The 65,360-nt window shown below is 41.5% G+C and overlaps 2 protein-coding genes across 4 annotated transcripts; one reads left to right on the top strand and one right to left on the bottom strand.

Annotated features, from left to right (window-relative positions):
* Nucleotides 1-6,070: 6,070 nt before the first annotated feature.
* Nucleotides 6,071-41,244, top strand: NFE2L2 (NFE2 like bZIP transcription factor 2). Of its 3 annotated transcripts, none has more exons than XM_082630382.1 (5): nt 6,071-6,091; nt 37,397-37,663; nt 38,222-38,311; nt 38,997-39,188; nt 39,606-41,244. In XM_082630382.1, exons 2-5 carry the CDS (start codon nt 37,400-37,402, stop codon nt 40,833-40,835), a joined length of 1,776 nt encoding a protein of 591 aa, XP_082486508.1. In that variant the 5' UTR covers nt 6,071-6,091; nt 37,397-37,399; the 3' UTR covers nt 40,836-41,244. The 3 variants fall into 3 exon arrangements, with proteins under 3 accessions (XP_082486508.1, XP_082486507.1, XP_082486506.1); XM_082630381.1 differs by lacking the exon at nt 6,071-6,091 and adding an exon at nt 6,692-6,911; XM_082630380.1 differs by lacking the exon at nt 6,071-6,091 and adding an exon at nt 18,726-19,603.
* Nucleotides 41,245-45,495: 4,251 nt separating this feature from the next.
* Nucleotides 45,496-55,274, bottom strand: HNRNPA3 (heterogeneous nuclear ribonucleoprotein A3). Its single transcript, XM_082631170.1, has 11 exons — nt 55,142-55,274; nt 53,049-53,171; nt 52,813-52,959; nt 52,512-52,722; nt 52,083-52,172; nt 51,904-51,999; nt 51,729-51,809; nt 51,098-51,238; nt 50,095-50,217; nt 49,931-50,000; nt 45,496-49,838 (listed from the first exon to the last, which is right to left on the bottom strand). Exons 1-10 carry the CDS (start codon nt 55,211-55,213, stop codon nt 49,948-49,950), a joined length of 1,137 nt encoding a protein of 378 aa, XP_082487296.1. The 5' UTR covers nt 55,214-55,274; the 3' UTR covers nt 45,496-49,838; nt 49,931-49,947.
* Between the last annotated feature and the right edge of the window lie 10,086 nt (nt 55,275-65,360).

The following is a 65,360-nucleotide window of genomic DNA, read 5'->3' as shown; positions in this document are numbered from 1 at the left end:
TCTGCTGTGAGTACTCTCAGTAAATACAGCACAGCCAAGGGACTCTGCAGAGGCCTGACCTAGAGTAGACAGAGCCTGGGCTTTAGATCCAGCCAGTTTCAGATAAAATAATTTTCTTGAGCTATGAGCAACTCATTTCATTGTTTTGCAGTCTTTTGATTTATAATATTGGGCCTAGTCACATCGCCATGATTTGTAGGGAATGTTTATAAAATATATGAAATAATTATTATCATTAATAAACTGGGTTATTAAATCTCTTCCAAAAATAAGGTGCTGACATGTAAATAAAATTTATACCTGATGCTTTAGGTCTGGCCCAGTGCTAGACATGCCTTCAAAAGTCCAAATGAATTTGTTGTGCTGGAAGAACATAATACCAGGAGTCAGGAAATGTTATTCTACGCTTGGCTCTGCCAAAAGCTAGTTCTGTGATCATGTTTAACCACTTCACCCCTCAATTTCCTCAAATGTAAAAGTAGAGAGTTGGACTAGATAAGGGAGGGAAAACACCTGATACTATAATCATTCCTATCTGTCTGTGCCCATGGCAGACACTGTTAATCAATCACTGAAACTTTTCTACCAAACTAGGAAGCTGCTTCTAAATTCTTCTCAGCAAATCATTGTAGGCAGTCACTACCAATCAACCGGAGTTAGCAAGCAAAGTAAAACTGACTTGCCATCTTTGGGCCAGAAGATCTCTAAAGGTTCTTTTAATTCCAGTATTACTCAAAGGTCAAAATGAGAGTCTGCGCCAGAAAGAAATATGTTGGCAAATCTTACTTCCCTTTTTCACATTCTAGCCTCTGAATGTTAAAGACTTTGCAAGGCCTGTCCATGAGGATGCTCTGCTATTCTGTCATTGCATTTTGCTTTTGTTTGTCCAAAATGAAAACAGTTTAGTGGATTTTCCCCCTAATTCTGAAAATGCGTACTGTAAAAATTTGAACAATGCAGAAAAGTACAAAGATGAAAGTGAAAAGTGTCTGATATTCAACATCCATTATTAATATTTGGTAACCGGTCTTAGAGACACAGCTCTAGGTGTAAGTGTTTTTCTGTACTCTGTTTAATGTCCCCATACAGCAACATTCTGTATGAGCAACTTTGCATATCACTCGGAAGCTATGGTTCTTAGTCTCTATGTACTCATAAAATTCCATCTTTATCTGGGGGTTCCTATTCTGCTGAGTGAAACTTTGCAAATATAGCAGCAGATTCAAAGAGCAAAGGGTCTTTAGACCCTTACCATCACCCACTCTTAAAGATGTGGTCAAGTTCTCCAGGTTCCACTATAGTAAATACAGAATGGAAAGATTGGTAAGGCTTGTGGTTAAAATTCAATCTGAAAATGAGATGGACCCAGTGTCTTGGGAGAAAAGCAGGTGTTCCTCCCTTACCCCTACACCCCACTGCCACTTTTTTTTTTTTTGCTTATTACTATAAAAGTAATATATGTTTATTTAGGAAAATACAGGCAGGCAAAAGTGAGAAAAATAAAAATCATCAGTAATCTAACTAATCGGAATAATGTGGTTAATGTTTTGGAGTGTATATGTTCAGGCTTTTTATTCCTATGCGTATAGTTTTACGTAGGTATCAACATACATAATTAAAAAGCACTCTTTTAAACTTCTGGGTTTTTCTCTTTACTCACTGCATTGCAGTTCCTGTAGAGCACTGTTTCTACTATGAGCAGGAAACTATACGAGTTAAAACTGGCTTTGGTGATATACAACTCTTTCATTTCATTTCAGAGCAAAATGCATTGAAATGTTAATTTCTGTGAATTTGAGGTGATTTGGGTAAGGTACCTTCTATGTTATTTTCATTAAGACCTAAGATTCTATTTAATTGCAATTAAGATGACTTCCCTGATTTAGAATTAAATTTGGTTGGAAGTAGGCAATTCAAATATGGCAAAACCTTAAGATGTTACCTAAAAATCAACATAATTTTATATTTCCTTGCCTGATTTTTTTTTTTTTTTTTTTGCGGTACGCGGGCCTCTCACTGCTGTGGCCTCTCCCGTTGCGGAGCACAGGCTCCGGACGCGCAGGCTCAGTGGCCATGGCTCACGGGCCCAGCCGCTCCGCGGCATGTGGGATCCTCCCGGACCGGGGCACAAACCCGTGTCCCCTGCATCGGCAGGCGGACTCTCAACCACTGCGCCACCAGGGAAGCCCTTGCCTGATTTTTTTGAACACATGAATTAAAATATATTCCAATTGGAAAAGGAATAAAAGTGAATAATAGTCTAACAAATTAAATTTAATCTTTCTTTTTGAAGACACATATGACAAAATTTGAGAAAATATCAAAAGAATATTTCAGGGGTTTCCCTGGTGGCACAGTGGTTGAGAGTCCGCCTGCCGATGCAGGGGACACGGGTTCGTGCGCCGGTCCGGGAAGATCCCATATGCCGCGGAGCGGCTGGGCCCGTGAGCCATGGCCGCGGAGCCTGCGCGTCCGGAGCCTGTGCTCCGCAACGGGAGAGGCCACAACAGTGAGAGGACCGCGTACCGCAAAAAAAAAAAAAAAAAAAAAAAAAAAAAGAATATCTCATATTTCTTTAGATTAGTGGACTAGATGAATACTTCTTTCTCCAGTTATATTTCAAAGTCAACAAACCTAAGCTAGAGGTATTTAATATATATTTTAAATGTTTGAGGGATTCCTTTCTAAACCAGCATCTCTGAGGTCTTTGGAACAGATGACAGTAAAATGAAATTCTTCTGATACTTCTATTTTTAAATACATCTCTTCAGTATAGCTGTTCTCAGTTGCTAACAATAATTTCCTGTCAAATGTAAAATGCTGCATGTAAAATATTTTTCAAATTTAAAATGGTTATGGATAAGCAATCAATGTGCATTTTCATTTGTAAAAAGGAAGAGGAAGTAATTACCAAGCAAAGCAATCTTAGAGCAAGATGAGCCTTAAAAGTTTACTTAGTGCATCCCGTTCCTTTTAGAGCTAAGAACACTGATGTCAGAGGGGGTGATTCTTTTCAAAGTAACATAGAGCAACTGGATGTTGACCCCCGAGTCCATGCAACCTCTTTCACTACTTATGCCACTACTCCCAGGAAGTGAAAATCATATTCATCCCCATTCAACATCTAGAATGCCAAGCATAGCATAAAGTATTTACCAACCTAGCTGTTGTGGCCAACAGATGCCAAAGAACTTAACATCTAATTGGAAAAGTAACAAATAGAATAGACAGGAAATGGTAAGTGATACAGGGCACCAAAAATAGTAGAAGATCATTTCCAGTGGGGAAGGATAGGGACATCTTTATAGAGAATGGTTTATTTGAATCAGGTCTTTAAGTGGGCATGAGATTGCAGGAGAAAGCGTGAAAGGAGGACTTTTGGATGGGAAACCTACATGAACAAACATATAGAGGTAGGAAATTATATAGTTGGAAAAAAATGAAAAGACTAATTTGACCAGGGCATATGATTTGCATAGAGGATGTGGTGATAAAATTAAGAAAGATAGTTGGAGCTCAGTGGTTCTTGTGCATTACAACTTTTTAAGGATTGTAGACAGGTAATTTTTATAATATGAAGGAAAATTTTGTCTGTGTATTTCTGTGGTTTTTTTTTTATATTGTGGCATCCAGGTAGCAAGATGTAACTTTATGAACCTACTAAAATTGGTCCACATGAACTTTTGAACTGAAGATTTTTAAAGTTTCTAATGATTCTTGATGTCAAATTTGTGGTATTCCTGACATTTATAAATAACTTTCTAAAACCTACAGAAGTAGTGAATTATGGTCCTAGTTTCACTCGAAGCTGTTAAACATTTGGAGTTCAACAGTAAAGTTTTTGTGGAAGAAAAGTGATAATTAAATGGCCAAGAAAATAAGTAATTAAAGTAGAATTTTAATTAAAAAAAAAGCTTAGGTGGAGACTTGGCATAGTGTCACTTCCAGCCTCCTTCTATAAGTTAAAGCAAGTCTCAAGGCCAGCCTTGCTGCAATGTGGGGGGACTACACAAGCACGTCAATATCAGGAGGGGGGTTCACTGGGCGCCATCTGTGGAAACTAGCTACCCGATACGCTTAAATTGTAAGCTGGACAAATTTAGAATTTCAATGATAATTCTAAGGGAGTTTGGATATTTTCTGGCTCAAACATAGAGTATAATTAAAAGGAAGTGAAAAGAAGAGGGAAGAAGCCTCAAGGTGATGAAGGATTTTGAAATAGTAGGTAGTTCTTGGACCTTGCAAATTTGGCAGATTAGATCACGGAGAAGAAGCTGAAATAAATGGGTCCCTGCATCACTATCCAAACTTTGTATACTTGGAAGGATTACCTGCTGATGCTTGTTTTTTATGAGAATTCTGGAGCAAAGTATTACAATTCTGCCCTATCTCAAGCATACATGGAAGGTTCTCTTTCTAAAGATGGCAAAGAACTCAGACAGCAATGGAAATGTACAAGGGTTAGTAGAAAGTAAAACTAGTTGAGAGAAAAAATAAAATAGCAAGGACAGCCTGGCAGTAAAAGAACTCCCACAGCACCAGGACAAGAGAGAAAAGCCAGCATTCTCCTGGAACTTCTCAATCCATAGTATCTGTGCCCTCATAGCACAATATATAAGTTTAGAGGGCAAGGCCTAGGTTCTCACATGAATATGATCTTACTTCAGAATTCTGCAAAGACCAGGAACCTCCTTGACGTGGGTGGTCTGAGACTGGGGTTCACTGTTCTTATGCTGAACCACCATACAACGCCAAACAGCTTTTCCTTAGCTGTTGCCTTTATTTTTCTTAAACATGTTCAGACTCTTATCATATTGTCCTCCTCCCTTTGAAAATACGTACTCTGCAGGTGCCTGAAATAATATACTCCCAGAAATTGCAGTTTTGCAGAAGTAGAGTTTATTTCATTCAGTCTAAACTCAATGGAAATTTGTTGCCTAACAAGGAAATACCAAACACTTTATAAACTCCTGGAGGGCAGCAACCATGTCGTATATGACTTTGTTATCTCCTGCCTCCTGGGCTCACTGTCTACATTCTTGGATGTACTAATTTTAATAAGTAACTTGAATTGTTAACAATATACTCTTGTGCCCTTCTTTGACGCAGAAATGTCATTTCATTTTGTCTTCGCATGTTTCATGTCAAGTTCATTGTAAATCATTTCTCCTGAGCTTGTTGTTAGCCTGCAGATCATTTTGTAGGCTTTTCACGTAACAGCTGAGTTTAATTCAAGTTGAAGAAACTTACTTCATTTACAAGCAATTAATTTGGGCTTCACTTACTTTAAGGAATATTCGAACATGTAAATTTACAGATAAATCCTGGGAGTGTCAAATTATGCAACCAAGAGAAATTAAGTTCTTTGCAGCTTTGGGGGCATTGGTCAGCTGTAGTCAGGCTTTTTTTTTTTTTTTTTTTTTGTGGGGGGGGGGCATCAGGTTTTTGAATGAAATAGTAAAACCGGTTCCAGGAACTGTCTACTTCACCTGGTTTTGCATAATTCCAAGAAGTTAGAAGCTGAAAACCAGGCTTGTTAAAGAGTTAGAAAGATTGCTATTGCATAAGAGAAAAAAGCAAAACCAAACCGTTTATCTATTCTCTTTTAAATCATAAGATTTCACAATATTCCTGTTTTCAAGTACTTAAAGTTTTCTCTGGGCAATGATTAATTTTTAAATAATTGTTTTTAATGTAGAACGTAATACATACTCATCGTAGATTTAAAACATAAAGTAACAAAGAGAAAGATAAAAATCATTCATGATCCTACAACCATTAATATTTTGAGGAACGACTTTTTTTTTTCTAGGTACATGTTTTCACAAAACGGGTCCACACTACAGTTTTATAACTTGGTCTTTTGGATTTTTATTTTAAAAATTATATTGTGAGTACGTGAAAAGAAAACTTCTGAGGATTATGACATGTAGTAGCATCGCACGGTGTTAGAGGACGCCATCTGTGGTGTGGCGTGTACGGTCTGGCGGGAAAAGAACGCTCCGGGTGGGCAACATCGACCACTCTCCGAGCAAAAGAGACTTCATTTGTCCTCGGCGACTAGAGTCTGACGAGAGTGCAAGGCGTGGGAGTAAGTGGAGGGCGTTCAGGGTGATTGCGAGCACGAACTCCCCGCGCGGTCCTCATTTCCCCCGGGCAAGTCCCACTGCCCCAAGCCCCGGAGGGGAGCCGGGGAGAGAGGGCGGCGCGCGGTGCGCTCGGCCTGGGTCCCAGCCTCCGGCCCCCGCCCCCGGGGCTGGCGCCACTCTCGGGCGGTGGGGTGAGATAAAACGGGGCAAGGTTCTGCAAGTCCAAATCAGGGAAGCGCAGCTCCGATACCAGCGCCTTTACGGGGTCTCCAGGCGTGTTTGTTCCAACTGTTTAAACTTTCAAAGCACCCGCACCCCAGCGACCTTCGGCAAACAATTCTTAATCCCGCGGGCGGAGAGCGTTGGCTGTATTTGCGAGGAGGGTAAATTGAGAGCGGGGGACCGGGGGCCTAAGGCGGCCCTCCTCCCGGCAACCCGCCCGCGGCCTCCCACTGCTACCCCCTCCCGCGGCCCTTTCCCGCCCCAGGACCGCCAGCTTCTTGCGTCAGCCGGAGCGGGGGTGGGGGATTTTCGGAAGCTCAGCCCGCGAGGCCGGCGGGGGAAGGAAGGGCTTGGGCTCTTGCCCCGCCCTCGGGGGTCGGGAGGCGGAGCCGGGGAAGAGCCCGGCCGGCGAGTCGGGCCGAGTCGCGGAGAGGCTAGTTCCTAGGATCCTAGAGAAGCCGCCGCCGCCGCCAGTACCGCCCTGTCCGCACCGCGCCTCGGCAGCCGGGACAGGGCCGCCGTCGGGGAGCCTCAGAGCACCGTCCCTAGCTCAGCATGATGGACTTGGAGCTGCCGCCGCCGGGACTGCCGTCCCAGCAGGTGGTGCCAGGACGGGGGCGGGGGCGCGAGGGAGCCGCGGCCGGGGAGGGACAGCCGCAGCTGGCCTCTCTTCCCGTCTGTGGCCTGAGCCGGGACTGCTGCGGCCGCGCGCACACCAGAGCCGCTGCGCTTGCGCTGGGGCCGGGGAAGGGGAGCTGGGACCAGAGGGCTTGCGAGGGGTGTGGGGACGCGGCCGGGTGGTGGGACTGACAGCGCGCCCGCAGCCCCCGAGGGAGACTGTGTTGGGGTTGGGGGGCTACGCCCTCGCGCGTGGGGCGAAGGGCGTCTCTAACCACGCCCCGGGCCGCTGGAGCCCCGGCCGGGCCCCCTCCCGAATTTGAGCGGCCCGGAGGCAGCGGGGCAGGAGGGGGCGGACGCTGGCGGTCTGAGCCGGCGCGGACCGGCCCTTCCGGGGCTTTGCGGCTCCCCAGCCTCGGAACCGGCAAAAATGTGCCTAGTCACGGGGCCGCTCTCGGGGGAACTGAGGTCTCCTTTGGGCTGGGAGCCGGAGTCCCTCCTCTGCCGCTGCCCCTCGGCCCATGACCTCCGCGAGCGCGGGCTGCGGCGCCCTCACTCCGCTGGGCCGTCTGAGGGTGCTCCTGTGCAAACTAATCGATCGGTCCATCCATGGGATCTCCCTTAGGCAGCTTGGCGAGAGTGCCCAGTCCCCAGGGTGGGGGCGGGAGGAGGTCATAAAGTGCCCAGCGCGCTAGGCTGCCCCGACGTACAGCGACCGAACCCCGCCCCGCGCGCCCCCTCGCGCCCCCTGGAGCCGAGGGAAAGGTTCAGGCTCGGAGACCGGGAGTTGTCCCCGTGCAACACGCCGGGAAGTGGCGGCGGGGCAGTGGACTCTGAGGTCAGAGGCGGCTGCGCCCCCTGCCTCTCGATCCCGGCGTGGTGCCTCCCGGGGGGCGAGCGTGGCCTCGGCCGCCGTGACAGTGGTCGGTTGGCTGTCACGGCGGCCCTCAGTTGGCCCTTTCCTGCTTTATAGCGTGCAAACCTTGCGGCGCTGGGGCCAAGGGAAAAGTTGGAGCTGTTGATCTGTTGCGCAATTGTTATTTTCCCCCGGGCGGCTTTGTTTTTGGATTTAGCGTTTCGGAATTGTAATTCCAAAATGTGTAAGGCAGGATATTCTGTTCTGTGCTGTCAAGGGTAAGAGTTTCGAGTGTAGATTAGAATTTCTGTTGTTTTTAGACTGTTACTAAATTTTGTTCTTTCGTATATTGATTCTCCCTTGGGTGCTTTCTTTAGTTTTCCTTTTCTGTTTGAGAATTTGCCTCGATTTCTTATTTTGTTGCTTCATTTGCGAGGGTAGAGGGTGGGACAGCTGTGTTTCATAAGGCTTTGCTAACAGCTTCTGTAAATTATCACAAATGTGAAAACAAGTTTCTGTATATACTTTGTAGGGACTTTTTAAAAGGAGTTGATATTTTTATTTCCAATTTTTTTGTGTGTGTGAATGGGTTCTTTGGAAAAATATTTGGTTCAAGGAAATGTGTAACTTAATAGGAATGGTAAATACATTTATGCTCTGAAACGTCACGTTTTAGACTAATCCTGAAGATCTAAAGTAAGGTTTTGAGTTATTGACAATGTATTAATTGTGATTTTTTTCTTTAAAGCTGTTTGTCTTGAACTTTCCCCTAGTAATGATTAGGATTGGATTCCTCCTCCCCACTAGTACGAAGAAGTGCATTGTGCTTTCCGATTTAGCTGCTGTTCAAGACTAATCCCTATAGCCATTACTTTATTACTCTGTATGACCCAGAGACATATAATGCTAATAGACTTTAGTTTTCCTAGATTCAGGAGTGTAGCCTAGAGTGTTATTAAATTTTTTTTCTCTCTTTACTATGTGATTTAAGATTCCATCTATACTGCTTTCTCTTTTAAATATGAATTTTCCAATTATGTTTGTTAAGGTAACTGCTTTTCCACCTTTTGTAATCAGACATCAGTTTGCATATTTGAAGACTATAAAAAAATGGAAAAAAATTTAGAATCAATTTCATGCCTTTAACTATGATTCATATTAAATCTTTGTAGTCCAGAAAGCTTTGAAGAGTTAAAAGTGGATACTAACCTTTTGTCAAAGAAACACCAGGTGTGAAGTGGTACTGGGATACAGTTTTTCACCCTCTGTGCGGAGGAGGTGTTGATGAATAGCAGTAAAGAGAGTTTTATATTCTTTATTTCCAGTAGCTGGAAGGAACCATCCATTACTCTTTTCAAGGGTGTCTTGGAGAAAGTATTTTTGTATATGAGGGATGAAGTTGATCTTGGACTAGACCAGTGAGATAACTTTTAAAGAAAAATAGGACAGGTTTCTCATCTCCTGAATGAATGTTGAGCAAAGAACAACTTGGCTCTTTAGATATTTGAAAAACATCTCTTGAGAGATTGTGAAAGATTGTAGGAGGGTAAATACATAACTCACATAAGTCATTCTGCATTAAAAATAACTTGGGCCATTTGGGACTCTTTCTTTCTTGTTAACTTGGGTTTTTATAAACAATGCTGGGGGGAAAAACACTCAAAACCCGACTTTCTTTAGGATAACCAGGAAGAATTGAAAGCCACATACATTAGTTTTCTTTATTTTTATTCAGGATGAATTATACTTACAGAGCTGCATGAAGAAAAGAACCCTCTGTGGACTATAAGCACATTTTTTTTTCTGGGAGCTTTCTCTCTCTTGGCTGAACACATTTAAAGGGGGTTTTGCATAAATAATGTTTTCCTCTTTGATTTTTCCTTGATCTGCGGTTAACTCGTCAGTGTAAACTCTTGGGCTCAGGAAGAGTTCGGCACTAACATGGTCATAGATGAGTTATTGAGTATTTCCTTGTGTGCCAGGCAGCATGATAATTGCTTCACGTGCATAATTTCACAGTAACCCCATGGGAAATACTATTATCTCCAGTTTCTAGGCGAGGAAAGAGGCATACAGCTGCCCAGAGTTCTGGTTAAAGTTACCCAACTACTGAGTGGCAAAGGTGGGATTCAAACCTAGGTAGTCTGACTCCAAACCTAGGTAGAATGACTCCACTTCCAAACTGGACCGGGACTAGTTAAACTTTAAACAGGAGGAAACTCTTACACTTTAAAAAGTGGATAAGTTGAGAAAAACTCAGAGAAGGACAGGCAGGGATTTAAAAGGTTAATCTCTGCACCTTTTCTAGTTACCAAGAAATATAATAACTATATTTTGTGTTTGTGAGAGGGGAGGTGGACCTTGAATACAGTGAAGGTAAATACAACCTATCAATTGGACTTAACACATGGAGGTCTTTTAAGCAACTTGCAGAGGCCTAGCAGGGTTTAATTTAGAGAGGCAGGATTATTTCTTAATATAATAATAGTTTTTAAAATTCTTGGTATTTCATCAGTGTCCAAGATTCTGCCTCACATTTTTCAGGGACTCTTTTCCTTTTTCTTAATTAAAACTCTTAGTTCCTGGAGTCTTTGTTTAACTTTATTTGCCTTGTTAGTTGGTACATTCTCCTGGTCCGTTGGCTCTTTTTTTTTTTTTTTAAACATCTTTATTGGAGTATAATTGCTTTACAATGTTGTGTTAGCACCTGCTGTATAACAAAGTGAACCAGCTATATGTATACATATATCCCCATGTCCCCTCCCTCTCGCATCTCCCTTCCACCCTCCCTGTCCCATCTCTCTAGGTGGTCACAAAGCACAGAGCTGATCTCCCTGTGCTATGCAGGTGCTTCCCACTAGCTATCTATTTTACATTTGGTAGTGTAGATGTGTCAATGCTACTCTCTCCCTTCGTCCCAGCTTACCATTCCCTCTCCCAGTGTCCTCAAGTCTATTCTCTACATCTCCATCTTTCTTCCTATCCGGCCCCTAGATTCATCAGAACCATTTTTTTTTTTAGAGTCCATATATATGTGTTAGCATGCGGTATTTGTTTTTCTCTCTCTGACTTACTTCACTCTAACACAGACTCTAGGTCCATACACCTCACTACAAATAATTCAATTTCGTTTCTCTTCATGGCTGAGCAATACTCCATTGTATATATGTGCCACATCTTCTTTATCCATTCATCTGTCAATGGACACTTAGGTTGCTTCCATGTCCTGGCTGTTGTAAACAGTGCTGTAATGAACATTTTGGTACATGACTCTTTTTGAATTATGATTTTTTCAGGGTATATGCCCAGTAGTGGGATTGCTGGGTCATATGGTAGTTCTATTTTTAGCTTTTTAAGGAACCTCCATCCTGTTCTCCATAGTGGCTGTATCAATTTACATTCCCACCAACAGTGCAAGAGGGTTCCCTTTCCTCCACACCTTCTGCAGCATTTATTGTTTGTAGATTTTTTGATGATGGCCATTCTGACTGGTGTGAGGTGATACCTCATTGTGGTTTTGATTCGCATTTCTCTAATGATTAGTGATGCTGAGCATCTTTTCATGCGTTTGTTGGCAATCTGTATATCATCTTTGGAGAAATGTCTATTTACGTCTTCTGCCCATTTTTGGATTAGGTTGTTATTTTTTTGATATTGAGCTGCGTGAGCTGCTTGTATATTTTGGAGGTTAATCCTTTGTCAGTTGCTTCGTTTGCAAATATTTTCTCCTATTCTGAGCGTTGTCTTTTTGTCTTTTTTATGGTTTCCTTTGCTGTGCAAAAGCTTTTAGGTTTTGTTAGGTCCCATTTCTTTATTTTTGTTTTTATTTCCATTTCTCTAGGAGATGGGTCACAAAGGATCTTGTTGTGATTTATGTCATAGAGTGTTCTTCCTATGTTTTCCTCTGAGAGTTTTATAGTGTCTGGCCTTACATTTAGGTCTTTAATCCATTGTGAGTTTATTTTTGCGTATGGTGTTAGGGAGTGTTCTAATTTTCATTCTTCTACATGTAGCTGTCCAGTTTTCCCAGCACCACTTATTGAAAAGGCTGTCTTTTCTTCATTGTATATTCTTGCCTCCTTTATCAAAGATAAGGTGACCATATGTGCCTGGGTTTATCTCTGGACTTTCTATCCTGTACCATTGATCTATATTTCTGTTTTTCTGCCAGTACCATACTTTCCTGATTACTGTAGCTTTGTAGTATAGGCTGAAGTCAGGGAGCCTGATTCTTCCAGCTCCATTTTTCTCAAGATTGCTTTGGCTATTCGGGATCTTTTGTGTTTCCATACAAATTGTGCAATTTTTTGTTCTAGTTCTGTGAAAAATGCCATCAGTAATTTGATAGGGATTGCATTGAATCTGTAGATTGCTTTGGGTAGTTGATTCTTCCAATCCAAGAACATGGGATATGTCTCCATCTGTTTGTATCATCTCTAATTTCTTTCATCAGTGTCTTATAGTTTTCTGCATATAGGTCTTTTGTCTCCTTAGGTAGGTTTATTCCTAGGTATTTTATTCTTTTGTTGCAATGGTAAATGGGAGTGTTTCCTTAATTTCTCTTTCAGATTTTTCATCATTACTGTATAGGAATGCAAGAGATTTCTGTGCATTAATTTTGTATCCTGCTCCTCTACCAAATTCATTGATTAGCCCTAGTAGTTTTCTGGTAGCCTCTTTAGGATTCTTTGTGTATAGTATCATGTCATCTGCAAACAGTGACATTGGCTCTTTTTATTTTGAAATAATGTTCAAAAATAAGTTTGGTAGTGAAGATGTTTATGTATGTGGTAAAGAGTGGGACAGATAGGGTTAAACCTGGTTGAAGGAAAGTGGGAAAAATAGGGAGAATTTGAGTTGAAAACAGCTAGTAGAAACCTGTTGACTCAAATTAAACACTCATCTCCTGTTTTGGCATTTCTGATTTGAAGCAAGCACAAGGGCTCAGGTCTGTTTAATTGAAGCTTTCTTGGGGTTTTGAGTACGGTACATTTCAAAATTAAATACTTTATTTCTTAGTCCTTATTATTAAACAAATTGTTTTCAGAATTATTGTCTTATTTGAGTTAAGGATGCTGCAGGATTTTTTAGGTTTCAGTGGATGATTTGCCTAAAAGTTGGTCTGACTAATCCCAGGATTTAATTTAACAGTGGTCAAGCCACTTCTGAAAGTTTGCTGGAATCTCTTGTTGCACACCAGGGTATAGCAGGACAGATTTACTAAATGCAGTATTCAACCTGCTTCCTTCACCAATGGCTGTATGTTTATTTTAAGTTTACTGTAAAATGGAGAAGAGGGCTTTCCTGGTGGCTCAGTGGTTGAGAGTCCGCCTGCCGATGCAGGGGACACGGGTTCGTGCCCCGGTCCGGGAAGATCCCACATGCCACGGAGCGGCTGGGCCCGTGAGCCATGGCCGCGGAGCCTGCGCGTCCGGAGCCTGTGCTCCGCAACGGGAGAGGCCACAACAGTGAGAGGCCCGCGTCCTGCAAAAAAAAAAAAGGAGAACAGAGTTTATATTTTGATGATAAGATTTCTAGGAGCTTTAAAAATGTAATTACCACCTGCTTTTAAATGTGCTCCAACAAACATTTATTAAAGAGGTTCTAAGATACAGTCCAAGCCTTCTTTCATTGATAATAGTATGTTTTCTGGAAATGAAAGCAAATATATATTCAAATGTATAACGTTCCCAAAAAGTGTTAGAAAAATACAAATGGTGTTCTTACATTAACTTTCCCCGCCAAGACAAAACAAGATTGCTAAACAATATCCTATCTTGCCTAAAGCAGGAATTTTCTCTGGGTCAGCCCCTCCCACAGTAAACACTTTTTAACTATTAGTACGAAGAATTTTAGGAACACCGAGAATAGGAAGCACTTTAACGTATCGTGTTTTTTCTGTTTGGTTTTTTTTGGGGGGTTTTTTTGCGATACGCGGGCCTCTCACTGTTGTGGCCTCTCCCGTTGCGGAGCGCAGGCTCCGCGGCCATGGCTCACGGGCCCAGCCGCTCCGCGGCATGTGGGATCTTCCCGGACCAGGGCACGAACCCGTGTCCCCTGCATCGGCAGGCGGACTCTCAACCACTGCGCCACCAGGGAAGCCCCTAACGTATCGTTTTTATGGCATATGTCCTGTAACACCTGTGTATCACAGAACCTTATATATGAAAATCTTCCTCTGTGTGTGAGCATGTAAGTTTATTTGGCCCAAACTCTGGTAGAAGTGAAGACAAACCCGGGACGTAAGAAGTATTTAGAGTACCAAATTCATCTTTCAAAGATCCTGTTGATAATTGAGAGTCACTGTAATCCATCAACAGCCTGTATTCTGGTTTTTTAGTTGTTGTTTATTTTTTTGGCCATGCCGCAAGCCTTGCTGGGATCTTCCTTGACCAGGGGTTGAACCCAGGCCACGGCAGTGAAAGCCCAGAATCCTAACCACTAGACCATCAGGGAACTCCCAACAGCCTGTATCCTGAAGGATTAAAAAAATTCCCTGGCAATGCTAAATTAGTCATTCCGTTTCTCACAAACTTGGAAATTGAAACTTTGGGGCCTTTGATATCGGCAGCGTACTGATGAGATCCAAACTCTCCATTGCTTTTCTTCAAATCAGAGAAGAATGGTTGGGTAAGAAAAGAAAACTATCAGACCATTTTGGCTTTGAAGCCTTCTTCTGAACTTAGAGTTTTTATTTTCTGCATTAGGCAATTCTCTAATTGCTTTTTAAAATCTCTGATACTTGTCTTATGTATGTATCTATATTTTTTTCCTCTACAGCTAGATTGTAAGTTCCTTGAGAGCTGGGCATAGAATTTATATTTCTCTCCTCTTTTAAGCAGCTTTATGAGATGTAATCGGCATACTATACAGTCCAGTCATTTAAAATGGACAGTTCAGTGACTGAGTGTATTCAGAGTAGTACAACCATCATCACTATCAATTTTAGAACATTTTCATCACCCCAAAAAGAAACCCCATATCCATTAGCAGTCACACCCCATTTCCCCCAAACTCCCTTAGTTCCTGGTAAGCACTCATTATTCTCTCTTTCTATGACTTTGTCTCCTGGATATTTCATATAAATGGAATCATAGCATGTGTGGGTCTCTGTGACTGGCTTCTTTCACTTAACGTGTTTACACAGTTTGACCATATTGTAGCGTATATGAGGACTTTGTACTTCTTACTGCCAAATATTATTCCATTATATGGATACACCACATTTTATTTACCCACTTATCAGTTCGTGGACATTTGGGTTGTTTCTACTTTGTGTATATATTTTTGTTCCCTGTGGTAATGGTTCTTAAAATTCACTGTATATTAGAGTCGCCATCAGTATTTAAAATACTGATGCCCAGGCCTTACCACCTCATTACATTAAAATCTCTGGGGGTGGGACCCAGGCATCAATATCTTTTCAAGCTTTGGAAGGAATTCCTTGTGCAATTAGGTTTGAGAACCACTACCCTAGAGAAGCTGGCACAGTGCTTGGTACCCATGAAAGGTATTTATATTTATAGAGTGATTTAGAAAATCTGGTTAGGATGTTGCTTAATTCATGAAAGGAAGTGTTCTTATATTTGATCACTGACCTTCACAGCCTTAAGATTAATACCTAAATCTGGGAGATGTGTTTAAGATGCCTGGTGAATGTTTGAAATTCAGTAAATATAATTTGAGCTCTTTAATCCCTCATGGAGATTTGGGTGATAATTTTGTTATCAAAAGGTTTTCCCCAAGTGGGTTAGTAGAAGTGTGTTTGGTCAGGAGTGTGGCGAGTGATAACCTGCAGCGTAGATTATTTGGCAATCACGTAGAAAAGGCAGTGAGGACCAATGCAGGGCACTGGGGAGGCTGGAGAGCTTGGAGGCCAGGACCCAACACTGCCTCCTAGAGGAAGCTCTGAGCTCTGCATTCCTGGGCCTCTATCTTCCTCCATTAAAAAACAAAAAACTTAACACCTACAAGGCCACTTTTAGCAACTCAGCTTTTTGATTCTCTGTATATGCTTGGCAAAGTCAACTCTATATTCTGACCACAGTGGTTGTCGTTTGTACTTAACCTGGATGGTTTCTGGTTTACACTTTGGAAACAGGAGCTAACCTCTGAATTGTTTGCGCGCGCGCGCGCGCGCGCGCGCGCGTGTGTGTGTGTGTGTGTGTGTGTGTGTGTGTGTCTCGAGCACCACACTCGAGGGTGTGGTTCAGTGCCTTCTGAAGCTGCCTCAGCCCTGCCTTGCAGACAGGGTGGGAACAGGGCCAGCAGGGCGTGGACGCCCCGAGCCAGCCGTGACCTCTCTTCAGTGTTGCCAGGCCCCTCTTTGTGTGGCCCAGGTCCAGTCTTCCCCCGGCCATCACCTGATGGGGGGGTACATCTAGTCTGCCCTCAGGAAGCTGCCTGCTTTTCTAATTCTAGTCATCAGTAGTTTGAAATTCTTTTAACCTGTCCCTCCTATTATTGTTTTAAGATTTAAAAAACAGTCCTGTTCTTTCGCTTGTTTTGTGCTGAATGATGTACCTGTGTGTTTAAAGTACCTGAAAACGGAAGGAGTTTGCAGTGCATACTTGTATTTCAGTGACTCATTCTTCGCATTAAGTGCCCTTTCCCTTTTCTGGATGTAGCCGCTGCTGGGGTGGGTTAGTGCCCACCCTCACTTCTGTTTGGGAGGCAGGGACAGTGTTAACTGTATGTGAGGGGCCTGCTGATAAATGGTGTAGAAATCTGCTTTACTCCAGACTCGACGTGCTTGTGTGTGCTCTGCGTCAGCACAGAATTGTATGGATTACATGGATGCAGAGCCCAGCCTATCCCCTGGCAATTCTAAGGGATTAGAATACAGGGAGCAATGACTGATCAGGTTCTGAGGGCTTCTGTGACCAGAATCAGAACAGGGGTGTGACCCAAGGTGGACGTGCACTGCTTCTCCAGGTGCCTGAGGGTTGGCTTATTAAGAACCCGTGCTTTTTGCTGGTGGGTTTTACAGTCCTGGAGCCAGGGAGTCTTGCTGCTGTGGCTAGAGCATGTTGAAGAACCATGAATTTTTTTGACCTAGCCAAAAAAAAATAAAATAAAATTCTTTTAATCATTACAATCCTGGTAATGAAAACCACCAAAAATAAAAACTATCATTTTTTTTCTTGTAATAGAAAAAATTGCCAGTTTTTGAAGAAGTTATTTTGTTCTTGGTACTTCTCAATGAAACATGTTTAAAATGTACATTGAGAAACCAACCCCAGAGGACAGGAGCGGGGCCAGTGTGCTTAGTGCTACCCGCAGCTTGTATGTTCTTTCTCTGCTGGTTCCCAAGCTGAGACGAGGCCAAGAATGAGAACCAGACTGTGGGTTCAGGTTCTTCCTTCTCCAGAGACAGAGGTTCACCCTCTGCTAGAAACTTCTTTACCAGGCTGCACGTTTGGGAGAATCCTTGGGGCAGTGGACTGAGAGTGGGGAGATTCCAGGTAACCTTCCACTTGGAAAAGGGTTCTAGAAGTAAAGGAGGAGCGGTTGGGAGGAAAAGGAAAACTAGTTTAAAGGATTCCTTTTAATGAACCCAGGAGGGACGTAGCTTTTTGGTCTCTTCTGTACCACTTCGATGTGCTCCTCGACATGCAGCTTGTACTTAGGTCCTTCATGTGAGAAAAGGGAAAGCATTTTGGGGAGTATTTACTTGTGCTGTGTTTACACTCATTATCTTTAGTTCTTTTAACAACCCTGTTAAGGTAGGTTTTGTCATTATTGAGAAAACTCTTTGGAGAGGTTAAGAAGCAGTCCAGAGTTCGGCTTAGGAACTGGAAAGCACATGAGGTATTTCAAGCAGAAGGATTTTATATAGGAAATTATTTATATAGGTGATGGGAGAGCCGAGGAACCAGACAGACAACGCAGAGATTAGCAGCCACCGGAAGCCACTTGCCAGCCCTAGAGCTGGAGGGGCAGAGAGAGCAGGTGGAATTCCAGGGCCTCACCGGCCCTCCCGCAGCTGGACCGAGTGAGGAGCTGGGGCCACTGAGAGAGGGGCTCGGCCTCCTACCACCCAGCATCTCTCCAGTGTCCCCCGCTCCTCTCGCCGACCCTGCTGGAATGTAGCTGGAAGCCATATGGCAAGGGAGCCTGGGGACGGATGGGGAAGGGATCTGGGGGCCATGGGCAAATGACCAAAGCAGTCACGTAGCTGGTAAGAGCTAGAGCTGGCACTGGAGCATTCTCTGCCATCAGAGTCCTTGCACTTTTCTCCAAACCATCTTCTTTTCAGGAATCTTAGACCAGACATGATGCTTTGCCTTTGGGGCACTTGTCACACCTGCTTGGGGGCAAGTTGCATGGGAGTCCCATTAGACCGCAGTGCCTACTTTATTCTGACTTGCAAGGCACATTTTATGCTATATATTTCTTCTGGTTAGCGGAGTGCACATATGTGACCACAGAGTGATTCAATAATAATGAAATGTTAGGAATTCCTCTCAAGAGTGCGGATGGAGATTCCATTAGGGGAGTTCCCAGATTCGATAAGCATTCCCACTATTGGTAGGTTCTGTGCCCCCTTCCCCCATGAGGTGCCCCTGGGATGCCAGGGCAGGATTGATTATATACGGAAGTTTTTGGTGTTGCTGAAGGACTTGGACCTCTGGGTCTTGAACTTGGGGGGAGGTTCAGAAAGGGGGAAAAGCATCTTAGGAGGAGCTGGGGGAACATCTCTTCTATTGATCCTGAAAAATAAAGCCTTTTCTCCCCAGAGAGATGTGGGTAAAAATGACCCCCCTTTCCTCTGTCCCTGTGGGACTCTTGGAAACCTGCGGCTCCAGAGCGCATGGCATTGCCCTGTGCTACAGGTTTCCAAAGTTCACTTGATAACAGCACCACCGTTGTGCCGTCAAGTTTCAGTGACCGGTGTGTGTGTGCTGGCAAAGATAATAACGGAGGCGGAGGGAACAATTACGCTTTCATTTTTGTTCACGTTACCAGCTCTCTTGCATTACCAACTTGCTTGCAACGTTGTCAAGAGAACCAACCTTTGGATGTTAACAAGACATCAGGATACAGGCAACTGGCAATTTCAGGGGGAAGAAAAAGGGAAAAAACTAACATTTACTGAACAGCTGCTAGTACTGTACTAGGTCCTGGACATGTTCCCTCTTACTTGATCTTGACAATAAAGCTATGGTGATCGCGGCTGTTACCCCCTTTTTACAGACGAGGAAACCTATTCAAAGAAGTAAAGTAACTTCTCCAAGGCCATGCCACTCTCAATGGCAGAACAGGGATTTAGAAAGTCTGTAATCACTGCTCTCCCTTCCTTTCTTTCTTTCCTTCCTTGTCTGATGACTATGGGTGTTTGGTTAGATGCTAAAAAATGAGGGGCTCCTTTACAGAGATTCATTAAGACAGTGTCTCTACCTCAAGGAGCTCCCTCAGTGTTCCTCAAAGAGGGTACCGCTGGCAAAGGGTCTGGACTTCTCTTGGAGTGGGGGATTGTCCCACATTACAGGGTATTTCGCTTCACTGTGACAACCAGAAAGGGCCACCCTCCCCTGTCCCGACACCGTTCCAACTGCTTCTAGGTGGTGGTCCCAGCCCCAGTGGAACCACTGTGATGCAGTGACTTCCAGAGACAGTTTGAAGCTGGGATATTACTGTTTGTTCTCAGGAAACCTCAGGATATTCCTTGTTCTTTGCAGGGTAGCCCACCACCTCCTCCGATGGCAGCCTGTTCATACTTCTTATTCTAAACCAGAAGGGGGTAGCGGGAGAGAGAACACAGATCGTGATGAAAACTCTAGAAACCAGAGGGACCAAGTACACTTCATTTACTCAGGTAGAGTGTCTCCTCCAGATCCTTTAACACAGAGCAGTTTTATTTGACCTGGTGATTGTTACTGCTGCTATTTACCATTTCTCCAGCCTATAGCTGCAGGGGACTAGTCCTAAAAAGATAAGCTAAACATTTTTTTAAATTTCAGGGTGCAGTTAAAAGTCATATGCCATACCTCTCTGGGTCTTGACTGCCTTTTCTACCGGGTACTTTTTGAAGAAGTTTGTGTACTGAGGACAGATAGTAAGGGAAGCTACAGAGTAGCTAAAGAGGTTGAGCTGTGCTGGTGATAGATTGATGCTTTAGAAACAAAGTCTAGAATAGGGAGGAAAGTGAGGTTGCCCACTTTCTTGTCCTTTTCCTGACAATCAGCCTGAGGGAAATAGCTAGTGTCCTCTATGAAAATACAGTTAATCCGCATTTATATTGACTAATTGTTATATTATCCAGATTACAAAATTCCTTCATGGGTATTTGAAAATGCTATCACATTTGTTGTCTCAAAAGATCAGTTTTATTGTTAACCTGAAGTAGTGTGCATTTATGATCCTTAAGGTATAATATTTTGTTTTTAGTAGAGTACCCAAAGAAAAATTTGAATGAAGTTAAATAATTTTCTATGACTAGTAGTTGGGCTATAACTGATACTAAGTATGATACCTTTATTAAATAATTAGAATTCTTTAACCCCCCAGACACCTTAGGTACACAGTGAAAATGCTGAGTTCTGAGCCTACATGTAACTTATTCATTCCACAAGTATTATTAGGTATTAACACGCCCTAGGGAACTTTCAGGGCCTGAAGTTGTTTTAATCTTCTAAGATACATAGTGTAGCCAATATATTATCCTCCTTGAAGGACATTTGCTTCTCAAATTCCCCCTCCTCCTAATTAATCAGTCCCTTTGTTCTTTGTACACCTGGATTATAGGGCATGGTTCATATCATAATGAGTATAAATTACATCTCCATCTCCCCTGCTTAAGGTATGACTCCCTCTAGGGTAGGGACTGTGTTTTTGTCATTTTTGTAATTCTGGTGGCTCGCACCGTGCCTGGTGCTTATTTAATGGTACTTGCTCAGCAGATGTGAGAGCGAATCCATTACTGCCCTCTAGGAACTTGGTATATATACAAGTTATATTCATTGCTGATATATGACAGCGCAGAGGAGAAAATGTCACTTCCAGCTGGGGTGCTCAGAGAGGACCTCCTGGAGGAGGTAGCCGTCTATCTAGACTTTTTAAGCTGGTAGGTTTCCTCCTGCCTCAGCTTCACTTGGAAGCTGGAGGAAGGGTGCAGGCGTGATCTGGCCTGTAGCGGCATATAGGGTCACTCGGGGTGAAAAGGTTAATGTGGGGCTGGCTGAACAGGGCCTTCGGTGCCCATGCGTGGCGTTTCACGTTTATCTAAGGCATTTGGAAATCGTGGGAGGTTTTGGAAAGGGCAAGACACATGAGCTGGATGTGGACAGGAAGTTATTATGGCCCATGCATCAGAAGATGGACAGGTGGGGGCAGAGATGCTGAGGGGCTCTGGCCATAGTGCAGGTGTGGCTTAGTCGCCGTGGCATCACCACTGCAGTACTGAGGATCTGTAACTGTCACTCTGATCTGTACCACCTTTGTTAGCCATTTAAGAAGAAATTTTTTAAGCTCCCTTTTTCAAAGAGGGACTAGATTTTTCTCCTTTTGGCCCCGTTGTGAAACCATCTGTGCTCAAGCTTGCAGGTCCTGCTGTTCCTGGGTTTTAACAGAAACTCATCGCCAGGGTATTCACTCCATTGGTGAAAGGAGAGGAGGAACGAGCCAGAAGTTGCCGGTTTGCTTTTAGGATGAACTGTTTTCTTCTCTGTGGTGGCACAGGGAGAGTTTCTCTCTTCCTGACCTCCCCTAAGATCCTTGTGCTCTCACCGTCTTCATTCAGCTGGGACCATCTCATCCTTGGCTTCCGGCCTCAGTGATTAGCAAAATTCACCCAAGAAAGAAAAAACAGACAATATCCTCTCTTCTCTGTCCCAGAAAAGAGGCTTTGCTTGTGTGCCCTGAGCTAACAGATGTGGGCACCTAGCAGTGTCGGGGAAGGCAGCCGGTCTCTCAGGCTCTTCCCCATGCTGGCCAGGTGCCGGGTGCTTTCACACACTGATTTTTGTCGTGTGTACTCCTTACTCTGCCCTGTGAGGTAAGGAGCCTTATCCCTGATTTATAGGGAGAGAACCGAGGCCCAGAGAGCTTGAGTGAGCGATAATGCAGTGGGATGTGCCTCAGCTTTATCATCATTAGATGTGGGTGATAGGTATGTCACAGCATTCTTAGGATTAAGTAAGAACTGGGCACAAGATCTAGCACACAACTGGTGGCTGTGATGATTATTATCATAATTACACATTTTCTTTGTCAGGAATGTGTGGCATCTGAGATTTCCTTGGCCCACTTGAAAAAAAAAATCCCTCCTTGAATTCTGGTAATCCATGCCCCTTTTCACTCTTTGCTATATAAGCTTCATATTCTCCTGTGGCTTGTCCTGGTCTCATGTCAGGACCTGATTGTTGTGGAGACAGAAAACCAATCAATGGCCAGGCCTTATGTGTGCCCTGTCTCCTCTGTGGGATCCTCCAGCTTGTCTGCTGCATCCCCTACTTATGTGGATTGATGAGCCATCTCTTTGAACCCCATGCCAGACACACTCCTTCACTGGTAGCAGAATTTCTTACTCTGGGTTTCTGGGCCTAGAGATGGGGCAGTGTCCACAGGCAAGTTGTATGAACAGAAAGAGCTGGTGGTGGGGGGTGGAATGTGTTAGTGGAAGGCTGAACCCAGCTGTGACCTGAGCTGACCCCTGTGGCCTTGCCCTCTTCCCAGCCCCAGCCCATCTTTTAGTCTTTAAAGACTAAACTATTTCTTCTGTAATAACTACCCCTAAGTAACTCTTTAGAAAGGCAGAGTGGTGCAGGGAAAGACCTTCTATAAGACCCATGGGGGAGATGACACAGCTGAAAACTTTGTACATCTACTGCCCTTCCGTGCTGCCATGTGATGTCTGATATGTAAATACATTAGGAGCTCACCTTCTATTTTTTTGTATAGTGGTTAGACCCAGAAGCCTCAGAATTAGATGCCTCTCATGTTCCTTTGACATCTGCAACAGGTGTTGAACTTATTAATAGCGTTAATACCTCACCCCTGGCTTGTCTTCTGTATTTTTAAGTGGCATTCACATACCTTTTTCCCACATGAAAAACAGTTCTGTGAGGACAGGTATGATGTCTCGGTTTTTCCTCACAGCCCAGAGCTCTCTGTACAGCTAGTCAGCAGCAGAGCCCTGGCAGGACTGCACTGTGCAGCCTCCTTAAAGAGGCCTCGGGTGTTCTGTTAATGTGAGTTCTTCTGTAATATAAACGGTGTGGATCTTAATACCACCTTCCTTGCCAATTGGTGTGAGTGCAAGTGAGCTTATGGATACAAGTGCTTGGAAGAGTCTAGAGCACATAGAAAGCGCACGATAAATGCACTTACTGTTATTATTGTTAGATTGTGTCATACTTACCTTTACCTGGATTTAGAATGCTGGCACTGTGATCTTTTGTTTTCAAATCTTAATGTAAAGGCTCCCCAGGTAGCCATTGTCCTTACATATTTATTTAGTGCGTTAATTGAAAAGATTTACCTTAAGGAAAGTAAAAGATTCCTGTACTGATTTTTTTTTAAATACGTTTATTTATTTTATTTATTTATTTTTGGCTGCGTTGGGTCCTTGCTGCTGCGTGCGAGCCCTCTCAAGTTGCATAGAGCGAGGGCCCCTCCTGGCTGTGGTGCCCGGGCCTCTCATTGCAGTGGCTTCCCCTGTTGCGGAGCACGGGCTCCAGGTGTGTGGGCTTCAGTAGTTGTGACACACGGGCTCTAGAGCGCAGGCTCAGTAGTTGTGGCACATGGGCTTAGTTGCTCCGCCGTATGCAGGATCTTCCAGGACCAGGGCTCAAACTCATGTCCCCTGCGTTGGCAGGCAGATTCTTAACCACCACGCCACCAGGGAAGCCCCTTCTATACTGATTTTAAGAGAATGAAATGTGGTATATATACTTATCAATTACTTTTTAAGAGGCCCAAATTGCTGCCTGGCAGTTGGTGACAACAGTGGATACTGTGCATGTTCAAATGTATACATTTGAAGCAGTTGAAATGTAATTTCCAAACTCAGGGTTAATTCATATCCTTAGTTGGAACAGATAGTATTTTCCTAGCACCTAAGCCCCTTATTTCTACCCATTCTTCATATGACCTTTGCAATAATCTGGTAATTGTGTGGCCTCTGGACCATAACATTGCTCATTAACATCAGGGTGATCCCTGTGGTCATTATGAGCCCTCTTAGTAACTTAAGACTCACACTGTCACTTTCAGGTCATTGAAGTAGCTTTTTGCAAATAATTGCTAACAGTATAAATACTGCGCAGTGTCCTTTGGAAGGGTTAATGTTCCGGTGGTATCCTCAGGAAGTCATTTGCGACACAGAGGAGTTTGGTTCATTAGAATTCCCCCCTAAGGAGTGTGGAGGGCTCACCCTGTAGGTCCCCAGAGCTGCACTGTCACTTGCCATTGGTCACTTTTGACCACTTGAAATGGGGCTGGTGTAACTGAGGATCCACATTTTTAATCTTAATGAGTTATTTAAACTTTAAAACAGAAGCAGGATAAGATGTTTTTCTGTTGAATATAACTTTATTCTGGGGGGACAGCATTTCATGTGATCCTGTCAGGTGAGATTTGTTATGTATGTTGAGTGTTTTGTCACTTCTAATAGCTCGTTAATAATTTAAACATTTGGGTTACATGGTAGAATAATTTTTTGACATGTTGGGTGAAATAAATATATTGTTTAAATTAAATTCACTTTTTTTTTTTAGTAAGGCTACTAAAATTGTTTAAATTACACATGTGGCTTGCATTAGATTTCTACTGGAAAGTACTGCTTTAGAGCATCTGTTATAGGTAGCTGAAATTAGCTTGTTTTAAAGTTCAGAATTAGTTTTCAGACTTGTATTTTTGACTTTATATAATCAGAGGTGTTTAGAGGAAGGAATCTTAGGAGTCACTTAGCCCAACCCTGTCCTTCAGCAGATGGAGAAACTGAGGTTAACAGTTACTGTAACATGGCATGCCCTAATTCTAGATGGGTACTGAACTTAATGTTCTTTATAGCCTATTGCTTTGGGTCCTGGGTTTACTTGGCATTGGAAACATGGTGGGCGTCAGGGCTGCAAAGAGCTTCCACGAGATCCAGACAGAAGAAAAGGCCTTTAAAAAGAAATTATTTTAGGTGCTGAGAGAAAGGAATTTTTGTGCTGTGCCTACCAGTAGACAGGGTGATTGATTCCATGTTTGACATGTATTTTTGTTGGGCAGTATAATGCTACTTTCATGGGGAATAGTAATAAGGTACAAATAATACCCACACTTGGTGTGATCATTTACTTTAGAAAACTCCATACATCTGGCTTTCATATTTTAATTTAGAGAGTTCTTTTCCCAAAGCCAGAGATTTTAAACCAGACCTACAGCTTTTGTCCTTGAGAAAAAGACTGAGAGCTTGACTTCATGTGTTTATTGTTTAGGTAGGTTGCCTGAGATCATTCGGTAAAAGTTTAGGTCTGTTTTATGGTATTGTTTTCTTATTAACAAAACTGACTTAAAGGAAGAAGCCACCAACAACTGCAATGGGCACCCTTAGAGCAAACCAGAATTTTATTTCTATTTTGAGGCATAGAGGAGGAAAGGGAGGCATTACGAGTTATTAAGTGGTGATTTGATTTATGGGACTGTCCATCAGGTTTAGAGAGGGCTGCTTCTGCTACAGATGCAGCTGACAAGCTGGGCAACCTTTGATATTTAACCTTTCTGAACCTGTTTCTTCATCCCACTAATCTTCACACAGAGTAGCATGTGGATTAAATGATACAATCATGCAAGTGAAAGTATTTTGTGCTCCGAAAGCACTGCAAATGGAAGGACTGGTGTCTTGAGGGCTTCCTTTCTCCAAGGAGTTGTAGAACTATTTCTGGGGTCACACTTGGTCTTGGTGAGGCCTTGGATGAGTCAGTCACGTTTGGAATGTGCATTTAATGGGTCCAAGGCCTTGACCCCACGATTTGGGAGTTCTCAGGGGTCCACTTTAATTTAGAGCCACTTTTGCTCTTGGTAGTGGAGACGATTCTGCCTGAAGTAAGGGTTAGAACTGGGAGGCTCTTAGCCCTATTGTATTGAGCATGGGCACAAACCACCCAGGATTTAGAGATTAGGAGTAGGGAAAGGAAAGTTCTCTGCAGAAACTTCGGTCAGGTAACAGAGCTTTATAGGCCATTAATTTGGCTGCAGGGTCCAATGCCATACAACCGTTTTGTAAACATCTGTTTTCAAAATAATCCCTAGTATTTCATGAATTTAAGGAATAGAAATTGCAATAGGGGGACTTCCCTGGTGGTCCAGTAGTTAAGACTCTGCACTCCCAGTGTAGGGGGCCTGGGTTCGACCCCTGGTCGGGGAACTAGATCCTGCATGCATGCTGCAACTAAGAGTCCACATGCCATAACTAGGGGTTCGCATACTGCAACGAAGATCCCGTGTGTCACAATGAAGATCCTGAGTGCCGCAACTAAGACCCGGCGCAGCCAAATGAATGAATGAATGAATGCATGCGTGCATGCAAAGGAAAGTCTAGTTTGAAATCTAATTTGTGTTAGTTGACCAGATGACCCCTCCTGGGTTCTGCTCAGTCAAATGAGACCTAGGGCCGTTTACCCATTTAGCACCTCTGGGCCCTGGGATCCTCATTTGTAAACCTGGGGTTTGGTCTGTGTCTGCGAGATCACTGTCAGCTCTCCTTACTCAGTTGTGTGTTCAATGTAATTTAATGGCCAACAGACATAAGTTTCTGAGAGACATATCCCTAGACAGGATGCCTTTTCCTGGTCTTTAAAGAGCTGGTGGATGGGTCAGCCTGGCTGAACTTGCTTTTTCTTTTATAGATTATACTCCATTTAAAGTTATAAAATATTTGTTATATTGCTTGTGCTGTACATTGCATCTTTGTATCTTATTTATTTTATACCTAGTAGTTTGTTACTTCTTAATTCTCTTCTCTCCCAGGCCTCTCTTCACTGGTAACCACTAGTTTGTTCTCTGTATCTGTGAGTCTGTTTCTGTTTTGTTATATTCATTTGTTTTATTTTTTAGACTCCATATATAAAATGAAAACATAACAGTATTTGTCTTTCTCTATTGGACTTATTTCAGCAAGCATTAATACCTCCAGGTCCATCCATGCTGTTGCAAATGGAAAAATTGCATTCTTTGTGGCTAATATTCCATTGTATATATACACCACATCTTCTTTAAACATTCATCTCTTGATGGACACTTTGGTTGCTTCCATATCTTGGCTGTTGTAAACAACGCTGCAGTGAACATCGGGGTGCACATATCTTTTCAAATTATTTCAGTTATTTCAAATTCAAATTATTTTGTTTTCTTCAGATATATGCCCAGGTGTGGATTTGCTGGATCATATGGTAGTTCCATTTTTAATTGGACTTGGTTTTTCTTTGGAGTTTACCTTGTCTGTTAGAAGGGCTGAGTTTGCTGATTTTGCCTGTTTCACCTGTTGAGACTTTGCCTAGCCTCTGTCTATCTGTGTGCACCATGGCCTTTACATTTCTTGCCCCTGCAGATGTTTTACCAGCTCCAAAGGCACCAACCAAGGTTACCTTGGCTGGACATAGACTGGTGATTAAAGAAGTGCTGTTTGCCGGACAACTGATTCTATGTACAGTATATTCTCTTCTTTAGTCGTAATTTGATTATCTTTAAAAATAGTGGGAGGGCTGATTTTGAAATGATTCTGGAATTAATATAGGAGACCTTGTATCAACAATTACAATGTATTTATTGAGCGGGTACCACGTGCCAGTATGCCGCAAGGTGTGAAGGACACATGAGTGGGGAAATGAGCATTTCTCATTGCTGGTGGGGTGTAAAAGGTACAGCCTCTGTGGAGAGCTGTTTGGCAATATGTATCATAAATAAAAATGCATATACTCTTTTTATTTTTATTATTTATTATTTTTATTTTTTTATGCATATACTCTTTGACCAGCAATTCCACTTCTAAGTATCTATCCCACAGATAATCCTCACACGTTCATGAAATGATTTATGTACAAAGGTAGCCATTATAGCGTCATTTATAATAGCAAAAGATTAGGAATAACTTAAAAGCCCAATGAGGGACTGATTAAGTAATTATATTATTAAATAATATAGTACATCCTCATAATGAAATACTACGCAGCCATTAAAAGTAATGGAACAACTCTAGGCCCTGATATAGAACCATCTCTAAAATAAATAGGGATAAATAAGTTTGGAACATTATGATTATATGCTACTTGTGTGTGTGCCTATGGGTGTGTATTTAATAGAATATCTTCCTAAGAACACAGAAAACTGATGCCAGTGGTTGCCTTGGGGAAGGATAACCGGGAGATTACTTTTGCAACTTTAAAATTTTATACTATGTACATCTACCATCTATTAAGAAAAGACATTGTTGGGCTTCCCTGGTGGTGCAGTGGCTGAGAATCTGCCTGCCAGTGCAGGGGGACACGGGTTCGAGCCCTGGTTCGGGAGGATCCCACATTCCGCAGAGCAACTAAGCCTGTGCGCCACAACTACTGAGCCTGCGCTCTAGAGCCCACGAGCCACAACTACTGAAGCCCGTGCTCTGCAACGAGAGAAGCCACCGCAATGAGAAGAAGCCCGCGCACCGCAACCAAGAGTAGCCCCTGCTCACCGCAACTAGAGAAAGCCTGAGCACGGCAACAAAGACCCAACGCAGCCAGAAACAATAAATAAATAAAATAATAATAAATAAATTAAAAAGACATTGTCATGCCTTGAAGGAGTTTACAGTTTAGTCAGACCAGATAACATAAGATATACAAAGTACGGGGTAAATATTGGCTTTATGGGAAGATATAAATGCTAAGCTCTGTGTGTGCCGTTGACTGGATTTTGCCCTGAGTCATCAGGACGGGTGGGTCTGAGCTTCAGCAGAGCCAGCTTCCAAGCCTTAGCGTCCCACCTGGGGCTAAAGCAGTTTGCAGCCTTTGTCCCGTAGTGGCGGGAAGAGCCCACAGCCTCGGAATCAGTTCTTGGTTGGGGTCCTGGCTCTGCCACTTACCAAGCACGCAATTTGGGGCAGGGATGCTCGAGGCCCAAAGCCTACTTGTGCTCCTTCGTAGATGAAGATAAGCCGCCTCCACCTTGCTCTGCAGCGAGCACCCCGCAGACCACGAGGTGCTCTGCAGATGCCAGCTCACATAGACGCTGCCCGGCACCTGCCGACGGGCAAGCTGGGGCCAGAGGTGCAAGGTGAAACAGTGAAGCAAAAATGTATCTTTTTCCCCCTCTGCCAAATAACTTGGCAGGATTTGTAAAATTAGAAAAGTAGACCATAGTAGTTTTGGAATCCTTGACCTCTGACCTTGGGGCAAGTCATTTTATCCTCTAGACCTGTTTCCCTATTTGAAAAATGGAAGGGGCTGTGCATCCTCTGGGCCCCTCCAGTCGCAGCGGTCTGTGACAGTGTGGCATTAGCAGTGATTCCCATCTCAGCTGAGATGAGTCATACTGACCGAAAAGTCCCCACGCGAGGAGGAAGTCTCTGAGAAGTTTCCTCGTGCTAGAGGATCTGAGCCTTGGGGGGGAAACGGGGAGGCGGTGGGGGGGGATTGCTGCCACCAAGAGGGGAGACCAAGAAAGCAGAGTGAGTGGAGACGGGTTGTTTGTGTTCTCCACTCCAAAACCTCCTTTGCTTTCACATAGTCATGTGGACTAGATGTTTGGAAAAACCCGGCTTACCCCTTGTTTAAGCGGGTGGGATGTTCATGCAGTTGTGACCGGTGTACTTAAGTCAGTTGTCACTCCTGTGAGGTCTTTCTGTGCAGTTTAGTGACACTTCCTCTGTGCTGCCTTGGCTCCTACATGTTTCTCCTTGAGCCTCTAAACTGAGATCAGAGACTGTCCTCTGTTTATCTCTGTGTCCCCAGCACCTAGCGCAGTTCCTGGCACCTGAATGGCAAGCTATATGTGTGTAGTAGATGGGTTGCTGGATTAATGATCCATTTAGGGTAGTATGGACACTAAATCTTGTTAATCTTGACCACCACCTTTATTATAGCTATCACCATTCTGAAGTGATCTTTTAGCTATTAGTATGAAATATTTCATACTCAAAAATTTCACACTAAAAAAGAAATTAAAGGACCCCCCCACCCTGCCTTTGGAAAGTATTTTAACAGGATGCACAAAAAAGAAAAAGAAAAAAATCTAAGTGTTTTAGAGTCTTTCTATATTACAGCATATAATACATATGTATCTAAAATTCATCACTGCCGCCACCAGCACAGGCACACAGGTCTTTGGCTACCGGCAAGAAACAGCAAGCCTGGGTGACTGTCCCAATTCTTACCTTTTAAAGCTTAATTGTAGGCAGTTAAATCTGAAAAGGAGCTTTAAGATTGAAATAAATGATTTCTGTTTACAAATGCAGGATCCACAGAGGGTGAAGGACCACTGAGGAAGTTCAGAAGTGGCAGTAAAGAGCCCCAGTAGTTCCAGTGTGCTAGGGTACTGCCCTCCCTCATGGGGGCTGCCCTTTAGGAGGAGGGGCAGGAGGGCGAGCAAACAGGGCTGTTTGAGCTCAAGGTGGACATCTGACGACCTGGTTAGTCCACGCTAGGTTAGTTTCAGTGTATGTTAGGTAAAGTGAGTTAGGGAGTTAGAGCCAGTGCACCTGAAGGTTATATTGGTAAGATGAGTGTGTGTGTTTTCCTGTAGACTCATTCTAATAGTGATGGAAGACAGAGTCACAAAGTTCCTTTCATGTGCGGAGGACAGCATCCAGGACTGAATACATTCATGGCTTGTTCAAAAATGGGGAAGAGATGAGAAAAAACGTGTCCTAAAGTTTGCTTATCTAACCAAGCCATTCTCTTGACATAGTGACTGACCCTTGCATAAGCCCTTTGATTGAGGCCCAGCAGCAGCATCCTACTTAATACAGACAACCAGAAATTAACTCTGCTGGCATCCAGGTATGAAACTTCCCATGGGAAAGTTGGATCCATCCACTTTTTGTAGCAGTGGCCTCACCTGCTATTTTGGAAATTAACTGTCCTTTATGATTTATTTTTGGCCAAACACATGTGCCTCTTGAGAAAATAGTCCAAGTTCCTAGTCTATTCACTTTCCAGTTTTGCTTTTATCTTTGCATCACGCTTTACAGTGTACAGACAAGCGTAATGGGTGAGAGTTCCAGTAAACTGGCTGGATCACATTTCTTAGATTGAGTCATTGCTGAGAAACTTGTTTGTGAACAGGAAGCAGCCCATGAAAATGTCTGTACACAGTAACAAGGTGGACTGTGAGGAAACTGGACCATTTTTTAGCTGAAAGACAAAAGGGTAGAAGGATGCATCTGTGATCCAGGGAATAGCAGATTTGTGATCTAGAGTTTGTTTTTTAATTTATTTTTTTGGCTGCGTTGGGTCTTCATTACTGTGCTCGGGCTTTCTCTAGTTGTGGCGGGCCTCCCACTGTTGTGGCCTCTCCCATTGTGGAGCACAGGCTCCGCGGCCATGGCTCACGGGCCCAGCCGCTCCGCGGCACGTGCGATCCTCCCGGACCGGGGCACGAACCCGTATCCCCTGCATCGGCAGGCGGACCCCCAACCACTGCGCCACCAGGGAAGCCCAGTGAGATGTATTTTCAAAACACACCTGCTTGGTGTCATTTTACTTTAGGAGTAAGGATTGTGACTGCAGAGTAGAGCCTTGTGAACCAAGGAGATCTTTGTTGTTGTTCAATCAATTCTTCAGAATTCGAGCATGCCCTCAGTTGTTTTTGTACTTTCCTATAGCTCTTAATTTGGTTTATACTCCAACAGACGGTAGGATGAGATTCATGTTCATCCGGTTTTGCCCAAAAATATTTGAGCAGCTTCTATGGAAAAAAATATTAAACCAGATTTAGCTTTTAGGTGAATAATATAACCACCTGGGCATAATATAAAGACTGAAATGTATGAAAGAAAAGCAATTTAGACTCTGAATGCCAGTAGTTAATATTTGGATGGAGAGATCGATCTCAGGAGAATAAACTTTAAAAGAAGATTTATTATTTTCTTAATGGAAATACATGATTTTAAGAAGGAATCTGTATAAAACAATTATACCCCAAGAAAGATGTAAAAAATATAAAAATAAATTTTTAAAAAGGAATCACTTGAGACATTGTCTTAACACTTATACTGTAAAATTGGAAGTGAGGATCAGTTTTCATTGTTTACAAAGTTAGTTATCTGTGCAATTTTTTAAAAAACAGTTTATTGGTGAAATTTGTTTTTAGAAGAAACCTCCCACCACCTTCCCGTCATCCTCTGGACAAAACAGAGGATGGGAGAGGGCAGGTAGGGAAAGGGGTTGGGAGGTGCAATCTTCATTTATACCTTTGAATGTATATAATAAAAACCATTTTATTTTTCATTTCAAATACTTTTCTAAAGCCTTAGTTTACTGAATTGCTTTAATTTAGGAAGAGATCATGATATCTTTGCTTTATCTTTTCTGATTTTGGGGGGATCATCTAAGCATGATAAATGCTTGTTTGTTCAAAGCACTAAAATTGGCTTGCAAAAGACATTATTATGGGATTCTGTGTTCAAGGGCTTTCTTCTGTTTATCCTGGAACAAAGACATTTGTTTTAAAGTGGTACGGGTTAATAGTCCAACTTCAGATTTCCCATAAAACGCGTAACAGATTACCCAGATGGCAAATGATGATATATATATATAGAGAGAGAGACATTTTCAATATGACTGTTTCCATTGGGCCAGATGGTGATTTAACGTGAATTGTCAAACATTTACGTTCTTATTAAATTGTCTTATTTTGTCGAAGCCAAGCTAGCAACATAACGTGGAATACACTCAGGAATTGCAAAAGGACAACGACAACAAAAATTCAGACACCAAGTATGGCAGATGGCATTTGCTCCATATGGCATGTGAAGGCTCACAGCCAGTGCCTGTGTTGCCCTTGGGAAGCTTAAGGAAATACCTGTTGAAATGCCATACATTTCCTCTCCCTCCCCAGACCCTTTTTATCTGCCCTCTTGCAGGGCAGCCATGCTTCCTCAGTGCCTCAGGTTGAAGTGTGGGAGAGCAGTTTAGTTCTTCCACTGGCATTGTCCTTCCACACTGTCCGTTGTCATGCTCGTTTGTTATGGGCACCACCCCAGCTATTTCCTCTTAGGTGGTTTGGGAATTTTGCAGAGAGATGGGTCATTTGTGGAGTAAGTCGTGTGCCCAGTCACAGGGCTCCTTCAAGACAGCTCACTGCCTGAGGTCAGCACAGAACACAGTCCTGGGCCTGCAGGGCTCCCCACCAGTGAGTCGTAGGTCAACAAACTTCTGCTGTTCTCATTTTCAACATAAAGCTTTGAATATTTAATGCAATATCAAATTGCTGCAGGTTTTTTCTTCCAAAACTTATGTGAAAATCTGAGTAACACAGTATATGATATATCAAAGCCATGACAAGCAACCCCTTGTTACTGCATTCTGAATTTGATCAGAACATCTGTTTTAAAGGAATTCAAAGTAGTTAAAACTCAGCTTTTTTTTTTTTTTTAAGCAGACGTTTTCTTTCAGAGACCTCGCATGGCAAGATTAAACATTATATAAAAATAAACTTAAAAATGAAAACCTCTGAGAACACTTTAAAACCTGTTTTGGTCTATTATCTCATTGAAGGCTGCCCAGCCTTCATTAAGAACAATTAGATGTTGTCACTTGAAACATCTTTTGGTGGCATTCCTGGTGGAGACGGTCAGCTCTGGCTCTAGAAGCCCCTCCATCTCCCAGGGTCCAGCATTGTTTCAGATCAGATAACAAGAACAGGTGCTCAGGAGCTGATCCAAATGACATTTGTGTTTTATTTTTCCTGTTTGTTGATGAGGATCCATCAATGTGTCCTTGTCTAATTATGTTATGGGAAATTTTAAAACACTGAATTGGTTTGGAGCTGTGCATTGAAGGGTAGTCATGTCAGGAATTGAGAGGGTGTTGCGTGTGTACATAAAAGTTTACATAAAAGTGTATGTTATTTACTTTTATTTACAACACACGATTCACATGCCTAGTGGTCAATTTCAGACCTTCCCTGAGGAGGAACCAAGTAGCTTCATGGCTGAGTGTTGTTTCAAAGCTCCCACTACAGTTCTGTCTGTAACTTCATTATTATCCTTTGGCCTGGAGCTTGGTCTCACTTACAGCAAGTAGTAGGGCCCATCCTACTTCTTGTTGGGATGCATAACAACACTTACGTATACTTTACATTTATAGAGAAATTTCTTCTACATTTCATTTGATCCACCAACATCCGTATGGTAGGGGTAGGATGGAACAATTATACTAAATTTATAGCTAAAACACCTAAACCCACTCAAGACATCTGATGGGGAGGAAAGGGGGGAAAAGGAAAGAACAGAGTTGTATCAACTCTTGGTGTGATTTTTGCCACTGACAATTTTAGAGTAAATTACATTAGAAATTTTCCTCCCACCCATAGTTCTGGGTTCTAGGAATACTTTGGACTAGTCATATTTGTGAGGTGTTTCCAACATAAATTCTTCAGTGCTCTTTCAGTTCTTTTATGAAAAAGTCAAACTGAGTACTGGTTTTTATCCTGGGATCTCTGAACAAGAAGCCCCAGGCCGAGGGCAGTCTGGGGAAGTGAGGGTAGATGTGGTACAGTGACCCCCAGGTGCAGGGACAAGTATTTGGGTTTCTCTATTGTTGACCTTCTGAAGAGCTCAATGCACTTTCCGTGTCAGTTTTTGAGAGAGGTGGCAACAGGTACGCTTATTTTGTAGAGAAATAGAGTTCAATTGAGATAGCATGAGTCTGCATTTCCTTAACTTTTAGTGCTAGCATTTAGTAGCAGTGAACACCCTGAATGTCTCCTTAGCACCTTGGTCGTTAGCTCCAGTTTGGAGAATGGCCCAGACAGGATACTCAGCTGTAGCTAGATTCCCCCAGAAGATATGGCCCAACCTAATTAGAATTTTAAAGTAGGTTTCTCTATACCTTGGGCCTTTCTCTTTTCACATGACCTTTGTGTAAACATGTCTATTAAAGTGGAAACAAATTATTTTTAAAATGGAAATTCTCATGTTTTATTTTAGTGGGGAGCCCCCTGAGAAGATAGCCACGTATGACTGAATGCTCTACGATTTCTATTTTGTTGCTTGTGGCCAGGAAAATAATCCAGGTGACATTTGCTCAATCCAGTCTTCTGAAGTGGTGATGGCCACTTCTTCCCACCACCAATATGTCAAGGCAAAGTCTACATATTCAGCAATGGATTTTATTTCCTGCCCCACTTAGGAACCACTGTCCAATGATCAGACTTCATATTTTTAGTGTGGGCTAGTGGTTAAAGATCAGGAGTCCAAGATTGACTCATATTGTACTCATGCCTGGGTATACATCCCTGTTCTGGCACTTTCTCGTAGTACGTCTTCTTTCTAAGCTTCAATATACTTATCTGTAAAATAGGGATACGTGTTTTCTTTATGTGGTTTTGAGGGTTGGTTTGTGTATATCTGAAGTACTTAGAACAATGCTTGGCATATATAGAAAGCCCTTAATAGATGTTGGCTTACAAACAGTTAGGTATACCCTAGCCAGTTCTGAAGAGCTACAGATACTGCTTTAATTATACCTACTGTGTGTGCTCTGTGCTAAAAGTTATACTGTTCAAAGCTAGAATAATAAACCTCATAAGCAGGGTTTCATAGCATTTAAGATTCTAACACCAACTTTCAATCAAGGCTAGAGGTGGCCTCTACTATCCAGTTAGCTGGGCTGCCTCTAGGCTGGGTGGTCTGTGCTTGTACTTTGTTGGGTGAAATAGCCTGACTGCTCAGTGAAGCAACAGCCATGTTGTTTTTTGTCCTTTGGAGGCTGAAAGTAGTAGAGCCGTAAATGCACTGGGCAGCCCAGTGCTGCCAACTGTTGTCCGAACCGCAATACAAAGTTTGATGTCTGTGCACACTGTGTCTGCTGGCCTTCAGATCCCACTTCCCTTTCTCTGTCAAATTTTCCAGTCTCCATCTCATTATTTTCAACATAGATGACTTGTTAAATGGAAACTGATTTACATTTCCTACCTGTTCAGACTTTTACAAAAACTAAAGTTGTAAACCAGAAAAATTGCTTTTGACACATTTGTGGTTAGGAAAATATGGACATGGTAACGTAAGCCTAGCCTTGTAATATAAATCAGAATAACCATTCCCTCATTGTACAATTCTCCCCATATCTCAGAACGTATTACCTTCCATCCTTCCCTAGAGCCACATTGTTTTGGTTTGTGTTATTAAGAGGGTTATTTACGATTTCTCAGGAGTGAGCCTAGTGGGCACTACCCCTTTCCCAGTTCTTTTGGCAATCTCTTGCTTCACCCACACAAGATTACCATTTGCTAGGACTTGAATTTACTAATTTGTTCATACCTCAGGAGCTAAAACTCAAGTCAAGAGGAAACTGTTTTGGGGCTTCCCTGGTGGCACAGTGGTTGAGAATCCACCTGCCAATGCAGGGGACATGGGTTTGATCCCTGGTCCGGGAAGATCCCACATGCCGCAGAGCAACTAAGCCCATGAGCCACAACTACTGAGCCTGTGTGCCGCATCTACTGAAGCCCACGCGCCTAGAGCCCGTGCTCCGCAACGAGAAGCCCGCACACTGCAACAAAGAGTAGCCCCTGCTCACCGCAACTAGAGAAAGCCCGCACACAGCAACGAAGACCCAACTCAGCCAAAAATAAATAAATAAATTTATTTTTTTTAAAAAAAAAAGAGGGCTTCCCTGGTGGCGCAGTGGTTGAGAGTCCGCCTGCCGATGCAGGGGACATGGGTTCGTGCCCCGCTCTGGGAGGATCCCATATGCCGCGGAGCGGCTGGTCCCATGAGTCATGGCCGCTGGGCCTGCACGTCCGGAGCCTGTGCTACACAACGGGAGAGGCCACAACAGTGAGGGGCCCACGTACAGCAAAAAAAAAAAAGAGGAAACTGTTTTAATAAGTAACCACAGACACAGAAGTAGCGAGAAATGATGGGGAAAAGATAATCCACTATAAGAAAGACCAAATGAAAGGTGATATTTCACAACTGCTAGGTTGACAGTTTAACTTGGGTTTTTTTTTTTTTCCCCTGTAAACTGGTATTTGCTAAGCAAGTTTAGGGAAAAATTCCACATACTCAATCATGTTTTCCAAACTCCACTTCTCATAAACCACTGGCTCGGAGTGCTTGCTCTAATTTCTCTATTCCATGAAACAAGTGTGGGATTTCTTTTAATTCAAGAATGTTAATGTGCAACATTTATTACTTTGTTGTTAGTGACCTCTGCCATCACCCAAATTGTTAATAATCCAAGTAATAAGTGATTACATTGGATAGCTGTTTGTAGGTGATTAAAAAAAAAAACATACATACGTTGAATAGAATTAACTGTGCCCTTCCAGAACTTTGGATCTGTGTTCCCATTCAGATTTTATTTGTAAATCTCCCTACCCCCCACCATCAGCAATGGCGTAATGTAAATTATGTGGTATCTGCCATTTAAAAACTATTTTAACCATGGTCTCTCTCCTTCCTTTTTTGTTTTAAACATAGGACATGGATTTGATTGACATACTTTGGAGGCAAGATATAGATCTCGGGGTAAGTCGAGAAGTATTTGACTTCAGTCAACGACGGAAGGAGCATGAGCTGGAAAAACAGAAAAAACTTGAAAAGGAAAGACAAGAACAACTGCAAAAGGAGCAAGAGAAAGCCTTTTTCGCTCAATTACAACTAGATGAAGAGACAGGTGAATTCCTCCCGGTTCAGCCAGCACAGCACATCCCATCGGAAACCAGTGGATCTGCCAACTACTCCCAGGTACAGGGTACTCAGTTCTTGGGAAGGTAAAACATCTGGATGTGAGTTCCAGCTTTGCCTTTTACTTCATGACCTTATTAAGTCAACTTCCCAACCTCAGCCCACTGACGAGTTCAGTGCCTGACTGAGTTACCTCGGTGTAAGGATGAGGAGGATATAAATTACATGGAAGAGCTTTGTAAGCTATGAAAACATTATGTAATTATGAGGATCAAACAGCTGCAACAGTAGTGAGGGGTCAGTCATGTACTGTGACAGGTACTTGAAATATCGGTTGATTTAATCAACACAACAATTATGAGTTAGTTACCATTATCCTACTTTATCTACAGGTGAGCAGTTGAAGCCCAAAGAGGCTAAATAACTTGCCCAGAAACTGGGCAGTAAATTGGGGGGTGGGGGACAAGATTTGAAACTAGATAGTCTGGTTTGATTCTGTGCTCTTTACTATACTAAACTGACTTCTGAAACAAGAGGAATGTTTGACTAACTAGACTGTAAACAATTTTATGAACACGGAACGCTTTTTTTCTTCCTCTGCCTTTCCCTTTTATGCAGGTAGCCCACATTCCCAAACCAGATGATTTGTACTTCGATGACTGCATGCAGCTTTTGACAGAGACATTCCCATTTGTAGATGACAATGAGGTATTAACATTTAGTTAACAGCAAATCTCCACAACTATATATAACATATCGTATATTGGTCCCTTTGATGTATCTCCATTTAGAAAAAAAAATGAAAAACTATTTCAGGAGCAAATTTTATCAAGGAAACCTTAGCCTATAGATAACTTTATGATTTGAAAAAAAACAAAAAAAATGACATCCCTCCTTCCCCCATATAATACAAAACCAGAAACGTTTACTCCTGCATAGCCAGAGGGATGGGTGAGCATAACCGTGGAAACAAGTTAACTCTTTTGTTATAGGTACTTAGAAATAAATTTTGGTGAGTGAAAAGCAAGCTGGGTAGGAAACCAAGACTTGTTCAGTTAACAATTTTATTAAGTTTATTGTCTGAAGCACTATACTAGGTATTACATACATATATACAAATTAAATTCTAAAGATTGTTCTTACCCATTTTGAAGTTTACCTTCAAATGCATAGGATAAAGCAATTAAGCTAGTAAATGAGTAAATTTGGAGTCAGCTGGGCAGGACAAAAACATTTGTTTCATTATATAGAAATAGGAGTCGTAAGTCACCATTGTAAGTAGAGAAATACAGAACTGCAGCCAATTCCAGTCTAAGATGTTGTGATGGCCTTGGAGCGTACCCATCCACTGCTGGTGGCAGATTCATGTAGATAAATGCCTTCTCAATTTTAGGTTTCTTCAGCTACGTTTCAGTCACTTGTTCCTGATATTCCCAGCCACATCGACAGCCCAGTCTTTATTGCTCCTAATCAGGCTCAGTCACCTGAAACTGCTGTCCTTCAGTTATCCACTGCTGATTTAGACGATATGCAGCAGGATATTGAGCAAGTTTGGGAGGAGCTATTATCCATTCCAGAATTACAGGTAACTAAGACCTAATATAATAAATACCAAAGATGCTGTTTTATATTCAGTCCCTTTAAATTAGTCATTCCAGTTATTTATTATTTATATGCCACCTACTTATAGGAGGGATTGGCGGGTGCTTTTAAATTAGTCATGAGAGCTGCCCATGCTCACTTCAGTGAACTTTTGTTAGTTAAATGGACTGGATGTCTTGAGGGACAGATCAGGTTATAAACCTGAAGTCTGATCTGGGAACTCTGAAAATAATACATATGCTTAGGCATAAGTATCTGTTGGAAATGGGAATTACCTCTGTATTCTAGAAGAGCCTGGTGTGAATGGGGGTGGGGAGAGATTACCATCAGATATGGATTATCAGCTATTAAAAATAGCTTAACCTTGACTTAACATAGTATAAACTTCTTTTCCACACAGTGTCTTAATATTCAAAGTGACAAACTGGCTGAGACTAGCATGGTTCCAAGTCCAGAAACCAAACTGACGGAAATTAACAATTATCATTTCTATTCATCAATCCCCTCACTGGAAAAAGAAGTAGGTAACTGCAGTCCACATTTTCTCAGTGCTTTTGAGGATTCCTTCAGCAGCATCCTCTCCACAGAAGAATCCAGCCAGTTGACAGTGAACTCATTAAATTCAAATACCACAGTAAATACAGATTTTGGTGATGAATTTTATTCTGCTTTCATAGCAGAGCCCAGTACCAGCAACAGCATGCCCTCCTCTGCTACTTTAAGCCAGTCACTCTCTGAACTTCTAAATGGGCCCATTGATATCTCTGATCTATCACTTTGTAAAGCCTTCAACCAAAACCACCCTGAAAATGCGACAGCAGAATTCAATGATTCTGACTCTGGCATATCACTGAACACAAGTCCCAGCATGGCATCACCTGAACACTCAGTGGAATCTACCATCTATGGAGACACACTGCTTGGCTTCAGTGATTCTGAAATGGAAGAGATAGATAGTTCTCCTGGAAGTGTCAAACAGAAGGGTCCTAAAACACAGCCAGTAAGGCCTTCTGGGGATACAGTCCAACCCTTGTCATCGTCTCGGAGGAACAGTGCTCCAGTGTGTGATGCCCAGTGTGAAAACACACCAAAGAAAGAGGTGCCTGTAAGTCCTGGTCATCGAAAAACCCCATTCACAAAAGACAAACATTCAAGCCGCTTGGAAGCTCATCTCACAAGAGATGAGCTACGGGCAAAAGCTCTCCATATCCCATTCCCTGTAGAAAAAATCATTAACCTCCCAGTTGATGACTTCAATGAAATGATGTCCAAGGAGCAATTCAACGAGGCTCAACTTGCATTAATTAGAGATATACGTAGGAGGGGTAAGAATAAAGTGGCTGCTCAGAATTGCAGAAAAAGAAAACTGGAAAATATAGTGGAACTGGAGCAAGATTTAGATCATTTAAAAGATGAAAAAGAAAAATTGCTCAAAGAAAAAGGAGAAAATGACAAAAGCCTCCATCTACTGAAAAAACAACTCAGCACCTTGTATCTTGAAGTCTTCAGCATGCTACGTGATGAAGATGGGAAGCCTTACTCCCCAAGTGAATACTCCTTGCAGCAAACGAGAGATGGCAATGTATTCCTTGTTCCCAAAAGTAAGAAGCCAGATATTAAGAAAAACTAGATTTGAGCAGATCTGACCTTTTCTGAGCTAGTGGGTTTTTTTGTTGTTGTTGTACTGTTATACTGAAAGCTCCTACTGTGATGTGAAATGCAGAAATATACTTTATAAGTAATTCTATGCAAAATTATAGTCAAAACTAGTGTAGAAAATACAAAACTTTAAGAAGCATTAAAATAAGTTGTCAGTATGCTGAATCAGTAGTTTCACTTTAACTGCAAACTTAATTTCTTAAAACACCATTGGGGCTAGTTTCTATATACATGTAAATACTACAAAAACTCCTTATTTATACTGTTCTTATCTCATTTGTTACTTTCATAGATTTATATGATACATCTGGCTAAAAGCAAATTGTTGCAAAACTAACCACTACGTACTTTTTTAAATAAATACTGTATGAACAAAAAAATGGCATTTTTTATATTAAATTGTTTAGCTCTGGCAAAAGACAATTTAGTTGAAAAGCTGGTACTAATAAAGGAATATTATGACCGTTAAATTATTTCTTCAAAGTTCATTCACAATCTTTCATGACAATAACATGGAAAGCACTACACTAAATTGGTACTGGAGATACAGGGAAAGAGAGTATATCAAAAAGATTTTCTCTTCAGCAGCAAGTATATCTCAACTAAAAAAAATGCTCTATATACTTTGACATGAAAACACCGGTTCTTTTACTCCTATCAATGTATATGCCATACATTTGATGGTGTGGGAGAACCATCCTACTAACAGAGTATTACAGACACAGGAAGTTGGAAGGCTCTGAGGCCTGTTTGAGAAAACTATATGGCTGAACACGGAGGGGGAGAGTGGGTCAGTAGAAAAGCACATGGCACAGATCCTTGATAAGCTTTCATAACCTTTGCTTTTACCTTGTGGAGAACTACTGGCAGTGTTAAGTAGGGGTAACATCTGAGTTAAAAGTTTCCTCTGCCTCGTGTGTAGGCAGTAGTCCAAAGGGTAAAGGTAGGAGACCAATGGGGAGGCTCTGAAATAGTCACATGGAGTATGGTGTCTTGGTTTACAGTGACAGCAGTAGTGAGAAGGCACTGGATTCTGCATGTTTCAAAAGGAGGAACTAAAAGGATTTTCCAATAGAAAGGATGAAGGTAGACTCGAGGACTTCAACATCTGAAAGAACTGAGTTGCCCAGAGATGGTTAAGACTGTGGCTAGAAGGTTTAGGTGGGAAAACCAGCTCACTTTGGGACACATCCAGTGATTAAGCATGTAAACAGCAGGTACAATAGCAAAGGCCCCTCAAAAGTTTGAGACTGCAGGCCACCCAAGAAACCACTCACAGCACTGATCATTTCTTCATCTGGTCAGATGTCTCATTCATGTCTTGCTTGGTTTCATTTTGAAGTGGGTAAATGGAAGTCATCTGAGGGCTCAGCATGTTTAAAGTAAGTACTATGTGCAGGTTATTCACCCAAAGTCCTATCAATCCATTAGGAGCAATATTGTGTACAGGTCCACAGGCCCTAGAGCCAGACTGCCTGGGCCGCTACCATTTTCCAAGAATGACCTCCAGTGAGGCAAAGCACCCAGGCTGCTTCCTTATCTGTAAAGCAGGGATAAGTATGCAGTGAATTACTCCATAAAAAGTACTGACCCTAGCTAAGAGTAAGCACTCTATAAATGAGATTTTTTTCTTCAGCCTTTTAGTAGCATGCCTTTTAGTTGCAAGTGAAAGAAACTAAAGTCAAACCAGCTTAATAAGAATTTGACTCAGCCGACTGCAAAGTTCAGGGTTGAAAACGACGACTATCTAGGCATTCAAATGTGGAGATTCTGCTGTGGTCTGTCCTGTGTAGTCAAGAATTCCTTCCCACGGTGGTGTTTTAGAGATCCCGGGAAGAGACATCACTTTTCCAACCTCAGAAGACAAAAATCTCATCTCGAATAAAGTGCCCTTAAAATTAAGGGTGGGAGTGATGGCAACAATCTGTTAACAGTAGCCCCCATCTGGAGCACGTGGAGTTAACTTGCACCTACTACTATCTACTCACCCCCCCCCAAGGGGGAAGAACACCTAGGCAGACCAGATTTCTACTATCATGAAAGCAGATGCCTTCACTCACGCATTCGCTAGTCAAACTTCAGAACTTTGCAAGTTGAAGATAACAGATCACCTTTCAGTGCCTAAAAATTACTCTGAAGTACTATACATGCTGCATTACATAGAACTAAGTTTTAAATCTAACAGATCCTGACCCATGACTAGAAGTACATTTCACCTCTTGATCATGTTTATCTGACTCCTCAGATTAAACTTGGCTATCCAACTGTTAAACCTTACTTGAACACAGTTCCTAATTTTAAAATGTGTACCTATGCCTTTTACATTGAGGTACACCCTATTAGAAATCTTAACTGCATGACACTGCATGTTATATAAAATTCTTGCCGAGATTTTCCTGAAGTCTGTGGAGTAGCTGCTCAAATGTACCTTGTAATACTTCCATACCCATTCTTCTAAGTCTCAGAACATATACAAAATATTCTCATTTTTACTTTAAAGATACTTATCAGGCCAATTCTAGCTTTTTAACACTTTCTGAGAACTGGAAAAAAATTAAAGACCACAAGAACTTTAATGCTATGCAGAGGAAAAAACCTCCCATTGGCATTAACTTTGTCACCCTTTAAAATTAGGTATCGCTTCAGCACATTCTTAAAACAGTACTCATGATTATTACCAAAAATACTATCTTTAGGGACCACGGACCAAGAGCCAGCTTAAGCTCTTTAAACGCATTATCCCATTTAACCTTCACACTTACCGAGAGCAGGTAATATCAGATTACTGTTGCCAAGCATCTCAAAATACCACTTAACCATCACAACTTCAGTTAGAAATCAGACCCACCACTAGCCTTACCTGATACTTAGAGAGTACATATTACCGAATCAAACCTGACTTTTGGTTACCTTCAAAGTAACATATTTAACGTGTATAAAAAATTCTAAGAGGTCTGCTACAATCACCAAACTGCCAAGGGGAGCATGGCATAAAAAAAGAAACCCCAAACCACCTGATCAAGGTCACAAACCACCGTGTTAGTTCTGAACTTAAAATTTTCCTGATAGGCAAAATGTGGTACCTCAGAATCAAAATCCTGATTGCACTTCTGCCGATACCTACTGGAGGATACGGAGTAGAAAACTGAGATTAAATCCAAATAACCTATCAGTTCTTTTGATGAAGTTTACTCAATATTTCTGTTGGTGGAATAGACTAATACAATGTATTTTTAGAAATGAAAATTCTGTGTATTCTAATTTTCAGTTGATATCTGATACAATTTTTCATCTTTGTGATAAACCCTTATTAATTGTAATGGCTATACACATGGATGTAGTGAAATTTAACCATTTCTCATTAAGCTGTCCACTTCCTTATACATAACACTATCCACATTACCAGTAAATTTTAGAAAATAGTACATACAGGTAAATCCGTTATTTCCTAGCTAGCTTTCAGTACCACGCACACTTAACTTCTACCAGGTGAATGCAGTTTAATGCACCCTTGCCATTACCTGATTGAAAATATATTAAGCAAAAATGACATATATCACCTATTACCTTACTCTTCCCCCAACCCTTGGTACTTTTTATTCAGTTCCAAGTTTAATTAACCTAATGTATTTACAGGACCCTGCTTTTGCAAAACACTAATCCTCAAAAAAAAATTTTAATTGCAGTTTGTAATGAGTACACGGGAGATTCCAAATTTATCTTGCTGCCTGAACATTTTGCCGTTTCATTTAATGTATTTTCACTCTGAGAAAATAAAGATAAACGTTATTTTACAATCCAAGCATTAAACTGGAATTATAAGGCACAGCTGCATAGAATACAAGCAAAATGTGTCAAAATCCTAAAATCCTCACATGGCTTCAATTCACAAAGCATTTCACATATTAACAGCTACCAGTGCTATGAACCCAAATAAGTGTGGTATGAAAGTAACTTTAAAAAAACATCAAAACCATACCTCACAAATTCGTCAAAATTTTTTGGGGAGTGTGCTGCCCAAAATATCCTAGTTCCCCAACTAGGGATTGAACCGGGGCTCCCTGAAGTGGAAGCATGGAATCCTAACCACTGGACTGCCAGGGAATTCCCTCAATTTGTCAAACTCTTGACACATCACTTGGGTTAAACTGTGTAACGGTAGTTTACTACTACTTAATTTTATTAGTTTTCCCCCACCCACCTTCACACCACAAAATGCTCAATTGCCTTTCTCAAGAAACCAAGTACCTCCAAACACAAAAAAACATGCAGTACCAACATGCAGTACCTTCCAACATTTTGAACCCTCATTTCACCATTCTCCCAAATTACCGTTCACATAATTGTCCTTACCCACAATTTTTCTCCAAAGAAAGTTCACTAACTCCTCACCAATCACCCAAGTATCTCATATATTGTCCTTTAAGAATTCTTAAGTGGCAATAAGCCTTTCCCCCACACCTACTTCTCGTGTGATGTTTTCCACTGAATAAAATCTACATCCTTTAAATCAACTGATAATGTGAAGGCTCATTCCAAGTTTCCTGTTTTTTACTTACTAGTAAAGTATGTAATGTCCACCTATACAGCATTTAAGTCACATGAACACTGTGAAGTGACAAAACAACACACACGTTTCTAAAAATATTTTAATGAAAAAGTTCTTTCTGTAAACATTTCATTATACTACAAATGAAACATTTGAATCCATTACAGACCACCTTTTAAGTCTTATAAATCAGAGTAAAACATTGAGATTTAAAAGTAATCTTGAATATTTATATAGGCTAACAATCCTTACATTACCCCTGCACATTAGCATGCCTACTCACTACTTTGTGACATCAATTACTGGAATTCCAAGAGATACTGGCATTTAATTAGAAATGTTTCAAATGGTGACTTACATATTCGAACTCTTAAAACCAAGTGTATTTCAACTGTTCAGTTCCTTAACAAACGGTCTTTGTTACCAGATAGTTTTTCTTCTTTAGGACATGAGTGTAAAATGAGCTTTTTCAGAAGAAATGTAGTGTGGGAAGCTGTAACCTATGAGTTGCTTTGACAAAATGAGTTAAGGTTTGCCTTGACCATTTCTCCCTTGTATAACTTCCTTCATTTACTGGTGTTATGACTTAAGAGCATCGTATTTTTCAGAAATGACAGTGGAACTACATTTAAGTAAAATCACTTTATTTCATAAAGAAATGAGATGGACTGGAAAATAACAATGCCTTTAAAAAAGAAAATATTTCCTATCTTAGGAAGTTTGCTTCATTAAAAACCATGTTGTAAAGAAAAATTATCATTAAAAGGCGATTTACCTTATTCAACACTTCATTCTATGGTGGTGTGTAGAAATTCAGTCCTGATTTAGACAGATACAGAAAGAGACCCAACCAGTTATTTTCTGAAAATAAAATCTGTGGCAACCTAACTGCTCCTGTATATAAATAACTTGACTTACTTATAATTTAGAACTACTTTTATTTTAACCACCTGTCCCCGCCAAAGTGTTATTTTTTTAAAAAGTGAATTATCATCAAACCTCAAATTTTAACAAGCCCTTTTGGGGCAGCAATAATAGCCCTTATGAACAATCAGCATCTGATCTGTGTAGTAATTGAGTAATATTTTAACTATTCTTTGGGAAAGGTTGTCTTAAAAAGGAGGTTTAGTGGAATTAGGCCCCCACTGCCTCTGATTAACAGATTAAACACAAAGAAACCTAAAAAAGAACCAAAAGTTTATCCTATTAGTCCAAATAATTCCCTGAAGTCGTATGCGAGAGAACTTATGTATGAGGCCACTTGAACAAAGACCATTTTTGTATCTGTATGATCTGACAGTTTTGAAATTTCATTCCAAGATTTTCTTTTCTCTAGATTGAGGACTGGAAGCGTAATGCTTCTGTTACAAGTCATGCTTATTACAAAAATTCTTTAAAAAAAACCTGGTCACTCTTTCTCTTGTCAAAAATTGACTTTATCCTAAAGACACCAACAATGAATTGTATATATCTGACTCAAGATGAACACTCATGGTTACTGCAGGGAAAATTTTAAAACTGTTTAAACTGTGTTCGATGTGATTCCAAGATAAACTTTTCAGCTGAACAATTTTGCCCATGTATCTAATAGTTTTAAAATATGTAATGTAAATTTATAGGGAAACAAATGGTGTCATCAGGCTTTAGTGTAAGCTACAAACCTTACCCAGCCAGAAACCTTCGTATTTAAGATGGTAGGAAAGACATTCCTCATTTAGGCAAGTAGGGTTCTCATTCAACCTGCAAATCAAAAAAATTACTCTTACCTTGCTTTACAAAAAATTACTCTTTAATTAGTGAAAAAATTCAAATTCAAGCCTTACCTAATGCTTATTGCCCTTCCTTGCAGGTCTAAATGCTAGACCTAGTGACTGTGGCCAACTATCTCTCATTGGTGTTCCAAAAGGCGAAGAGCTCCTTCCTGCTAGACTTTCTTCGATATTTCAGTTGTAATAAGCAGATTTAACTAGCTTTTGGAAAGTTGCTCACTATCACCATAGTATCTTATGCCTTCACTTCTCTGTAGTTGAAGCTCTTGCTGCTGCCTTGTCATTCTTTATTTATGCTGACTTGTCCATACTCAAAAGGCTGCTGAAGTCCTGTCTTAGTGAGTCTTTGATCCACTGTGCTTAAAAAGCACATCTTAGGTCCTTTAAAGCTGGTTAAATCGCTCTCCTCATGGCTTAACTTTTCCACACTGTTCACAAGAACTAAGCTAATACAACTTATAAACAGGTCACATACACAGATTTCACCTGCTTATAGGTTGCAAACATCAACTTACTGACAATATTTTCACTATTAAACTAGTTCCAGAACACAGAAAGTTTGTTAACAGTACAAATTAACCTCATATGCCATTAAAGGATACTGTCAAGGTTGTGTCAAACAATTTCACAAACATAGAAACAGGAAATGTTAATCTCCCCCATTCCTTCAACCTTTATTATATGAATAAAAGAACTTGAGACAATTTAGCTTAATTTTAATAAAATGTTTCCCAAGCATTATTTTGACCAGGTACCCAGGTTTAAGTTATGAACATTGACAGTGTCCAACACTTGAAGTTGTTAAAGACTTAACCATTTTCTAATAATTAGCCTATTTTCTACACTGCTTATTCACATATGTCCATTAACAAATGGAATGTTGTCTGTTACATTTATTGGTTTGTGAGTGTTTTCTGGAAAACTGCAGTGTCTGTGAAGACCGATTTCCATGCTGGCATTGCATGCATCCAAATATTAATGCACAGAGGCACAGAATTAGAGCAACGAGAGCATATTCAAACACTAGCACGCCCCATCCCCCCTTTTATTGCTTGTTTTGCTTAGTACTTCTTAAAACAAAAATAAGAATCTCAAATTTAACGTTCAACTACCGAAGAAATAATAACAGCAGGGCACATACTTAGGGCTCGAATGAAATTTTAAGCACTAGCTGGCGCAAAACAGTAGACATTGGTTTATATATATATATATATATGACCTTGTTATATCTAAGACTCTTCTCAACCAGGGTCTTCCAAACAAATTGTAAACTCATACCAACATGATTTAGGTTCAAGCATACACATGGAAATAACAGTGTGTTCTTTGGGATTTTTAGTGAGTACAAACTCTAACTATCCAAATTTGAATTCAGGTCTTGAAGTGAAAAGCTTGTTTGTACTAAGCAACTGTGCTACACTTCTACTGCAGTAGTCACTTGGGATGATTATATCTAGACTATCCTTGGTTTCATCCAGTAAAATGCAGAGGGTACAAACAAAAAAGCATGCCAGCAAGGGTTCAACAATGCATGATTTTTATTCTCTTGCTCTGAGAGCTTGTATCAAAAAAATATATATTAAACCAAGGAAAATAACTGAAGATTTATGGGCCTCTTGTGCTTTAAAAAAGGAAAAAAAAAAAGGTAGCCACTAATTCGCTCAGATAGAGCAGGCTTAGTGGTCCTGTATTTTGAAGATTTTAAGAATGTTTCTTAAGGTAGGAGGAAACGGAAAACATTCACTATCCCTTTCCAGAATTTAAACAGAGGGCAGGAGACATTCTTTACACCCAAATAAAACTATGGCAGCAGTTCACATGTGACCAAGGTGAATGTAGGATGGAGATGTTCTAAACACAGCTAGGACTCTCAGCAAAGCTAATACACTAAAATCATATGATTACATTTTGAAAGAAAATGCACAAAAACCAAATAGGAATTTTGAGATTTTTCATTTGAAGTAAATCTTAATGCTATTAAATTCACAAATATGCTAATTTAAATACCCAATTCTATTATCTAAAACACACATTGCAAACATACAAATATCTATTCTCTCCACATGTCAGAGCCCATTCATTTCATGGTTTGGAAATGGGGAGAATAGATCCCCTTAAACTGCAAGTCAGCAGGTGTTTCTTTACAGTTAACTTTAGCAAAATTCATACAAAATAGTAATTAACAATGATCTTCTTTACTTGTTAACTCACAAGGAAACACCTTCAAAACTGCATTTTGTTAAAGTTTCTGTACTAAAATGTAGAAAAACTGAACTACACAAATATTGAAAAGTTAAAAATTCCTTAATTTTTTATTCCTGGTACCACTACCACAATTTACAGGGCAATATACCTGATGTAATGAAAAGAAAAAGAAAAAGACAAAGCTACAACAGATAAAAGACCTCAGGAATGTACATCTAATTGACACTACATTGCATTAATCAATAGCTGCACTTTTTGCAAACTGTGGCTATGACAGTCCTGAACAAGAAGGGTTTCCTGTTTAAGCTGCAGTAACTTTTCTGACTATGGATCATCGTTCCTTCTGTGGCAGATTTTTACAGTTCCTCTAATGCATTTGGGACGACTGTCTCAAAGTAACCTGCAGCTTTCCTGACAACTCCTCGCTCTCTCTCCTGCTAAGAACTGTAGCCTGTTGAATAATACAGGATAAAAAAATTATTACACTCAGTGAACAGTTCCACATATTCTTTATCATCATGATAAAAATTTAAAGATACCTACCCTTTTCTTCTGAGTTTTTAGAACCTTCTGCTACCATATCCACCACTTCCACCACCAGATCCATAACCACCTAGAAACATACACACAAAGATTTTAAAGAAACACATGAATTTTTAATTTAAAAGGCTATGAAAAATTTTGACAGGAAAAAAAAAATTATTTACCACCATAGGGACTTCCCGAGCTTCTTCCACCAAAACTGCCCCCCTTCATGGGTCCATAATTTGACTGCTGTTGTCCACTATAATTTCCAAAATCATTATAGCTCCCACCACCACCATAGTTACCTGAAATTACAAAGGTTTTATTTGTGGCTGACCTACACAATTATTTTTTTTTTAATATATGTACTCATCATCTTTTGACAATCGTGGCAGCATGTGCTCTGACACTTACACACAACACTTTGAAAAGAGATTTTACAGAGCTATCAAACTCTTTTCACTATAGAGGCCCACTAGCAGGCCTCAGACATAGGCAGGAGAGGAAAAACAGAAAGTGAAAGATGGCTCAAAAGACTACGTATTTAGACAGCTACCGTATTTTGTTTATATTAGATATTACACCCTAGCACATTCTCTCCTTCGTACCACTAAACAGCATCAAAACTGTGTTTGATTCCCCCTAATTCTGATACCATATAACTTTTAAATCAATGACAAAAAAGCATTTCAAGTTAACTGTTAAGAAAAACTTGTTGATATATCAATACAGTTCAACAAAACTCAGTGCATTCATAACAAAGTTCTTTATAGCATCGTGGAATAATGATGCAGACCTGCTTAGGAGTCTGCAACGCACCTGACATATTAAGACTCAAAGTATTTTTGTCACCTAGACTCCAGATGACACCCGATTCATTTCAACATGTCTGCATATTCAATTTACAGTTCCCATCTGTCCAGCTTAAAAGTACCTAGAGTTAACTAAAATTCAGGCAACAAATATTACTGATAAATGTCCATTTCAATACAAAAATAAGAGTTGAATACACTTGGCCAATTTACTAAATTGCCAGCAAAATAAGAACAGTTTAATTTCCCACCATTTGAGTATTCTCTATTATAAAACATCAAATTTGACCAAATGCTGTTTTAACATGTTTTTAAACACCCGTAAGAAACTATAAAAACTACTGAATATTCAAAACAAGTGAAAATCTACCACCTCCAAAATTTCCTCCTTCATTGTAACCATCATATCCTCCACCACCGCCACCATATCCACCACCTTGGTTTCCATATCCTGGTCCACCACCACCATAGCCTCCTCTACTACTGTAACCAGGACCACCGCCATAGTTACCACCTAGAACAACAAATTCGGTTGTCAGACAAAAATATAAATGTACAGAGGATCAAGTTATTGAATGCTAGTTTACTGTACTTTTAAGCCCCCAGAAAACAGGTCAATGAATTGATTTAACACTCTAAAGCCTGGTAATACCTGGCTAATAGAACAGCAAGAATCTGGGCTAGAACAATTAAGATGAATGCTTAAATCTTTTAACATTAAAAAGTTGTCTCAATTTTTAAAAATCTCACTAAGGAAAATAGTGAACCGTCTCCTGAGACCAATAATTCCACCTCAACTGCTAGTACAATAAACCTTATCAGCCAAAAAGAACCAGGTAATGTTAAATCTTCAGGACTTTAAGGTCTAGTTTTCTATATTAGTTTAAAAGCATACTTTAATGGTCAAGCCACACAAGTTTTAAATTAGAAAAATGTAAACAAACACTTTCATTCTTCATAAAGTATAGAAACAAAATCAAAATATCAAACATTAAAAAACTTACCGTCGCCTCCAAATCCATTATATCCACCATCACCTCCTCCGTAACTACCTCTGCTGCCACCACCTCCACCACCATAGCCTCCTGAAAAAAAGCAAAGTGTGAATTAAATGAATATATTCAGTTTACCAATAACACTTAGGTAGACATGTTCTTAGAAATAAGGTAACGGTCCTACCTCTTCCACCAAAGTTTCCACCACGGCCAAAGTTACCTCCACCACCTCCAAAGTTTCCTCCACGACCCATAAAGTTGCCAGATCCACCTCCACGACCTTCAATACAGGCAGGAAAGTTCTTTAAGAACCTTACAAACATCACTCATCTCTATTCTGTATGTATATATGGTACTACTCACCTCTTTGTGATCCAGCAGATTGCATTTCTTGTTTAGAAAGGGCCTTTTTCACTTCACAATTATGCCCATTAATAGTGTGGTATTTCTGAACTAAATTTTGTTTAATCAAACAAACAAACAAAAGTTATTTGATGTTTGGAAAAGCACACATAAATGGTATCCTTTATCACTATATAACTTATTAAAACATCATCAAAAAGGTAGTGACTTTGAGTGGTGATAAGGGAGTGTTCTGGGATGTTAGTAACATTTATTTCTTGATCCAGATGCTGGTTACACAGGTATAGTCACTTCATGAAAACTAAAACATACACTTTATATGCTATCATTGTGCACAATACAAAAGTTATAAGCAATTTAGCAAGTTTAGTAGAAAGCAAAGAAGCCATTTCTGCTTTCTCATTCAAGTTCTGAGAAACTGCTACTTACCAACAATTTTATCAACGGTATCATGATCATCAAAAGTTACAAAAGCAAATCCTCTCTTTTTTCCACTCTGCCTGTCTTCCATAACTTCTATGGTTTCAATCTTGCCATACTTTTCAAAGTAGTCTCTCAAATTATATTCTTCTGTATCTTCTTTAATACCACCAACAAAAATTTTCTTCACTGTTAGATGGGCACCAGGCTTTACAGAATCCTACAAATAAAAAATATGTAAGTTAAAACAAAAACCTCAAAAGATTTGCAACAATTTCACATGTCACACAACATTGTATTATTAACATACCTCTCTAGAAACAGCTCTCTTTGGTTCCACTACACGCCCATCAACCTTGTGTGGTCGAGCACACATTGCTGCATCCACCTCTTCAACACAAGAGTAAGTAACAAAACCAAAGCCCCTGGAACGTTTTGTTTGGGGGTCTCTCATCACCTACAAAACAAAAATTTTAAAGCACTGAAACACACCTCCACACGTCCTCTGCCCTCTTTCAAGAACCTTTTGTTCCCTTAATAACTTACCACACAATCTGTAAGTGTGCCCCATTTCTCAAAATGTTCTCTTAAGCTATCATCTGTAGTTTCAAAGCTCAGACCACCAATAAACAGTTTTCTCAACTGTTCTGGTTCCTTTGGATCATGGCCCTGAGGAAACAAACCAATATATTTTAATTATTTCGTTTAGTAGGTAAATGCAAAGATGCACAAGCCTTTTAATCTCCTACAAATAAACTTTAACATCAAATTCCTGTACCATTAACACTTTCTCTAAAATCTGGAGGAGGATCACACACATCAACTGATTAAAGGGACCAAGAAAACCTATAACCAGACTCTGAAATGCCAACATCACTTAAAAACTAAATTGAAGCCCAAGAGAATTCCAGAATCAAAAGTCCCGAAATTTTGAGCTACAACTACAAGTGTCTGGGGACAGATTATTTTAGAAGTGGCTACTGAGAAACCAATTTCTAAGAAACCAGAAGTGTTGTAAATGCAGTGTTTCATCTATGCCATTTCTTCTCTCGTCTTCCCTCCTTAGTCTACACCCCCAAAAGCACATAATTATAAACCACAAGACTGTGAACTACAACTTAAGAGTGGAGAAATTCACCACTTTCAAGCAAATAAAAAGGTGTTCACCACTTCAAGAAAATAAAAAGGTGAGAATAAGTGTTTCTCAATAAAAGGCTAAACCAGCATTCCCCCCCCCCAAAAAAAAACTATGGAAAAAACCAGCCACGTAAAAATTTTCTATTTGCATTTGTACCACATGCCAAAAATGTCAAAACCAACATTTTACTGGGTCAAAAAAAGGGCAGTTTGGACTTACGTTATGTATATTGTCTGACAAGAAAGGAACACAGTAAAAAAGAAATTGAGATTAAAAAAAAAATTAAGATATGTCCTGAATTGTTTTACAATTTAACTAGTTCTTTAACAAATCACATAACTACCATTTAACACATATATGCATGAACTTTCATCCAAAGTCCTTAAATAGAGGCACTCACATTTACATTCTAAGATCTTCCTGTGTCTTCTAAAAGTAGAGACGTTAAGGCATTTAATATGAAGAGACTGTCACATGCCACGAAAAAATGTTAAATGATTAACAGCCTAAAGCATTTATTCACTTAGTCTCATCTTTTCAAGTCCCGGTTAAATACATCTAATTAACAATACACAAGGTTGAGAGAAAGAAATAACCCACATGAAATTATCCCAAACATGAAAAATTCGACTCTGGTTGCAGTCCTCTGAAACAAAATTACAAGAAAGTACAACCTGAGCCGACCCATCAGAATAGGAAAAACGAAGGTGGAAAAATTTCAACTTCCTATTTTACATCCACACTCTAATTATGAGATGGGGCACTTCACCCACATGGAACGAAGCTATGTAAGGACTTTAGCAAAAACGGCAGATCAAGAAGTACTTTAAAACAGCAAAGTTAAAAAAAAATTATTTTCAACCCAGTGCTGCGAGGAAAAGAACGGGACGGAAAATTCTCCTTAGCCGTCTGTAAGGCCTGGAAACGCGTTGGTAGAACATCACTGAAAGCACTAGGCCCCAAGCTTCGAGACCGTTTGCGGCATTCTCTGCTGGGCCTCCTCCTCCCTCTGCCTTCCAATCCCACGCTCTCTCTCCCGGCGGCGGAGCCAGGCGGCGGCCATTGCGTGCCAATGCGCCATTTCGTAACGCGGCAGCGGATCAATGTCAATGTGGCCGCCGCCCGCCTGCTCGCTCGCCCGGATGTGCCTGCTCGTCCCCTCCCCTCCCCCACCGCCTCCTCCCAACCGCTCCCGCCGAGGCCCGCCATGCCGCCCTCGGCCTCGAATGGGAGGCCGCGCGGCCGGCGGGCCAGCTCCCCTCCCGAGGTCTCCCCAGCCACACGGCGCCTCCAAGGGACCACTTGTGCAGCCCAAGGAGACGGCAAGGCTGGCGAGAAGCCCCAAGGAGGCCTCCGAGGCCCGCTCCCCTCCCCCTCCCGCCGCCCGTCTCAACGCAGAGCGCGGGAGGGCCGACCCAGTCCACCCGGCCTCCCCACTCCCACCGAGTCCGGCCCCCCTTGCCGGCCACTACCCAGCAACCCCCCGCTCTCCCCCTAATACCTCCTCCCCCCGGCGGCGGCGGCGACGGCCGGAGTCGGGCTGGGGGCGGCCGGGCGGCGGTTTTACCTCCATTTTGAGACCGGACTCGCCTCTTCCAACTCGAGTTCAATATGGGACCGAGAGGAAGAGGCGGGGCTAGCCGTCACGTGACGCGCTTTTCGCGCGCCGCCGGCCTGATGGGGGAGGGGCGAGTTGGGAAGGGGCGTGGCCAGCTGGGCGCGAAGAGGGACTGGACGAGCGGGTTGGTGGGCAGAGGACGGGGGCGTGGCAAGCCCCGGGAGCGCGCGCGCCTCGCTAATTTACAGTGCGGCACCGCCCTTGCCGCCGTTCGCGCCCGGGCGGCTGCAAGGACGTCAGCTAGGCTTTTGCCAATGGTCGGCGCCCACGTCGGGAGAATGCCTCGTGACCGCGCGTCACCGGAGAAAAAGGCCTGTTTCCCTTTCTTCTCGCGCTTCTTTCCCCTCCCCCACGTGGGTCTTTCGGTCTCCATTATCGAATTCATTTCACTCACAAGCCTGAGTAAAACCACATTTTCCCTTCTTGTACTTTAGGGTTGTAAGAAAGCCCTCTCGGCCCCTCGGCGTCTCCTCGCACGTTTCCAAATGGCAGGGCCCGGTGTCCGTGACTGGGATGCCCACTGTGAGGTCCCGCACTGAATATCCCTGACACGGACATATGTGAATCATGGGCATCTTGGAAAGGCCTCAAAACGCGGCTGAAACACTGAAACTTCACCCTTAATGAGCTGAGGCAAGACTGGTCGAGGTCAGTTAATTAGGTACTCACTGATATCTCAAGAAATCTGTCGGCACTATTTTCTTTCACTTCTAGTTACTGTGGAAAGAGCTGAAGGAACTGTTCTCGTGGACTGGATTTAAGGAATGATTTACAAGATTGCTAAAAGTAAGACCACCAGATATACTCCCTATTCGCGAGTGATTTTTACCTAATTATTTTCACTTGTGAAGTAAAACAAAAAAGATCAAAGAGTTGATCTAATTCATTCTTGGCCTCCCAAGTGACTTTAAGTCATTTGACCGTACTGAGCTTTAGTTTTAGGATTTTTTTTTTAATGAAAATGGGGATAAGATTTGGTGATCTCCAACACCCATGACAGCTATAAGGTAATAAACTATGGATCCGTATTGAAGCAAAGGTGCTGGTAAAAGTGACCACAGTTGACAGGTCTCCCTACCATGCTAAGAAATGCCCTGTATTTTAATGTAGCAATCCATATGAGCATCTCGTTTAGAATTGATCAGGCCTTCCCTTGGAAAGATTAGAAATCTAATCAGTTATATTCTAAGTTGTTTGAAAAGCAGTTTGTTAACCATTGGGGAATGGTCAGCTCAGAGTTTGGGGAAAAAAATTAGCACAAAGAATAACAGTTTGTTGATGTTTATCTAGCATTGCCCAAGTGGAACAGTGTTTGATTTGGGAGACACGAACAAAAGGTACTCTGTTCTGGGGCAGAAACCAGTCACCAGGCCTTACTGTATCTTGGATGAAAGCAACCCTCCAAGCAAAGTAACCCTCCTCTGGTTACTCTGATTCTATTATCAGAAGCAAATTGTTACGTATTCTGCTTATCAGGTACTCCTGATAGCCAACAATAGTACTTGAGATATTGGGAAAATTTCTACCCTTAGTATCTCGTTCATATGTAAAAGCTTTGTGAGTTTGATTACTATGAAATAGTCTTGAATAACTTGGTCACTTCTGAGTATGTAGAAAAACGTGACGTTAAAGACCTTAGGGAGATGGTATTCAAACCAAGGTACCTATGAGAAACTGCAAGAAAACTGATCACTTGGCTTCACTTTAGGGCATGTTTGTCTAGGTGTTTTCTAACCAAGTTATTTCTAATCAATAACTTTTGTTATTCTTTCTTTGAATTGTGTGAAGTTTTCATATTAATTTGAGAAATGGTGGGGGATGGGATACTAAGTACTTCCATCCAGGAACACAGTATGTCAGTCAGTCCATTTGTTCAAGTCCTTTGTCCTACAGTAAAATGTGGATTCCTCCCAGATACGTTGTTCACACAGATTCTGTAGTTTTTAGACATTAGCTATTTTTTATGCTTTTGTCTAAGCCTCCTCTCCAGCTCCAGGGCCACATGGTATCTCGTACAAATATCCCTGTTTGAGTTCTTGACCCTGTTGGACACAGACTTGAACCTTGGCTGTTTTCTATCCTTGTAACCCTGGCTGTTTTTGAAATGTGAGAGACAGAGAGTATATGGGGTAGGAAGCAGAGGACAAGGGTCCTAGGGTGGGATGGGGTGGCAGACTGATTTTATGAATAATCTATATCAGGGCCTCTCAGCTTCTTTCACATCACAACATATGGAGAAAATGCTAATTTTTTAAAAATAAATTGATTTTATGTATTTGTTTTTGGCTGCGTTGGGTCTATGTTGCTGTGCACAGGCTTTCTCTAGTTGTAGCGAGCGGGGGCTACTCTTCGTTTTGTGCGCGGGCTTCTCATTGCAGTGGCTTCTCTTGTTGCCAAGCACGGGCTCTAGGTACGCGGGCTTCAGTAGTTGTGACACATGGGCTCAGTAGCTGTGGCGCACAAGCTTAGTTGCTCCGCGGCATGTGGGATCTTCCCGGACCAGGGATTGAACCCGTGTCCCCTGCATTAGCAGGTGGATTCTTAACCACTTCGCCACCAGGGGAGTCCCAGAAAATGCTAATTTTTGTACAGCACACTAGGTTACATAAAAGAAGAGATTTAGAGGCATCTAAATGATGGTAAAAAAAAAATTATCACATTTTCTTTAAATAATTATGATAAAGTAAAATACAGTGTATTAGGGAAGATATTAAAAATTGAATTTGGATAAAACTTTCAAATAAAAAATTTCCACGTTTTAATAATCGACTTGAATTTGTTCCTGTGAATATACTTTGATATTAGATTTTATGGTTGAAATGGCTTTATTCAGTTTCTGATCTAGACTTTTTAATGATAAACTCATATTCTGAATAGTAATTATCAGTGAGGGACTCTGATCACCTAAGAGTCAGAGTGGGTGATAAAATATTTAAAACCATTTTATACAACCGTTCAAATGTACAGTTGGGGGCTTCCCTGGTGGCGCAGTGGTTGAGAGTCCGCCTGCCGATGCAGGGGACACGGGTTCGTGCCCCGGTCTGGGAGGATCCCACATGCCGCGGAGCAGCTGGGCCCGTGAGCCATGGCCGCTGAGCCTGCGCGTCCGGAGCCTGTGCTCTGCAACGGGAGAGGCCACAACAGTGAGAGGCCCGCGTACCACACACACACACAAAAAGTACAATTGTAATTATATTTAAAGAATAACAATTCTTACAACTCTTCCTTTTAGTTTATTGACAAATGTAATGTTGCAATTTCATAAGATAATGCAAATGAATTTCAATCCCAATAGTATATTTTTAGTTTTCTTTTTCTTTTTTTGCGGTACGCGGGCCTCTCACTGCTGTGGCCTCTCGCGTTGCGGAGCACAGGCTCCGGACGCGCAGGCTCAGCGGCCATGGCTCACGGGCCCAGCCGCTCCGCGGCATGTGGGATCTTCCCGGACCGGGGCACGAACCCATGTCCCCTGCATCGGCAGGCGGACTCTCAACCACTGCGCCACCAGGGAAGCCCTTTAGTATATTTTTATATCAAGATTTCCACATTGAAACTCTAGCTTTCAGAACACGCATGCTTTGTCAATAGCTAGCCTGGGCACTATTCAAAGAGTGTACTGCTGCAAAGGGATAGAGATGGCCAGTATATGTTTAGACAGATATTAAAGGCATTGCCTGGAGCTGAGCCCACCAGAAAACTACACTCTGCCAAGGCTCCTGTCTCATCCCCTGACAGGTTACCCCTGAGGCTGTGTGCTGTGCCCCATGGGTCTCCTGCATTGGCTCCAGGATCTCTGGTCCATGACAGGCAGTGGGGTGCTTTGCAGATAGATGCCAGATGTGGCATCTCCTTGGCCGCATGCAGACAGCAGAACTGTAAGTGCTGGTTGCTTCTTTGGCATACACCTCAGACTGCTCTGCACAGGTGCCTGAGGAGACCTAAACAAGGCTGCTCATGGCCAGAGGTAGTAGCCCAAAGGGCTCTGGCTGCCCCCAACTGCTCTCAACTGCCTTATGCAGGAGGGGTCAATTTCTCACTTACATTCAGGACACCAGCACACCAAAGTCCACCAGTTGGGAAGCTCTGTCTGTATTATGTGCCTCATTTTATGAATGAGGAAGCTGTTTTACAGGTCAAGGAGGTGATTTTTTTCCCCAAAATTAAGAGCAAATATGACAGAGTCAGAACTGAAAGAAAGAAAAGAGAAACTGAATGAAAATATTTTGGACAGGAGGAGGGTAATTCTTAGAAGGGAGGAATTGTAATATACTATAAGCTTTGTTATCTGCCACTATATTCAGAACATGCTAATAGCTTTATTTTTCTAAATTCTTGGTTTTTAAATGAGTATATGAAGTAAAACACAAAACAAAACAAACATCTCTCCCCCCAAATCCTATTACACAGATTTGACTGCAGTCAATGTAACTTGGTACATACGCTTTTACATTCTCTTCTAGGCCTAATCAAAGCCTTAAGTATATATAAATGGGTATACATAGCCATATCTGTTTCATTACAGAACATATAAAACTATCTAGATTGATCTGAAATTTCCTTTTTACCACCCACTTACCAAACCAGTCATTTATTGAACTCTTACTATGTGCCAGGAGATGCTGGCTGCTGGAAATGCATCATGGTCACTCACATTATTGAACACTTACCCTGTACCTTGCACTGTTGTAAGCACCTTATGTTCCTGATCTCACTTAATTCCCATAACAACCTTAGGAGTAGGCCTTATTATTACTGTCATTTTTTTTAGGTGAGTAAACTAGGGCTTAGGAAGTTGAATAAATTGACCAGGGCCATATAGCCCCTACAGCTAAGGAGATGAGGTAGAATGTCATGTCATAGCTGTATTTACATTTTAATATTCTTGGAAGTAACACTTTCTTAAAAGATTTTCCGTCGTGCATCTGTCATGTTCGCTACCTTTTTTTCATCATGTCTCCAGAGACTGGATGGCTCATAGTAAGCAATTCATTTATTTGTTGTTGAATAAATAACTGAATGAACAATAAATGAAATTTTTGGGTCCCCTTCAGTGCTCTGCAGGACCTACTGTATAATTTGTGGGCCTAGTGCAAAATGAAAATACAGGGCCCCTTCCTCAAAAATTATTAAAAATTTCGAGACAGTGACACCTGAGCATTAAGCCAAGCCAGGACCCTTATGAACGCAGGGCCCTGTACAACCTTGATGCTGGCCCTGGTGCCTAGTGTCGTGCCCTGTCTAGAGCAGGCTCTCAAGTCTCTTTTGGATGATTTATTCATTTTTCATTTTGTGATCTACCTCCACTTGCTCATCAGCCACTCATTTCTTATGTGTTCAGAATCTAGTTTCTGCCCCAGTTTATGGAAATTCTTTCTCCAAAGTCACAAAAGACTATCTAGCTGTCAAATTAATTTCCCTATTCTCAATGTTAATCCTCCTGTTTTAGTCATTTCAGGCTCTTTAACAAAATACCATTGACTGAGTGAACTAAAAAACAAACATTTATTTGTCACAGTTCGAGAGGCTGGGAGGCCTATCAGGATGCTAGCATGATCAGATTCTGGTGAGAGCCCTCTTCCTGGTTTGCAGATGGCTGTCTTCTCACTGTGTCTTCATACGGCAGAGAGAGGGAGAGAGAGAGAGAGAGAACCAGTGAGAGCATGAGCACTAGCTCTTGTGTTTCTTCTTTATAAGGACACTAATCCCATTATGGGGACTTTACCTTCATGACCTAATTACCTCCTAAAGGCCCACCACATTGGGATTAGGATCTCAGCAAATGAATTCTGGGGAGACACAAGCGTGCAGTCCATTAACACCTCCCTAACCCAGGGATTGACATTACTGCCTATCCCGCCTTTTGGTGTTCTCCTCTCTTGTCTTTATTAAGAACATTGATTCTCTTTTTCAGTACTGTCCCTGCTTCCTTTTGGAGCCTTCCCTCTTTCATTTCCTCCTCCCTCCCATAAGGTTTTGTTAACACTGAGGTATGGAACCTCTGGAGGAACTTTGTGAAGTGTACCCATTGTTCTCCCTGGAGTGACCACTTTCCCTGGGAAAAATGAGAATGGTATACATGCCTGAGAACCCTCAAGCATGGGGTATTGATGTCTGGTTAATGAAATTCATATCCTATCCTACATGAATGGTAGGTAGAATTGCAATCCTAGGGCAAGAGGGGCTCAGAACTGGAGAAGCTGAGGGTGAATTGTCAGCTCCAGTCCTGGGAGCAAGTCACAGAGTTTTGAATGGATCTGGGAGGAATCTCAGCATGAAATGGGAGTCAAATGTTAGGAAAGAACTAGGCAGATGGAGTGAGAGGAAGGAGAGATGGGAGCCCTAGAAAGAAGATGGACTTAATTTTGGTGGACAGGTTCCCCAGCACAGGATTACTTTCATGCAACTGGAGTGCCCCAAGTAACAACTTGGATCTGGCATTTCTTACTGTGATATCTTGGTAGCTATCACTGGCCAGCCCTCGGTTTTATCTTTATTTCTCAAGCTTGCCAATACCACCACTACCCGTACCACCCTAGTTTTGATTTATTTTAATTTAAACAACACGCAGCAACCTGGCTTCTATGTGGCTGAGAAAGGTCAGTGCACACACAAAATGAAAATAGTATGAAGTGTAAGACTGTAAGAAAAAGAATTTTTTTTGGAGGGGGGATGTTGCCATCAGTACAGTTGGTCTCAGCTTTTGGAAGAAAGTCATCTGATTGAAAGAAATGAGATTAACACCCGAATTGACTGACAGACCTTTAATTTTTCTCAGGGCTACTTTCTCCCAATCTTTTTATTATAGAAAAAAAAATACTGAAAAGTTGAAAGAATTGTACAAAAATCACCTTTATACCCACCAACTAGGTTCAACAATTGATAACCATCTGTCATTTACTCTTCATCTATCTGTATAGAAATGCATTGCAAATATCATGACACTTTTCCCCTAATATAACCTGCATAACCTAAAAACAAGGACATCCTCTTATATAATCACATTAATGGGTTTTTTATTTATTAAATGTTTTATAATTAATTGCAGTCATTATTCCTTTTGATATTTGAATTGCCTCCAATTTGGCGTCTGTGTACTTTTCGTCATGCTCCCATTAGTCTTAAACAGCTTACTTGAACTCTCTCTCAGGTACACTTGAATTTTATTAATCAAAGCAAACTCTATAGTGGATTTTAGGCAATATGTGGAAAAGATTTGGGGATGAGGAGAGGGAGAAAGTGGCCTCTATATAGGTAGGCCAGTGGGATTGTCCTTGGACTCAGCCAGCCTAGGCTCATCTTGACCAGAGCAGCCTTCTCTTGCTTTCCTCAGAGCCCCAGATTCACCAAAAGCTCCACTGTTTTTCAGAATTTATTGGCAGCGGGAGGCTGAAATTACTATATTTGTAAATTAAGAACTGCTTGTTTGTAAATTAAGAACTGCCTGCTTATTTTTGTAGGAAGAATGAGGATGAATATGATTAAAATTGAAGGGAGATACTCATCAGTAGAAATATGGGCTATTAAATTAGAAAAGCATGTTAATGTGTATCGTGATGAGAGACCTCTGACTGAGACCTGGAGAGAGCAGACCATGGGTCCCTCCGCACACAGAAACTTAGCTGTCCTGTGCCTTATTCCTCATGGCCTTCTGAGCTCACATTGACAAATGAGTCCCATGGCTTTGGATTATGAGAGAGTTATATTTTAAGAAAATTTCTTGTGACAATAATACCTTGACTCAAAGCAAACATTTTCAAAGGGTGGGAATTTGGGCCACTGAGGCAAGTCAGTGGACGAATTTGATTTTCGACAGTGGCTCTTTCAACAAGTCACACCATAATAGCTATTCCTATTCTGCTACCTATCTCTGGCCCTGGCTACAGTCTTATCACATTGAACATGTAAAAGGTAGAGAAGATTCAATTACCCTGAGTGGCAGTTATGAAATATCCTTCCTTGTAGAAGCAAGGACAAATACTTTCATGTTGCTGTGAATATAGTAATACTCAAGACGTTGATGGAGGATATTTAAATAATTCTCTGTGAAGGCTTAAAGGATGGAAAAGTCATTCAGGATTGCCTGTTTTGTCAATAATCCCCAACCTCTTTACATTCTATTTGCTTAGATCCCCACTTAGATTTTAGAATATGTTTACTTTATTTGTTGCTTTTAATTTCCTCATATTTCCCTTTCTTCTGGTTCCTCTGGTCCTTCTACCATCATTGCCTTAGTTAATGTAGTGTCATTTGCTTCCAGCCATGAACTTTTTAAAAATATGCTTTATTTCTCCTAAATAAGGAGCTTTGGGTTTCTTGATTTAGATAAATCTTTCCAGGAGACAAAAATATGAAGGAGATTCTGCTAATCCTACAACTATGTAAAATTGTATACAATCCTGGGACTTCCCTGGTGGCACAGTGGTTAAGAATCCGCCTGCCAATGCAGGGGACATGGGTTTGAGCCCTGGTCCGGTAAGATCCCACATGCCGAGGAGCAACTAAGCCCGTGCACCACAACTTACTGAGCCTGTGCTCTAGAGCCCACGAGCCACAACTACTGAGCCTGCGTGCCTAGAGCCCGTGCTCCACAACAAGAGAAGCCACTGCAATGAGAAGCCCCCTTACTGCAACGAAGAGTAGCCCCTTCTCGCCCCAACTAGAGAAAGCCCGCGTCTAGCAATGAAGACCCAACGCAGCCAAAAATAAATTTAAAAAAAATTATATACAATTCTAGAAGGAAAATTCTTTGTAAGTTAATCAAGGAGGTGGGTTTGACAGGCTCAAATGTAATTCAGGTGTTCCCTCTCTCTCCTTTGCTGTATGGAATAGCTGAAGTGGTGCCTTCCCCAGCTCTGGTTCCCTTTCATCTCAGAGCTCTGCTCAAATAAAGTCTCTCTCTGTAAAAGGAATCTTGGTGTGCGTGGCTAAGTCACTTCTCCTACCCCCACGTTATTAAATATACATGGGAGAAACCATGTACTAAGAAAAGTGCTTTTATGTACAGCTATTCAGCTGAGCAAACAAAACAAGCTGGTTACCACTGCAGCATGTCTCAGGCACATTCTTTAACCTCCAAAGGTATACATAAAAATTAGAAAGCAAACTAAAAAGGAGTAGTGTAGGAGGAGGAGGAGTGTAGGAGGAGGAGGAGTGTAGGAGGAGACATAGGAAGCTTTAGGGGTGGGCATGATGCTCTACCCCCTTAATGGACATTTTTTCTGGCATTTCATTTATTGGTTTATTTATTTTTATTGTGGTAAAATATATATAACATAAAACCTGCCATTTTAACTGTTTTTAAGGTACAACTCAGTGACATTAATTATATTCACAATGTTGTCTAACTATCACTGCTATCTATTACCAAAAAGTTTCTATCACTGCAAGCAGAACTCTGTACCTACTAGGCAATGACTCCCCCTTCCTTCTCCTCCCAGCCCTGGTAACCTCTAATCTATTTTCTGTCTCTATGAATTTATCTGTCATTTTAAAAAGATGAATTTTGGTGGCTATGTAGATGGGAAATGGCTTAAGGAATGCACGAGAACAAGACAACTTTTTTCCTTCAGGTAATTTAATGGGATAATATTTTGAAAACCATTATTGTGACTTTCTCTTTTGCTTTTCTTGGAACATAATTTCTGCTCTGCTTGACAGAGGTGCTGATCTAGCTGGCAGAACTGAGAGATTAGGGTTTGAAATGGAAAGGGCACAAAAAGAAGAAGCTACATGATATTCACCTCTGAAAGCCTCTGAAAGCAAAAATAGTGTTATACATGTTGGTGGCCTTGCAAGCTGTGTTTTTATCTTAAGAGAGGATTTTTCCAAGTTTCTTTAATAATCACTGAATCAGGAGGGACCAGCTCACAAAGTTCTGCGGTATAGAGAGGATACTCTTCTGTTCGTATGAACAAATCCACAAGTCTTTCTGCTTAATAGCAAAAAGGGGGAATAGTTAGGTTAAGGTTGCCTGCAAGTAACAAAAATACTCCAGATAATAGTAGATGAGGGAGGAGTTTATTTCTTTATCATGTTCCTGAAGTCTTTTTAGTTCTCAAGGTTGTCAGTCCAATACTGGCATGGCATTCCATGAGGCTTGAGA

Source organism: Mesoplodon mirus (assembly GCF_964341445.2).
Source record: "Mesoplodon mirus genome assembly, chromosome: 8".
Classification (NCBI taxonomy): Eukaryota; Metazoa; Chordata; class Mammalia; order Artiodactyla; family Ziphiidae; genus Mesoplodon; species Mesoplodon mirus.
Note: the sequence above shows the minus strand (reverse complement) of the source record. Positions and strands in the feature narration are given on the sequence as shown.

Coding starts and splice junctions, on each gene's coding strand:
- NFE2L2 (XM_082630380.1), top strand. CDS start 19,556: ATGAAAACTCTAGAAACCAGAGGGACCAAGTACACTTCATTTACTCAG. Junction 19,604..37,396: donor AGTACACTTCATTTACTCAG/GTAGAGTGTCTC, acceptor TTTTAAACATAG/GACATGGATTTGATTGACAT. Junction 39,189..39,605: donor TATCCATTCCAGAATTACAG/GTAACTAAGACC, acceptor TTTTCCACACAG/TGTCTTAATATTCAAAGTGA.
- HNRNPA3 (XM_082631170.1), bottom strand. CDS start 55,213: ATGGAGGTAAAACCGCCGCCCGGCCGCCCCCAGCCCGACTCCGGCCGT. Junction 53,172..55,141: donor GCCGCCGCCGGGGGGAGGAG/GTATTAGGGGGA, acceptor TTGTTTCCTCAG/GGCCATGATCCAAAGGAACC. Junction 50,001..50,094: donor CTCGGGAAGTCCCTATGGTG/GTAAATAATTTT, acceptor GTATGTTTCTAG/GTGGTTATGGATCTGGTGGT.